The sequence below is a fragment of the Coffea arabica genome, chromosome 9e, assembly GCF_036785885.1.
Source record: "Coffea arabica cultivar ET-39 chromosome 9e, Coffea Arabica ET-39 HiFi, whole genome shotgun sequence".
Taxonomy (NCBI): Eukaryota; Viridiplantae; Streptophyta; class Magnoliopsida; order Gentianales; family Rubiaceae; genus Coffea; species Coffea arabica.
This window is the reverse complement of record NC_092327.1, coordinates 38,555,207-38,626,694: the sequence shown is the minus strand read 5'-3', so window position 1 is coordinate 38,626,694 and position 71,488 is coordinate 38,555,207. Positions and strand designations below refer to the sequence as shown.

The 71,488-nt window shown below is 34.6% G+C and overlaps 6 protein-coding genes across 8 annotated transcripts; 3 read left to right on the top strand and 3 right to left on the bottom strand.

The window, feature by feature from the left end:
- Window positions 1-3,455: 3,455 nt before the first annotated feature.
- LOC140014478 (cytochrome P450 77A1-like) lies at window positions 3,456-5,379 on the bottom strand. The gene has a single exon (XM_072065360.1). It carries the CDS (start codon window positions 5,269-5,271, stop codon window positions 3,733-3,735), a length of 1,539 nt encoding a protein of 512 aa, XP_071921461.1. The 5' UTR covers window positions 5,272-5,379; the 3' UTR covers window positions 3,456-3,732.
- A 7,513-nt stretch (window positions 5,380-12,892) lies between these two features.
- LOC140014766 (RNA pseudouridine synthase 6, chloroplastic) lies at window positions 12,893-18,155 on the top strand. The gene is made up of 9 exons (XM_072066129.1): window positions 12,893-13,403; window positions 14,685-14,813; window positions 14,924-15,178; window positions 15,260-15,341; window positions 15,898-16,013; window positions 16,090-16,144; window positions 16,331-16,442; window positions 16,733-16,902; window positions 17,508-18,155. Exons 1-9 carry the CDS (start codon window positions 13,135-13,137, stop codon window positions 17,778-17,780), a joined length of 1,461 nt encoding a protein of 486 aa, XP_071922230.1. The 5' UTR covers window positions 12,893-13,134; the 3' UTR covers window positions 17,781-18,155.
- A 2,766-nt stretch (window positions 18,156-20,921) lies between these two features.
- Window positions 20,922-28,858, top strand: LOC113709464 (protein PLASTID TRANSCRIPTIONALLY ACTIVE 14-like). Of its 3 annotated transcripts, none has more exons than XM_027232233.2 (13): window positions 20,974-21,361; window positions 21,683-21,919; window positions 22,788-22,925; window positions 23,080-23,205; window positions 23,447-23,575; window positions 24,268-24,357; window positions 24,468-24,618; window positions 25,309-25,418; window positions 26,131-26,202; window positions 27,374-27,479; window positions 27,560-27,760; window positions 28,067-28,109; window positions 28,197-28,858. In XM_027232233.2, the coding sequence occupies exons 1-13, from the start codon at window positions 21,341-21,343 to the stop codon at window positions 28,273-28,275; spliced, it is 1,503 nt and encodes a 500-aa protein (XP_027088034.2). In that variant the 5' UTR covers window positions 20,974-21,340; the 3' UTR covers window positions 28,276-28,858. The 3 variants fall into 3 exon arrangements, with proteins under 3 accessions (XP_071922516.1, XP_027088034.2, XP_027088035.2); XM_027232234.2 differs by having other exon boundaries at window positions 21,066-21,361; window positions 27,563-27,760; XM_072066415.1 differs by lacking the exon at window positions 22,788-22,925 and having other exon boundaries at window positions 20,922-21,361.
- A 920-nt stretch (window positions 28,859-29,778) lies between these two features.
- Window positions 29,779-33,587, bottom strand: LOC113710187 (rhomboid-like protein 19). Its single transcript, XM_027233047.2, has 8 exons — window positions 33,355-33,587; window positions 33,123-33,244; window positions 31,945-32,005; window positions 31,630-31,796; window positions 31,315-31,420; window positions 30,992-31,194; window positions 30,754-30,894; window positions 29,779-29,970 (listed from the first exon to the last, which is right to left on the bottom strand). Exons 1-8 carry the CDS (start codon window positions 33,379-33,381, stop codon window positions 29,868-29,870), a joined length of 930 nt encoding a protein of 309 aa, XP_027088848.1. The 5' UTR covers window positions 33,382-33,587; the 3' UTR covers window positions 29,779-29,867.
- Window positions 33,588-35,859: 2,272 nt separating this feature from the next.
- LOC113710250 (uncharacterized) lies at window positions 35,860-46,596 on the bottom strand. The gene is made up of 16 exons (XM_027233152.2): window positions 46,103-46,596; window positions 44,822-44,997; window positions 44,017-44,170; window positions 43,709-43,761; window positions 43,197-43,340; window positions 42,957-43,061; window positions 42,749-42,874; window positions 41,614-41,811; window positions 41,171-41,277; window positions 40,924-41,086; window positions 40,677-40,742; window positions 40,319-40,412; window positions 39,382-39,494; window positions 38,504-38,574; window positions 37,320-37,473; window positions 35,860-36,694 (listed from the first exon to the last, which is right to left on the bottom strand). Exons 1-16 carry the CDS (start codon window positions 46,410-46,412, stop codon window positions 36,257-36,259), a joined length of 2,472 nt encoding a protein of 823 aa, XP_027088953.1. The 5' UTR covers window positions 46,413-46,596; the 3' UTR covers window positions 35,860-36,256.
- Window positions 46,597-52,423: 5,827 nt separating this feature from the next.
- LOC113709718 (chlorophyll a-b binding protein 6A, chloroplastic-like) lies at window positions 52,424-54,021 on the top strand. Its single transcript, XM_027232564.2, has 4 exons — window positions 52,424-52,706; window positions 52,827-52,929; window positions 53,268-53,556; window positions 53,677-54,021. Exons 1-4 carry the CDS (start codon window positions 52,516-52,518, stop codon window positions 53,826-53,828), a joined length of 735 nt encoding a protein of 244 aa, XP_027088365.1. The 5' UTR covers window positions 52,424-52,515; the 3' UTR covers window positions 53,829-54,021.
- The last annotated feature ends 17,467 nt before the right edge of the window (window positions 54,022-71,488 follow it).

Below are 71,488 nucleotides of genomic sequence, written 5' to 3'. Positions count from 1 at the left end.
CACATAGCATCCCTTGCAAAAGCCAATATATGATTATGATATGTATGTATCTTAGACCAAGATTTCCGCAATACAAGTCAGCCAGAGCCAGAAAATTGCCCCATCATGTTCCGTTCAGAATTCTCATTCCACCAGAAAAGCATTGCGCAAAATAATATGCTGATAATGCCAAGTAATATATATACTGTGGCCATAACTCACTATCATACGGCCCATACCAGCTTGTAAGAGGTGATACCATTCGCATTAAATGTGTTTCAACTGCCTTGTATCCCACACTTTGCTGTCAATTGTCCGTTTGTAACAAATGCCAATACCTGCCGGAGGTGTGTGAAGTTATAGGTATTCATTTTACTGAGCCACCAGGTTCTTCAACCAAATGTATAGCAACTAAATGCGTTTGTTTCATTCGCGTATTAATTAGTGAAACAAGACAGATTTAGACGCTTTGATAATGTGATTCAGCACATAAGTTCGATGATTTAGATTTTAATATGTTCATACACGTTTAATAACAAAAATTTGAACATCTAAATTGACTAATAAGTCATTCTGAATTTTCTAAACAAAACTTTTTTCTAAAAACAAGTGATAAAACTATTCACTTATCACTTAATGTTATCACTTAATGTGATATATAGTCAAATATCAGATTTAGTACTTCACAATTCAATATTTAATGTATAGAGATTAATCGAGTCGAGTTTCAGTATCGCCATACTCGAGTTCGACTCGACATGTAAGAAGGATATTCGAACTCGAACTTGACCTTGAGCGAATAGTATTACTAGAGCTTGAGCTTGAACTCAATGCATTGCTCACAAAACTCGAACTCAAGTCGCATGGAGTTTGAGTCAATGCGAGCCTTATTGAGATCGAGTCAGTAAGATTTGGGAATTTTCATCTTTCTCAACAAATTTTTAGAGAAAACAACATTATTGCCCTTCAAAAAATTTCATATGACCTCAAACATTTTGTAAAGTTAACCATTCTTGTGGCCACAAAGGTAATTTCATAATAATAATAATATATTAAAGAATTAAAATGAAAAAACTTGTAAGACTCGTCGAACCTTCGATCCTTACTAATGGATACTCAAACTCAACTTGTTAGACCTATTGATTTACTCGAAATCAACTTGAACGCGACCAACTCGAGTCTGAGTCGAGTTTTTGACTGAATTACTCATGAGTAGCTCAGTTAGATTATAGTCCTATTAATGCATTTAAATTTCAAATTATTCGCGAGCAACTCGGTTCGATTATAACCTTATTAATGCATTTAAATTTCAAATTTTAGATTTCAATTTTATCAAATGCACTCTTATTAATTATTCTCATTTGTTTATCCATCTTCTGGACAATAGACAGCAAAATAAATAAATCAATAAATATCTTTAGTGTTCATTCCCGCGGTACAGCTGCATCCTTATTTTGTACCATGCTAACTAATCTCAACTTGAATAGGTCTTGTTCTTTGATTCTTGTCTTATTCTTTGATTCCTTCGAATCGACGTCTGCTCAGTAGATTTTAAAAACTTTTCAAGTATGAAAAGCACTCCTTTGATCACTTCATATGTGCAAAGTACCAAAAATTAGTACCATGAGTTTATTATCTCGATTTGTTTTGAATATAACTAAGCCCATAAAAGATCATAAAGGCAAAGTAATGAACGTGGGCTCAACATCTCAATCATTTTATTTGCAATCAAGGATGAGAAGGGAAACACAATTGGAGTTGCTATTAGTCCTAACTTAGATAAAAGAAACCTTTGATTATTGACATGTAAAAGCATTTACCCAAGCTAAGAATCCACGTATTATCCTTGAGCAGTTTTGCTACCAGCTCATTTTAGCCTTGCAATCCTACCAAAATTAAAAAAATATATGTATTGTAGCGCAACGGATCTTCTGTCTCATACTCTGTGTCACTCTCTGTCCCGTTTTATAGTCTCCTACACAAAATTAATAGTTATTGGATCTTAAGAAAATAAAAAAGAACTAAAACATGATATTTATGTAGGAGAAATAGTAACATAATAAAAAACGGGACAGAGAGTGGCACAGAATATGAGACAGAAGATCCGTTGCGTTATTGTAGTCTAGCATGACTCTCTAACTTTATTTCTCTTTCCTCTAAAGCTAGTTTGCAATGTACATAAGTCCAGATAAACCTTTCATAACTTCCTAATCATTTTTTTCCCAAAGCTAATATTGTACAAATTAACCATTAACGATCCAACAACCCCCCCCCCCCCCCCGGGCCAAAAAAAAAAAGAAAAAGAAAAAGCGCTTCAAAGTCCATTGATGAGAACTTCTGAGACTGGAATTTTTTTACGCCACATAAATTAACCCTGTTTAAATTACGAGTTTTTGCAGAATAATCCTCTCAGCACATTTCAACAAACTATAAGGCATTTGATCAACAATATAAATTATTTTGATCAACAATATAAATTTAGAATAGATTATTGAGGACTCCATCTGTGGGCTTAAAAAAAATATACACCACGAATTTTCAACCTTTTTTGTGGCCAATCTTGGCCATCAATCCTTGGGAACGTTTACTTCATCCATAATCTACGTGCATAGAATTAAATGTTTCACATTCAAGTTGCTAAGGACAATCCAAATGGTGGTGTTTGGCATCCATCCGTTTAGCCATAGAATTTATACTTTTAATTTGAAAAGGCTGGACTTGACGTTTGCAAGCTTTTTCTTTTTTAAATAGGAAGAAAAATCGTAAAGTCGTTTCCCTTTTTTTTTTTTTTTTTTTTGAGGAATAGTACTGTCGTTTTATTGCATCCATTTATTAGCACAGCCTCCGACTATGCATATATCAGTACTGTCGTTTTTTTCGAGATAGCTGTGCTAGATTTGGTTGGTTCCAATTTCCAAAGTAAAACAGAAAATGAAATATCTTAAATACTCTCTCCGTCCCACTTTATAGTCCTGATTCTTTTTTCACACAGTTTAAGAAAAAATAGTTAATTTTGTTGGAACAATCAATTTATGTAGTTATTTTCCTAAAATACCCTCACATTAATTAGAATACAACTTTATGGAAACTTGAATTAATGGTAAAAAAAGAATAAACTCTCATTAAATGAGATAGGTTTATAGTAACAACAACTTACATTGAATAAGGGTATTTTAGGAAAATTAAAATACAACTATATTCTTCAATTGGAAAGTGGACTATAATTTGAGACAGACGAAAAAGGAAAACAGGACTATAAAAGTGGGACGGAGGGAGTATATAAGCTTATTTAGGCATTATCCATCCTGGGAAACATATATCAAAGTGGGCTTTTTCTAATAGCTGTCCAATATCTAAATTATACTGCTACATAATTTGTCACTTGTATTTATTGGGATCTCGTCAAACCTTCCAGAATTGGGAGTGTGTTTTAATACTGATGACTGAATAAGAAACTTTAATCTCAGAGCACTAAATTAATTTTCCAACAACCAGCAAGAGGAAATTTATTTAATTACTACAATCTGCTGCCAACAAATTTATAGTACTACACTACTTCACAAGGACAGAAACATACTTGTACCGAGATTACTAAATCCATGACCGCACAAGCTTTAACATGCATCAAGAACCCCCCAAAAAAGTAATAAAACCGAACCAGACTTAATGCAAGGAGGTAACATTAATTTACTAAAATTTGAATGTTGCAGATGAAGCAAATTAAATGGTCCAAAGAAGATTCCACCAAAACCTTCAAACCTTGTTCCTAGGCAAAATAATTGCTTTCAAAGGATTCTTCATCACAACCGTGAAGGCATAAGTCTCTGCAGGGTCAGGAGGGTTATCCGGGATTGGAAGCCACTTGAATGCCTGAACCATTCTAGCCAGCAGCAAATGGATATGCAGCGTACCCAATGTCCAAGCAGGGCAGATCCGCCGGCCGGCCCCAAATGGCAGCATCTTCGCCCCCTTCACACCGGTAATATCCACGTCGACACCGTCTCCGGTCAGAAATCTCTCTGGCCTGAACTCATTAGGGTCCTCCCACAGGCTAGGGTCCTTGGTGATCCATTCAGTGTAAAATTCTACACTTGCATCAGCTGGAATAGTGTAGCCTCCTAGCTCGGTTTCCTTAGTGGAAGCATGTGACAAGACAAAATGACTTGGAGGATGCCTTCGAAATGTTTCCTTGACTATTGCCATAAGATATGGCATATTCTCCACATCTTTCTCAGTGATTTCCCCGTTTTTCCCTACCAAATCAACAATTTCTTTGTACAACTTCTCCTGAATCTCCTGATTTGTCACCAAGCGAAGCATAGCCCATTCTACAGTCGTTGCACTGGTATCCGTACCAGCACTTATGGTCTCAGAGCACAGGGTAACAATTTCCTCCTCACCAAGCTTTCCACGGCCTGGAGGCGCAAGCTGGAACAAAGAATCAACGTAGGCAGCTCCAATATCGCTGACCATTTCCGACCTCGTGGAGCTATTTTTGCTTCCACCGCTCTCCACAAATGCTCTTCTGTCCCTGATCAAAGGGACCAGGGAATCTAGTTGTCTCCTTCTCAACTCTTTTGCTGCCTGCACTTGGCCTCGAAATAGTGGTGTGAGAAGCGGCAAAAAGTCTGGCAGCTTTGGAGATGTTATCAGCATGACATCTTTGAGTATGCATTCGATTTCCTTGATCCATTCTTCCGAGATCTTTGCACCAAAACACAGACAAATGAGAATGCTGCAGATAGTCTGCCTACAGCTGCTCATCACCTCCACAAAACCCTCTTCAGAACTCCGTTGATGGAGCCTTTTCATGTGGTTTTCAATAGCCCAGCTCCTTATCCAGCTGCACTGTTTGATTCTCGTCGGATTTATCAGCTCGGTGACAAGGTTCCGGCGGAGCGAACGCCAAAGAGGACCGTATTCCGCTGAGTTTATGGCACATTTTCCGACGCTAAATAACAGCCGGATCGGAGAGTCGGCCGGCCGGCTGGCGAAGAGGGGGCCTTTCTGAACTAAGGCTTCATGAATGAGCTCAGGGCTTGTGACAACTATAAGGGTACGTTGGCCCATTTGCATGGTGAAAATAGGACCATATTTGGCACGTAAATCACGTACCACAAAAATGAAGTGCTTTCCTTGGAGGATAACTTGGAAAAGGTTGCCTACAAGTGGCCAACCTGGTGGCCCCGGTGGGAGGTTCTTGGCTCCGCCACCGGTGACCGACCAGTTTCGCCACCATAAACGAAAAAGAAGAGCCACTGCCAAGAGTATAACAAGATCCATCCACTCCATTTCTTTGGGTTTGCTATCTGTGAGGTGGTTGTTTGGAGAAAAGATAAGGGGGTTTATTCCTTGCAATGGAACTCTGCAGAGGGCATTATTTCCCTTATAAAGAAAATAAAAGAGTGGTGGCCTTGGGTGAATGAATTTTACTGGAGCACTACAATAATAGTCTATGATTCTCTTATTTCACCATCAACCACTAGTGTTAAATACTCCTGTATTTTATCAGCAGCTTTTACAGTTGAGTACAGATCGGAACAATTAAATCAAGAAAATGCACAGTTCAGTCTATTAAATGTATGCATTTATGTGAATGAATACTCAATACTAGACGAGTCAGGCTGTGCTCCACATATGACCTTAAAAAGAATCTCATTAACAAAAGATGGAACTTAATTTCCATGCTAAATTTCGACTACACATAGCCAGTGCCCACCTCTGATGACCCTAGCTACAAGAAATCTAAGTAACAAAAAGATTAGAAATTTCCATGCTAAATTTCAACCAGTTAGCTCCACCTGACTAAATGCATCCTATACTTCACTAACAAGAATGAAAGTTCCTCCACAGCTAACTAATTTTAGAGGTTCTTTGGACCGCAGCTAATTTTAAAATGTGATGTATGTAAGATAATAAGGTGATTGAAAAATGCGTAGAAGGAATATTTACGACAAATGTTAATTTTCTTTCCAAAAAAAAAAAAAAGCAATCCAAACACGGCCTTATGCGGAATGGGCCGCCTCTCTTGCTACTCTTTGGTGCAGTTTGTCAAGATATAAACTTACAATTATGACTTTTGTCACAAAAAAATATATCTTCTAGAATTAGACGTGCTTTATATGATGTGTAACAAAGTCAATTTGGATAATTTGGATAGTCGATTATTTAGAAATAATTTTTTGGCAAAAATACTATAACATCTTTTTTGTGTGATATATGTGTGATAAAAAATGTATTAATGATGTAAACAAATAAATTTTTGCAAATAAGTAACTATCCAAACAAACTAGCAAGGAACCAACCAAGAAATATCGAGCTGCCACTGCTAAATCGTGAGCCATAGCTACCTGGCTCCTATCTATATACTCCCTTCCCTTTTTTATAACTGGCGTTTAAGAAATTTGCTCTTAAGTACTTTTATCTGTCGTTTTACTATTCCCATGCAACATTAATTATTTTTTCACAATTTTACCCTTTTATCTCTCTTTTCCAATACAGGATTCTTAATTACTACTCCTAGTTAGTTTGCATTGCTTTTGGCCTAGTAAAACAGCACCATTTAATACTCTAGTGAGAGAAAATATGGGTGAATTGGACAATTAATGAGGGTACAAAAGGAAAGTAGTGTATAGATTTAAACAATGAAAAACTTTTCTTAATTGGTGTGCAAAACCTTAAACGTCAGTTATAAAAAAAGGGAGGGAGTATCTTACATAAGTCAACTGAAGAAAGAATAGAAAGAAGACAATATCCATTGTTACATTCCCAACAGCAAAAGGCGATTCTGAAGGATCAGAGAGCAATAGGCTGCTATCAGTTTTAATTAATATGTCCTTGCAACAATGCATTCGCACTCCAACAATCGACTCGAAGCAAGCTTGTGCTTCTGCCTGGATAGCTGATTCAACTAATTTTGGTTTAGTCACAATTTGGATTACCGTCCCGTGAGAATTCTGAACAAGATGTCCAACACCACCCTTCATTGATTTGACTATCAAACGAGCTATATATCTATGATAACACTGGTAGAATATCTAGCAAACATTGAAGGATCAGGTTGAAAATGAAGCTTCGTGTTCCCTTGTGTGATTGATTACTCGAGGTACTGCTGCAGAATTCAGGCGAGATGGACATTCCACCTTGTCAGATAGGATTGAGGTATTCCACATATGTGATAGGCAGACTTGCACTGGACTAATACTCACTTCTTCCCAAAGCAATCCAGATTTGCCAAATGATGCAAAACGATAGCAGGATAAGATCCTTAGACGGAACCAGCTCCACCCATTGGCCAAACCACTGCTTAAATATGTATTTTGTTTAAAGCGTGCGGGTACAATGTGCCAATATGAAAATTTGATATCAAACTCAGAGATTTTAGGTTAAGGATTAGTCTTCTCTTTCAATTTCTTGAATCTCACCATTTTCCTATTAAAACAAATCTACAAATTTTATTTATAACGTGGTTGTTTTGGGAGGGGGGGGGGGGAGATAATGTATGAATATGACCATGTGATATTAAGAAGACGAGAATTTTTCTTGTGAAAGACGAGTTTTTTTTAAGTCGACATTAGTTTAGGCAAGGATTTTAAGTGGCACAAATGGACTTTGTCGAGTCAACATTAGTCTTAATCAGTCACAACTCCACGCTTGGGCAAAATATACATTCATGGTTTGGGGTCGTATTCAAGATCAATTTTCATTATACGAGCTGCTACTGTTGGCAATTGCTTTTAGTTTTCAGCCAAATAATTTGATTATACTCTGATTCCTTAAACAAAGAACCCTCCAAGTTGTCTCCTCTAAGTCTAGATATGAAGAGACCTCTGCTGATGTTCTGGCCCCAAAATCTTTGACATGCAGTTGGAGAGGGAGGGAGAAGTTTGCAACATCTTTCACATCTCAAACAATGTTTTTCTACGGTTAGCTACTCACACAGTAGTGTAATAGGTATGCAATTAACCCAATAAAGAGATAAATTACACCTTGACGTCTCTTACTTCTTAACTCACACCGACTATTATTCAATGATTCAGCAACTTAGTGACTCTGCAATTAAAGTGCAAAGCGCATTTCTAGAGCAATTGCGCTTTACAAATTACAACCCCACAAATGGCATACAGGATCTCCTGTCCAAGATTTTCTGTCCACTTTCCCGTCAAATGTAAAACTACGTAGTTTCACTTATTATATCTGCTGATGTGACATATTAAAAAAAAAGATTGTTTGTTCTTCTTCTTTCTTAATAATAAGGTTCCCAAAATTGTCTGCTTTCACTTACACTAGAAAGAAAAGAAATTGTTTTGTTGAAGAACTTCCTTACTCTTCTAGGCAGAAAACGGTAGCAACAGGTTTTGGAAATTATAACAGTAGCAATCGGCTTTTGGGAATTGTAACAAAATTATGTTATCAAAGGAAATCCAAAAGAGAAAAAAAGAAGAAGAAGCATAAGACAGTCAAACAGCCTTTCTTTTTTATGTGTCACGTCAGTAAATATAATAAGTGGAACTCCGTAGTTTTGCATCTGACAGGAGAGTGGACATAAAATCTTGAACAAAGAATCCGTCTGCCCAAATGGGTGGCTAAAGAATGTAAGGGCTACACATGTCTAGATAGCCACTAATCGTAAAGGTTAACATGGCTAGAAAAACTTCAACATCAATCGGTCACTCACCCCTTCCCGGGATGAGGCCCCCATCCGCCCCGGTCAATGGGTTCTAATTCGTTGAAGGGGACGGCTCCCTGAACCAATGCAAAAACTTATGGGAAAAGTTCTTTCATTTCCTTATCCAGTACAGACGCCGCTCCAACATTTATCAGCCTTAAAAAATAGAAGGCTACAACTTTCACATGGGTTCCAATTGTAAATTAGAAGCGTTTGACAAAAACTAAACATCAGACGATCAAGTTTGGCAGGCTAAACATGTGACATATGCCCAAGAAATAAGGGCTAATACGATTCTAGTATCCTTCCTGGTATGTTTAGAATCAGGATTTGAAATGGAATGTACAACTGAGATGAAACATAGGTCCACGGCCACCCAATGCAATAAAGTAACAAGACCCTTTTGCTAGTGCTTACATTTAACTGCAATGAATTCTTTGACTACTGCACTATCCAAAGGTAGGTGCAAGCAACACATTCTTTAATTTCCTCCTCTGAGAGGAAAAGTCATAGACAACTCATTGACAGTGATTTCGAGTTTTCTTTCTTTGTTTTTTCCTCCCCCCACAGAGAGCATTAAGAATGAGCTGGAAGTTGGGATACGACCCTTTTCTGTTCACTCACAAAACACAGTTGCTTGATTACCTAAACAACGTTAATGTGGTCGTTCATACTTGTCTTCAGGTGTAATATCGTTGCAAATGATCTATCCTTGTGGGAGGGAACTGGGCTACGAACTTGGTTTTTGATGGGATTAACATTTTTTATTCTGATAATGTAAAGATCTTTGGCACAAGATATAGTTTGTATCAAAATACTGAGACGTTTTAAAAAGTCTTTACACAATCAATATACTAAAAAAAATTATGCACGAAACGACTGGAAAGAAACAAGTTGCCGCGGAGAACCAGGGCTGGCTATCCTTTACAATAGAGGTGGGTACCGTCTAATTGGTCCAATATGGGAGTATTCATTTCATATTTCTAGAAGTCTTCAAATCGAAATTGATGGCTTAAATCTGGGTCGCATCTGAGCCTAGCTATGTAGGTATGCTTTTCTGTAATTACACTAGCAATGACAGAGAAACCAAATCTGATTGGAATGGGAGCAGAGATAGGCCTGTCAATTGAACCATATGAGTCGGGTTTCATAAGGTCAGATTCAGTTTATTTAATTTGTAACACTTTCAGGTTTCAAATCATGAGTTTCGCGCTAATAAATATGATGATCATACTCAACTCACAAAATATTCGGATTTTGAATCTTATTCTGGTTTATCCTAAATTCACTTGTTGCTCCTCAATTTTCTTAATATAATTATTATAACTATTGAGTTGTAAAACTAATTTAACACTCACAGGGTTACAATATTAAAACTAAACATGAATAAGTAATAGTTCTTAAAAAGTATATAAATTAATAATTTTTCAACAATATTTGTATCTAATTCATTCAAAGTACATGAAAAATAGTAATAAAACATGCGGCCATAAATTCAATACACTTTCAAAGGTTGAAACTTCTTCATAACTTTGTGACTTGAATCCAAACATGCTTGATGATTTGTGTTTCTAGACAAAAAAAATTATACCAACACAAAAATTTACATAACCAATAGAAAAAGTTAGACTCTCAGTTATGTATTACTAATATTGGCTCTCAAAAAATCTAGTAGAGAAGTTTTCAAATGTATTTTTGTATTTATATTTAGTATTTAGTTATAATATATTTGGATATATAATTATATATAATGTCAAACTATAAATATTATATATATATAGGTAATTTAAGGGTCGAATCTATATCGGGTTTAAGCCTAATGAAGCTCGAGTTCGGTTCATATTTAATTCGAACCTAATTTTTAGACTCAAATTCAGACTGATTCACTAAAAGATCAAGCTCATCGGATTTTTTCTTGGAGCGAACGAGTCGAACTTGGGTTAACCTGGCCGTATTAACAGTCCTAGGTAGAGAGCAAATTAATGAGGCAACCATGTCCTCTTAACTTCAAAGGAGTAATTACTCTTGACTCTTGGGTAGATCTTGGTGTTGAAAATGCTTAAAATGCTGGCCTGAATTAATTTGTGTTAATCTATATTCCCATTCCACCTTTTCTCTTACAAGACATATTTTCCATCATCTTTCTTGTAATTAATTTTGGGTTTATCTTCCAATTTGTCGACATTTATCTTTCTATGATTTAATATTTATTCAATTTATCTGATCTCTTTTAGAGCAATCGTTTTTAGTGTTTAAGGACTTGTTTGATAGCTTTACTTAATGCTAAAAAAATATTTATTCAGAACTTTTTGAATTTATCATGTTTGATAATAGAAATATATTACCACTTAATGTATTAAACACTGCTTGCTTTGTGTACAAAATTTTAAGTGAAAAAATTTCACTGAATTTTTTGAATTGACGACATATACTAACACATATTATACCCCTGAGATTAGCGATGTAATCGAACCGAGTTACTCGCGAGTAGTTCGGTCGAAAACTTGACTCGCACTCAATTTTTAGGCTGTAAGATTCAAGTTAATAAATGTGATAATCATACTCAACTCATAAAATATTCAGGTTTTGAGCCTTATTCGAGTTTAGCCCAAACTTACTTATTGTTTCTCAATTTTCTTAACATAATTTCTATAACTATAGAGTTGAAAAACTAATTTAACTTTCACATGACTATAATATTAAAACTAAACATGAACAAATAATATGTCTTAAAAAGTACATAATCAAGAATTTTCAACAATATTTATATCTAATTCATTCAAAATACATGAAAAATAGTAATAAAACATGCGGTCATAAGCCAATACATTTTCAAATATTAGAATTTCTTCACAACTTTGTGACTTGAATCCAAACATGTTTGATGATTTGTGTTTCTAGATAAAAAAAAAAAGAAATCAACCAATATTATGCTAACACAAAAATTTACTCAACCAATAAGAAAAGTTAAAGTTTCAGTTATGCATTACTAATTGACTCTCAAGAAATATAGTAGAAGAGTCTTCAAATGTTTTTTTATGTTTTGTAATTTGTATATACTTAGTATTCGGTAATAATATATTTGGATATATAATATCAAAATATAAATATTATATATATCATTATATATATAGGTAATTTAAGGGTCGGACCTATATTGGATTTAAGCCTAACGAGATCCAAATTCGACTCATATTTAATTCGAGTCTAATTTTTAGATTCAAACTTAGACTAGCTCACTAAAAGGGCAAACTCATCGGGCTTTTTCTTGGACCGAACGAGTCGAGTTAGGGCTAATCCGACCCTATTGACAGTCCTAACCGAGTGCGAGTCGAGCACGAGTAGCTCGATAATTATTCAAGTCAAGTTCAAGTATTGATTTTTCAAACTCGATAGCTTGTCGAGCCTTATCGAACACAAAGTAATTAATTAAAAATTATATATTTTGTTATTACAATTTTACTCTTTTAGGTTTGAGAGTTGTATAAATTACCATAATTACTCTTTCAGTTGAGTCAAGTACTCGAACTCGATGATACTCGCAAGAAAATCGACCATAATCGAGTCGATCTCAATTTTCGAACCATTCTTCAAGTTCGAGTTCGACCTCTATTTCTGCTGCTCACTCGAACAGTACCTCTCTACTGTCGAGTCGATATTCGCGCTCGATTCAACTCAATTACATCCCTATCTGAGACACATAACAGACTCTCGTAATATTCTTGCATATGGTATATATTTGTTTTCTTTATGTTCAATACACATGCATACACACACTCTCACACACACACAAATACAAACATTTAAATATCACCTTTAAATTGTTTTATTATTTTCTCTCTCTCACACACACGTACACACATTTTTCTTTTTCTCCAAATAAACAAATAAGAAATCCAAGTAGTTATCAATATTTATGCGTGCACACATAAATATTTTCTTTTTCTCTCACACACACGTGCACACAATATTTATGCATTATTTTAATTTAGTATTATAATCCAAGTAGTTATCAAATAGATATAACTTAAATAATTTAGCAACTTAATAGTTTCAACACTTAATTTTTAAAATTTAAATTTCAGATTTCAATTTTATTAAATGTTCTAAGTTTATACGCATTTCATCTATTCTTTCAGGCGCGAGGAATTGGTCTCAACTGGCAAGCATATGATTCTGCTCCTCGCGTCTGATCTAATAAAAGAATGGGAAATGTCTACATGATGGAAGATGGTAGTATTCTTTTATCGTATTGGAGTTGCCTTTTTATCCCTTTTCTTTAGGCCTTAGGAATCAGTTTCCGAACCAAAAGCCCAAATCCAAGCCTCAACAAAAAACAACTGATTGTTAGTAGCCCATTAGACATCGCCTCTCCTTCTTACTCCTCCATCGCATCAGCATCCTTGTTTTTTTGCAGATAAAATGAGATGATAAACCCCAAAAAGGCACAAACTTTGAAGTAAAACCCCAAGGAAAGGAGAGGGGCCATGGCTGCCACAGCAACCTTAGCTTCAATCTTGACTAACACTTCACTTTCGTCGCTTGTATGGAGCTCAACTTACAGAAGAACTCTTCTAAGTCCTGTAAGACTGGTTTGCAGATTAGCCTCTAACCATTTTTGGACAGAAAATTACCAGAAAAACTCAAACTTTATCACCTGGGATTCACGAGCCAGAAGCCGATATAGAAGCTTTAGCTGTCAATCCACTGCTTCTTCGAATGTTGACTCAACTCCTGACTCTGTTTCCTCAAATGGGTACTTCTTATCTTTTCCCACATATTATAACCAGTATAGGTGTTAACCTTTTTTTGTTTGCTGTTATCAGTTTGTTAGACCCTTCTTTAAAAAAAAAAACTTATCTGGCTTTTTGAAATTTGGGTTTTCTGAGAATATATTAATAATCGCTTAAACGTTTGAAAATTGGTGGGTTCCTGATGATTGTGACTCATTTATCTTCTACATGGGGTCTGAAAGTTGCTGTTGCTTGACCACTGCCTTAAAGCTTACCAATGTCTATGCATCAAAGACCTAAAAAAGATTTCTTTAAAAAAAAAAATTACTATATGATTTGGTGGGCTGGAAACTGGAAATGAAGCAACATTGCAAAAGGGATATGGGGATAGTAAAGATTGATGTATTGGTATTGCTGTAGGTTAAGCAGCATTCCCATAGAATAGTAAAAATTGATGTAGGTTCCTATCTACTCTTCCTACGACATATTTGAGGTTATCCATTTCACAGCGTTGTTTGATTCCAAACATTTGATGTCTCGTCATAGTTGATTTTGAGCAATTCTGTGAGTCAAGAATAAAGCTTTTATTATCTATCTACTCTTCCTAGCAACATGTTTGAGTTTATCCATTTCATAGCATTGTTTGATTCCAGATTCCAGACATTGATGTCTCATCATAGTTGTTTTTGAGCAATTCTGTTGTATAGCTTGAACTGAAAATGGCCTATGATTGCTATATTAATGTAGTTATTTGGAGTGAATAACACATTGCATCTCATAGACATGATTAAAATATCTCTTGTACCTGAATATAGTCCAGTCGTGTCATGGCTGTGGATTTTGAAGATGAATACAAGCTATTGATGGTTTGACAGGGATCATGTTGTCCTTGGATAACTTTGGCTTCCATAGACATCAGGGCTGGTTATTTTTCTTTGAAAATTTTTTTTTTATAGGATTGATCTATATGTGCATGTAAAAGATATTCTGAATAACTACTCTGTCTGTTGTTGTGTACTTAATAAGCATGAAAATGTAATGAAAAGCAGGTAGGAAATAGATTCAGCAATGATGTTATCAAACTTACTTTATCTCTTAAATGAGAAACATCCTCTATTTAATCCATGAAGCACCATATTGGTGCTGACAAGGACGTGGACTTTTTAGCATATTTCAAGAATTTTAGCATCTTTTGTAGTTTCGATAATATGTTTGATAAAATTGGGAAAAGCCATTCCAGTTTCGGTGTATTTCTACTTTCATTTTAATCCACATAACTTGTTTTTCAACATAATTTGCCTCAGCTTCCGAAAATATGGCCGCTTGCTTCCATGTCCGTCAGAGAATGGCCCACCAAGAGTGGAACACTTAGTTGTTAAGGAAGGAGGGCCTGTGCTTGATTATATTAGTAACTCTTTAGATCTCCCTCCACTGTGAGTATCTCTTCTTTGTGCCATTGTCTTTAAGAGGCTGAATAGGATATTGAGGTGCTAGAACATGAATAACAAAGATGTGTTGAATTATGTATATTTCATCTTGAAAGGTTTGTTGCAGATCTTATTCATTTTGGAGCTGTGTATTATGCTCTGGTATGTCCAAAGCCTCCCCCTAGTGCCACTCCTGAGCAAATTAAAACATATAAAGAAGTTACAGCTCCATCAGTTCTCAAAAACCGAGCCTCCGTTAAAGGGAAAACTGTTCGTGAAGCACAGAAAACTTATCGGATAACTCGTGCTGATGAGTTTGTTGAAGCTGGAACCTATTTACGTGTGCATGTACACCCAAAACGTTTTCCGAGGTAATCATTTAAGTACCCACGACCAGTTTATTAGATCTATGATTACCCTTCCTATAATGTTGTTTTTTCAATCATTATCAGGTGCTATGAAATAGATTGGAGATCAAGAATTGTTGCCATAACGGAATCCTATGTTATTCTGGACAAACCAGCTGGTACATCAGTATGTATGATGTTGTTCAGCATTGGAATATTCTGCAACTTTTTATAACCTATGTGCTCCTTTTCTGCTTAAGTTATCACCACGTTCTCCTAGATAATTGATACAAGTCTGAATAAAAAATGTTGTAGTCAATTGAATTCTCTACTAATTCTTATTCTGGAAGCAAAATGTGATAAAACTTCTAGGATCCCCCTTCAACAACAAATCAGAGGAAGATAACCTTCTCCATGGTTTAGAAGTATTTCTCTTTGATTTCAAGTTAGAGGATTTTATAGCACTAGTTCATCAATTAGTTGACCACTGTATTTTTCTAAATGAACTAATTGGTAATATGGAGTGTTTAGGTAATATATAGACTTTTGTTGTAGAACATGAGCACAAACTAGTCAACAACAGGGGTCCTCTATTCTGTTGATATGGATTCTTGATGGTGTGGACACTTTATGCACTTTCATGACAAGATCGTATATTCTAGAATTAGTATTTTCATTTGACATTTTCTTGCCTCGTTTTATGAGGATTTCTAAGGGTTACTATGCATTTCTCTGTTGATTAGGTTGGAGGAACTACTGACAATATTGAAGAAAGCTGTGCAACATTTGCTACTCGTGCATTAGGATTAACAAGTCCATTGATGACTACCCATCAGATTGATAATTGCACTGAAGGCTGGTAAAATATCAATATGGGCTTCCATATCTATTACTCTTCTTTGGATGAAACCTGATTGTGTCATATTTATTTGCAGTGTTGTTTTAGCTAGAACCAAGGAGTATTGCTCAGTTTTTCATGGGAAAATCAGGGTGAGCAGTAACTCTAGAAAACTAAAGTGAATTTGCAGACAATTTAAAACCAAAAAGCTAGAAATTTTTGCTGAATGAAACACAATATGCTTTCTGCTGTCCTTGTTATGAATTTAGTATCAACTGGTCTTATTGTTTTGTTGGTTTGGTCTGCTCTCCTTCTGAAAGTGTATGTTATTTCATCAGGAGAAAAAAGTTAAAAAGCTTTACCTTGCACTTGCTGCTGCTCCTGTGCCGGTTGGAGTCATTACCCATTACATGCGACCAATTAATATTGCACCAAGACTTGTTTCTGAAGGTAGTCCCTTGAAGATAGTACTTGATCCTATTAGTTGGAATTCGTTTTTAGTTGCTTTTAAGCCATGCCACAACACTGCCTTTTTCTTGTGGCTGACATGACCCCTTGCTTCCTCTCTGTTTAAGGGAGAAGAATAATTGCACTTGAAGTTCTATCCTTACCCCTTATTTTAGAGAACCTTCTGAATATCTGAACACACCTTCAATTTTATGATTGCTGCCTATAAAAAGTATACATTTTGAGTGTTGATCTTGGACATGCTCTGAAGCCAGCCCTTCTTTTGCATGCAGAATCTGTTGATGGATGGCACTTGTGCCAGCTTGAGGTCCTAGAGTGTAAGAAGGTTGCCTGGCCCACAAGCATGACGGAAAGGAGATATAGCATTGAGGATTGTGGGTGGCCTCCTCAAGATTTCGCATATGAGTGTAAAGTCAACCTTCTGACTGGTCGAACTCATCAGGTACCTAAATGAATCTTCTCCTTTTCTATTTCTTTCTTTTTTCCTCTTCTTTTCTACATTAGAGGAGCGTGGAAGTTAAGTACCTTTTTATTCCCAAACTCTGTAATTCATGTGATTCTCTTGCTTTCGCTGTTGGCTTATTTTACTAGCTTCTGGATGGGACTTCCTTGTAATTCACATTGAAAAATATTTAAATGCAATTAGATTATGAAGTAGTAGGTGTGAATGTTGCATTGGGAAGTAAAACCAATTCCTTAAAAGTTGAGAAAGAGACATGAAATGGAGCCATTTAGTTTCATTAAAATTGTTTTGCTCATTTGAACCCTTAAGGAACTCACCTAAACCAGGCACATGCAAAAGAAGAAAGAGACTTTTACATTGAGTCAAAGTGTTACTGCATATAATAGTTGACTTTGTGATAGGCGTTTTGACCTTTGTACTATTAAATTCTCTATGGTCTTTATGAAAGTTGCCAGACAAAGGAGATGGGAAAGGTGAAAAAAAAACAGCAGAACAGTAATAAATAATTCACAATTAATTTTTCTTTCCATTTGATTAACCTGACCACTATTGTCTTACTGACAAGTTATACTCACTATATTCAGATTCGAGCACAGTTGGCTGCCTGTGGTGCTCCAATAGTTGGTGATTCAATGTATTTGCCAGCTGCTGTTGCTGAGATCGTCAATCCTAGGCTTAATCCATTTAGGAAGAATAGTAAAAAATATGCAAATGAGACTGATAAAGCACAGGCTATTGAAGAGTGGATAGCTCAGCATGGGAAAGAACCAGCCGTGGCTATTGGTCTTCAGGCATGTCAGATTTTGTGGGACAATGGAGAGCACTTTTATGAGGCTGGAACCCCTTGGTGGAGGTAGATGATGCTTGGCTATGCTTCTTAGAACCAGAATAACTGATGACTGAATTATGTTGTGAGGTGGGAGAATTTCCCTTGTCAATTTTGACGATATGCCAATTTCAGCAAATAGCACTCTTGCAGCTTCTCCACCTGTTTGCAAAATTTTCCACGTATTTAGAAATCTATGCTTTTGGGAAGCCATTGGTCAAAATCGAAATAGGAAAGGACATGATATCCTGATATCGTTGTATAGATTAGATTGATAATGGGGTAGGGTAGGAATAGAATACAAGACTTTGGAGGGCCATTGTGCTTATATTTGAGTTAAGGTTCCAGGTTGATTTCATGGTTTCCTTGCATCAAAAAATTCTTTCTAGTGTTCTTTTTAGTATTCTTTCTTGTGTGTTTATATTTGAGTTAAGGTTCCAGGTTGGTTTCTTGTTTGGTCAATTACTGCAATCTGTGCCTTGGAATCTATCGTTGTTTTGGTTGCATATTCAAGCTTCAGTGAGGTTTCACAGTCAGATTGTCGTCCTCATGAAATATGCTGGAACTTTCTGTGCTTGTCTTTCTGTAAATATACTCTAATTTGACTTATTGTGAGTGTAGCTGGCGACAGAAATCAGTCTTGGTCCGTGTGAAAATACAGGCTTACAAACAACAATAAGATGCCTATGTCTACTTGTCAAATTAACCACAGTTACATGATCCATGACAGATCAAAGTTTGCAGATAGAAGGTGAAATCTGAGTGAGGTGTTAGGTAAATAACAACCGACTCTGCTGCAATGTGTTCTTTTAACATATCTTATCCTGCTCAACAGCTATGAAACAAGAAAGAATGGCAGGTGATATCGTAGGTATTTCTTTAATATTGCGCAAGTTGAGGAGTTGTTTTGTGTTTTGCAATGAACTCCTTGTACCAAGTTGCTGGTGCTTTAGGAGTGTGTTTCAACTTTCAATGTGGTGTGGTCAACATAACGAGGTCCGAATCTTTTGGTGAATCCATGTAGCCACTCATTGGCATCGAGCAAGGTCCAAACAAAGTAACCCCTCACATCAGCTCCTTTCCTGATTATATCCATCAAAACTTGAGGATAAGATGAAGCTGTGGATTTCTAAACCATATAGTTCATTTTCGGAAGGAATCATCAGTATTAAATGGTAAGTTGAACATCTGGGATAGTCAACAGTCACATGCGTCTATTTACCTCAAGGCTCTTGACAGATAATCCAAATAGTCCCTCAAGTACTCGACTCTCTTGACATCATTTAAGGGATTCATCAAAAGTGGAGTTAGGGTTGGTAACCTCACGGTAACCTGGAACTCATCAAATCCAAGTCAGCAAATCGATATCTTCCACCTCCCTCCCCAACACAATAAGCTAAAAAAAGAAAGGGAAGAAATGGGGAAAGGAATGACAGGACAGATACTAAATGGAAAAGCAGAAAACCTCATCTCTAGATGATCACTCACCATTTTCTGTAATAATTATTGGGATATTATTGTATCTTTCCGACATATAGGTAACAGTTTTTCCATTCCTGGTGGGTGAGATTGTAATGGCTCATCACCTGTCTGTTAAACTTCAGCATTTATGGATGATTCACATATGGAAAATGTAAATTCAAAGCGGGTAAACTGTCTTGCAAGTTCTCCAATGGGGATGCCATCTTTAAAGTTGGTTTGTCTAATGAAACCTTCTGTCCTGGTACTTCCAGGTGAGGGTTCGCAGGAGGAATGCAGCAATCTCCAACATAAAAGCTTGTGTAGTGGTTGATGCCAATAAAATCCACCCCGAGTTTCAAATTGTCCGAGTCATTGCTGGAAAATTTTGGTAGAGTAGATCCCAGAAGATCATTCATCCCTTTAGGATATCTCCCAAATACAATTGGGTCCAAGAACCTGATCAAGTTGATTATCGAATCAAATATATAATTCCTGTACAGGTCACTAAGTTTGCGTACAAGTATGCTGTAGAAGATATATAGTTACCAGTTTGATAAGAAGGATTGAGCTCATTCTGCAGCCAACTTGTCTGCTGTAGAGTTGCTTAGGGCCTCAAACCAACCAGTCAGCACAATGATGCCTATGGTACCTCCTTGATTTTTCTGAACAGAGTTTCTGCTGAATTATACTTTGATGTGGTAAATGGTATCCTATTTATAGCTGGTACTTGGCTTTGTATATCTTAACAGGGGTTGCATGAGCAAGAATGATATTGTGCGCTGCAATGAAGGGCTCCTTTTCTGAATCTCCATTAGAGCAGTTTCCCAAAAGGTTTTGAACAACGACCTGGAGGAAAGATTCCAGAACGATATGCAGCAATGACAAATACATTTGTTTCACTGAATGTTACCCAGTACTTTACCCTGTCCCAAAGTTTTTGAAACAGATATCTGCTAAGTATTTGAAGTCTTCCCTGGGAGGAAAAAAAAAAAAAGCTTAATAAACGTTCAATGGCAAGCTGGGATTACAGACATAATGTACGAATGCTTGCACTAAATTGGGGCCTAGCCAAGCTCCATATCTTTCCTCTAGTTCACAAGGAATATCGAAGTGAATCAGAACGATAAACGGTTGTATCCCTGTAAATCAAGATGAGCAAAATTCTACAAGCATTCTAATGAATGGCCTCAGATGAGCATTGAAATTTCTTGTATTTTCATTTCGCAGCTCCTCAGGTTAGATGCTAGCTCTTTATTTACACTCGTGGAGGCAAACCTCTGAGGAGGAGAGCGCTGATGAGCAAAATTTACAAGTGGTCAATCCCTGCAAAATTTATGCTTCCATATCTCCCTTCTGCAGGCATACAAGTTTGAATCAGGGAAATGAGTTTAACTAAATACTAGTAACAGGTCATTGCCAAATCAGTTGGAGATGTGAATGCAAAATTACTTGGTAAAATTCGTGCCCAGGAAATTGAAAACAGGTCATTGCCAAAGGATTTTTTTTCTTTATTCTTTTTAATTAATGATAGTTAAATGGTATTAAACAATCAGCAACACACACTCCACTGAAGGAGTTCAAAAGGCAATTCAGCTGTATTTTGTCAAGGCAAACCGTGGGGTTCAGCAGAAATACCGGTGATATTCATCAACAACAACATCTCCATTGTCTCCATCAATTACTGATCTCGCAAAACTGTAATATATACGAGCTGTTCTCGAATTAATTTTCGAACCAATGAAAGAATTTCACGTGAATACTACAATTTTGATTTCCAAATTATTGGCCTTTAAACTCAGACTGAACCGATTCAATCCGTGATCCTCCTAACCTGAGTGTGTGTGTGTGTGTGTGTTTTTTTTTTTCAAATTCCCCACCTTTTCCCTCCAATCAGAACAATTCCTACGAAAATGCTTCGATGACTAAAATGCCCTTAACAATTATCAGTAACAGCTAAAGGATTTTGTTTGGCTTTCTGAACCTCTCTTCGACTCTTCTGCCACTCTATCCCCAAGGCCAAAGCTGAGGTTGAGGTCCATCACCACCGAACTCAGGCATCCCCATCTTCCAGGAGCCCTTAATCATTATCCTTACTGTCCTTTGGTCTTCCTCTTCCCAGAATTTTGCTTCATGTTGAAGAATAGTTTCCTGGTAACACTTACTTCTGCGTTCAATATTTGCACCATTTTCAGAATTTTGTTTTTCGATGATGAATAGGGCCAGGTGGCGTTTTCTTTTCTTTACCTATTTTTAGTATTGGAAAGAACAAGTAGATTGTAAAGTTGTAAACTTGATTTGGGATTTTGAAGTTGGACAAAATGGACAGGTTTTAAGCTCTCTAACTGAATAACTGGGTACCTTAGGGAATGAAATGAAATTTTTTCGCAGATATATTCAAGAGAAAAATTAAAGTTGTCTTCTTTCGTTTACAATCTTTTAATGGGCTTTTATTATTTTGTTTGTTTGTTGCAGTTGTGTACTGGTGAGTGTTATCTCCATGTTCCAGTACAACAACCCATTTTTATATGTAAGAAAAGAAACAGGTCCATCAAATCTGCTGCTGCTGCTGCAGCTGCAGTTGCTTACAATGCAACTAGTTCTAGTGCTGCTGCTGCTGCTTCAAACTTAGAGATATCATCTGCTTCATCTCCTTCATCGTTCCCACTCTTTCAAACCCCTTCATCACTCCAACCTACTCCTGCCTCTGAGGTAGGTTCAATTTGCACCCTTTTTTTTATTGAGTTTCATATTACTTCCTATTAATTGTATATTTTATTTTGTTGATTCACCCTTTGATAAGTCATTTGTGTCCTGTGATGAATACGATTTTCATTGGTTGCTCACCTTTTTATTCTCATCATGTATCTTGGGAGTAAGAAAAGCTAATCCTTAGTAGTAACATTATATTGGCAGAAGCTGTAATTCTATAACTACTGTCACCAAACGCTTGATTCTGCTGTTCCTTCTTTCTTGAAATCAATAAACATGAAGAATTTTCTATTCTACTGGGATTTCAAATTGATTATGACGTAGCCTTGGAAAAGGAAGTGACTTTTTTTTGTAAATTGAGAAGTGTAGAGAATGTCCTGCTTATATTGTGCTCTTGGTTGAACTTTGTCATATGGAAAGGGAAAGAGGATTGATGAATGAAAGAAATTATCTGTTTTTAATTTTTTTTAGTAGGGAAGGGGTAGGATTTAAGGAGCAGGGAGGGGGAAGGTGGGATTTGCACCCAGGACCTCTAATTCCTTGGACCACAACCTTAGTCTTTAGACCAAGGTCTCCTTGGCAATTTATTTGTTCATGCATGTATGATTACTTTTTAGTGTGGAATAAGGTCAAGAAAGACATGTCAGCAATTATTGGAACTAGGGTGGAGAAATTTTCTGCAATGTGGTTGTGCCATTTTCTGCCTTCTCCATTCTTCGATCTGTGAATCTTCATATTATTACCTTGCCATATACTTGTCTGGAAATTTTTGGTATAATTATTGTCTCTTCTATTTTTTAACTACATCCATTTGTTTGATTTTATTCTCTATTTTGACTTGAAAAGTTCATTAATTTTCCATTAACAGTTAGAACCAGCAGACCCAGATTTCTATAAGATAGGATATGTTAGGAGTGTTAGAGCATATGGCATTGAATTCAGGGAAGGCCCTGATGGGTTTGGAGTATATGCTTCCAAAGATGTTGAGCCTCTTCGTCGAGCTAGGGTTAGTTTTGCTTCTAGTAGTTGTTATACAATGTACTTAGCTATAACTTAAGTTGTCATTGACTATGACAAACTTCAATACCTTTTGATTTGTTGTTTGTGAATGCGAAACAAAATGATATTCTTTCCATCCAATTATTCATGTGATTCTGCAGGTCATCATGGAAATTCCCTTAGAATTGATGTTAACTATAAGCCAAAAGACACCCTGGATGTTCTTTCCGGATATCATACCTGTCGGCCATCCTATATTTGACATCATCAATTCAACCAATCCAGAGGTAAATTTTTAAGTATGTTGCTCATTCCATGTTTAATCTTTCTATTCACAGCTGACAGTTTCATCATTGCTCATTATATTTTCTTTTGTAGATTCAAGTATTTAGGTAATATTCAGTTACGTACTATTAAATTACTTAGCCATGCTCACTAGAATCATTTTCATCTGTAGGTTTTCTTTGTATTCTAGAATAGGTCATGTATTTTCTTAAAGTCCTAAATATAATATTGGTATTTTGACAGATAGACTGGGACCTGAGGTTGGCATGTCTTCTTTTATATGCATTTGATTGCAAAGACAACTTCTGGACACTGTATGGTGACTTCTTGCCAAGTGCTGATGAATGCACTAGCTTGCTTCTAGCGACTGAGGTTTGTGAATGAGGATCCTAGTAAAAAGTAAATGCCTTATTGCTAACTCAAACGCATTTGGCTTTCTAGAAGTACTATTTTGTCTCTTTATGTGGTCTTTGTCAAGGGCACATGCAAATAGTGGATATTAGATGTACAAGATAGTTTACAATTTGTTTACTGTGTGTGTTTTATAGGTGGACTCTGTAACCTAATTCAGAATTATTGTGATGTTTTCACTACAGACATAACTGTGTCTATATATATATATATATATATATATATATAATTTTTTTTTTGGCTTTCAAGTATCTCTTAACTTTTGCATCCTGTAGGTTGAAAGCATTGGTTTCATGTGAAAGCTATATTTTGTGGACTTAATATGTCAGATAATGGAGCAGAAAGTCATTTTGAATCCTTTATGCTACTGACATTTATGTCATGCTTTGGAGCTCATAATTCATCTTAACATATTGTTGTATGATTTTTCATTTATGGTTAGGAGCTGTATGTTTCTGCTGAGATTTACTCTCTACCTGTTCAATGCTAAATATTCCCTGACTTTTGAGTTCTGGAATTGTCTACTAGTATTATTTGCTTTATGTGGTTCTAATACTGCCTGTCACTCCCTCCCGTGAGTCCATAACTATTCTGTTGCTTCTCATTTTGCTGTCTGACATATAGTTCTCTTTTTGTTTTCTTTTTATTTTCAGGAGGACCTTTTGGAGTTGCAGGATCACAATCTTGCTTCCACTATGAGAGAGCATCGACAACGGGCATTAGAATTCTGGGAAAAGAATTGGGTATTCTGCAGTCTTATCTGCCCTGTTTATCATCAGATTTTTAGTATAGTTAGTTGTTATTTTAACTTTTATCTGTGTCTAATATGTTGACCTGTTCTTAATTCATTCAGCATTCTGCTGTTCCTCTTAAAATAAAGCGTCTTGCTCGTGACCCTGAGAGATTCATTTGGGCAGTGAGCATTGCACAGTCTCGATGCATTAATATGCAAACAAGAATAGGTGCTCTGGTTCAAGATTTAAACATGTTAGTTCCTTATGCTGGTGAGTTCTTCAGCTTATCTTTTTTTATTTTCTCATACCACAATGTGTCATTGGTTGATATGCTAGAATCATGTGGTCCTTCAGGTTTTTATTTAGATATGCAGCTCCAGTTCTGAAGCTTTGTATGACTTTTGGAAATTTATCTTGAATTGCTGGAGTAGAGCCAAAAAAAATGTGGAATAAGATAATTTTCTTAATCTCTTCCTACAAGAAAAATGAAAATCTGTGGGTACAGGGTGCTTCAACTGCAATTCTGTTGTAATCGAGTAGGAAAATGAACAGATTAGTAGGACAAACATCAAAAAATGAACATTCTTTATAGCCTAAAACTTAAAAAAATGTAAGGAGGTGATTGTTTGATTAATTTCCTCTAGCAGTTTTGAAGGACAAGGAGATGATTAAGGACCACTTCGTGACATGAAATTTTTCACTCGGTTAAGCAAGACTGCTAATATGTCTTTGTTAATTAGAGTCTCTTGAGCATTGTTATGCCACTAAATCTTGCACTTTTTCACTTGCATTATGTCATTTGTATGCCAGAGAAGATCAGAATTAGAGGCTAATGTTTAAAGAGTGGAAATGTTGAGAAATCATAAACTAATGGAATTGTTGTGAATATGTTGAGAAATTATAGATTAAAAAATCTTAATATATGAGTGTAGTGATTAATTACTGAGGGTTCTTATCCAGATATGCTAAACCATTCATTCCAGCCAAATTGCTTTTTCCACTGGCGTTTCAAAGATCGCATGCTTGAGGTGATGATTAATGCTGGACAAAGGATTAGAAGGGGAGATGAGGTAAATGCTTGCCAATTTCCGTGCTAAATGGTTGATCTGGATTGAGTGATATATGTTAGTAGAAGCAGCATGGTGATTGTAGTTCTTTGTCACATTGTAGAAGGCATGAATCTTTTTTATGATTTAAAATTTGTACTAGTTGTTGGCATCCTAATTGAATTCTGGTTCATGCATTATTAGGCAATTGATGTCCAAGTCACAGTTTACCTCTTAAGTTACTAAAAGATTGTTTAGGGATGGTAATAGATGTAAAATCTACTTGCAGCCTCCAAATCCTGGCATTTAAAACTTGGAAAACAAATTTTCTTTCTTGTGCTGGCTTCAATCTGTCTTTGGTGTTATTGGCTCAACTCACATCAGGATGAGAAAAGAAAATGTTCCTTGATTTTCATGCTTAAAATTTTCCAACATTTCCCAATAAAAAAGAAAGAAAAAAAATCGAAGACGACTGTCAAATTTCTCTAATTAATTATCAGAAACTATAATATGTGATATAGCAGACCGAATACCAATAAGCAAAAACTTAATCTCTCTTACATTGTGGTCTATTATACTAGCTGTTGCAGACTTGAAGTCTCTTTACTAATAATACTTGGTTGTTGTTTGCTCATACCAATTTCTCTACTTCTTTTGCCTCCATTAGAGTCTACGCCTATTTATAAAGTGCATACTGCAGATATGATAGGCTGTTACTTTCCTTAAACCTTTGCAGATGACTGTCAATTACATGAGTGGATGGAAGAATAACTTGTTTATGCAAAGATATGGCTTTTCATCGCCTGTGGTAATGGTTCTTTTCCTTGCTCTGCTTAAAAAATTGCAATAGCTGTTACACTATTGTAGATAATGTCATTGTACTTGCTTTCCAATAAAGCAGATCTTTTCCATTGCCATGGTTGAAAACTTTATCATGGGCAGAACCAAGAATATAGTAATCTCTGTATTGGTCCCACAGCGATAATTTTACTATTTGCCTCCATTTTGTTTTATTTTTTTTTTTAGAAAAAAGGGAGGTAATGGCTTGTAACATTCTTGTTTCCTGATTGTTTGCAATAGGCTTAGAATGTTTGAGAATATTATTTGATTTCAACTTATGAAGCAAAAGCGAAGTCATTAAATTTAACTTTTAACTTAAACATGTAGTACGCTAGTTGCCAAATTAGAAATTACAGTTGTGTGCTTGGGTAGGATAGAAAACTTTGGCATAAGAGTCAAATAGCTTTGTTCCAATAGACACTATAGATTTCAGAATATGACACAACCTTTAAGATGTCATGATCCGTGTGCCTGTAATGAAGTCTCAACACTTGCACAAGTGTAAACTCAAATTAAGAGGTTTAAAGATACAAAGAGGTAGTGACTAAATTTTCTTTGATCCACCAGTTCTGTAATCTGTCTTCTGTGAGGATAAAGAAGGACAAGAGGAAATAGAAACAAAAAATAAAAGAAAATTTTGAATAACTCAAGGATTGGGAGTTAGTACTAATTCTAATTCATGATCTTATCTAGTGACTTCATTCCTTAATTTCATCTTCTTTTCTAATGCTTTTATGTGTAGACAATGCTGCTTCTCTCTCTTTTTCCTTCTTTCTTTTGTCTTTTTTGTTTATTTTTATTTTTAAGCATTTTTTGTGAGAACATCATATATGATATATCCTAAGGGCATGGATAATGGGGTGTATAATGGTAGTGATGCGTGTCAAACCTTGGCATATTGCCTGAGGAAAGATGGCTTTAAGCAGTTGGGCTAAACTCTGAACTCAGGAAATGCAGATCTTGGTATCTTAAATCCTTATTAGCTCCGCAGTTCTTCGTAATAGCTTTCTGGTACAGCTAAATTGCCTATATTTCCACCGTGGATTTGATACCCTTCTTTTTGGCTTTGAGTTTTTACTTTTTCTATTTTTAAAATTTTTTTTGGTATTAATACCTTTCATATATTATTAAATATGCAGAATCCTTGGGATGTTATTCAATTCTCTGGTGGTGCTCGGATTCATTTGGATTCTTTCTTGTCAGTTTTTAACATATCTGGCCTTCCGGAGGAATATTACCACAACAGTATGGCTGATGGGATACTTTCATTTGAGCTTTTATCTTGAATTTTTAGGATTAATTTATCGAATCAACAAAATTGCTAGCAGGTCGGTTGTCAAATAATGGATACAATTTTGTTGATGGAGCTGTTTTAGCAGCAGCTAGGACATTGCCAACATGGTCAGATGGAGATGTCCCTCCAATACCAAGTATAGAGCGGAAGGCTGCAAAGGAGTTGCAAGAAGAATGTCAGCTAATGCTTGCCGAGTACCCCACAACTGCCAAGGAAGATCAGCAGATTCTAGGTATCATCAGTATGAAAGATCAAGTTCCAATAACAGAAATGCATATAACCAAAAAAAAATTCTGCTGCCTTTAAACACTGGGGTGATGAAATAATTGTTTTTCACCTGAGAACTAGATTTGCAGAAAAATTTGGTCTCTGTCTTGGAACTTTGAAGCTTCTAAGATCCAAGACAGAATCGTGCGAACGGAAAAAACTTGATCAAAATGTAGTATTTTTGTCACAAAGTGGCTGAAATTTGGCCTCAGATGTTTCACGTTAGAAGTCTAATGTCCTCGTTATTATTTTCTTGCATTGTCTTTGACAGATTCTATGCCTGAAGCTAGGAGGACGCTGGAAGCAGCAATAAAGTATGTAACCACCAGTATGCATACATTGCTTTCCTTACTGTTCATCAGAACTATGAGATTTACATGACATTATATTCGTGTTTGCAGGTATAGATTGCACAGAAAATTACTCATAGAGAAGGTCATCCAGGCATTAGATGTCTACCAAGAGCAAATATTGTTTTAACGCGGACAAATTTAGGAGGTTTAGCCACTTTTTCTAAGTTGGAAGGAGCCGAAACAGACAATATTCATCTGAGAATGAGTGGGGTGATCCCTTCCTCCCCTCCCTGGTCTCTGCATCTTTTCTTCCACGGATTGTTTCTTCAGGAGGATGGGGGAGTAAGGACTAAGGATTTGGATCCTGATACCAACAATGTGACTGCCACTGGGCTGTCACTTGCGGTGCCTCTGCCTCGACAGCTCTCACTCTTTTGAAGCTTGACTAATCCTGGGGATTCTTGGATCTCCTAAACTTCAACTAGAACATCCTAGCTGTTGACTTTGCAAAGAAGGAAAAGATCAGGTTGGAAAACAAAAATGAAGAGTCGAAGTTGTATATTTGGAACCTTTTTGCCACCACACTGGGGGACAAAACTAGATGATAATCTATGACATCCCAGAATTAAGGGCAAAACTGCAGTAGGCCATATCAGTAAAGAATCTGAATCTCAATATGAACCATACCCTAGAGCACTTGTCCCCCTCTGTGAATCGCAGAAAAGGATGACAAATTAAATAGAAAAACAATTCTTCTTCCTCGGGCATAATTACGGGAAATCTGTTTCAATTTTTTGACCTGGCAGGTAATCAAGTAGTGAACTGAAGGAAGAGTCATGTAATAACAAAGGTAAGATAATTCTTCTTTATTCAACAATGTATGAAAGAAAGATTAATCTACAATACACTGATATTGTATACATTTTCACTATTAGATGTACGACATATAATTTGAATTTGAATCTATAACTCAAATTTTGCACATGTATCGTATAACCAACCATAATAGTGTATACATCGTTAGTGTATATAATATTTATTCAAAAAAAAAATCAAATGAGCAAGATTTTATATATACGTCATATATTCAATCGTGGTAGTATATACACCTTTAGTGTATATAAAATTTACTCAAAAAAAAAATCTAACTGAGTAAACCCAAAAACAACTTGTTTGCGTGGTCATGTGAAGACCATGGCATGAGATTTAAAATGAGAGTAGCATGAGATTTTTTTTTTTTAAAAAAAAAAAGAAGTTTGATTTCTCGTGTAGATTACGATGGGAACATCGTACAGTCCCCATTTCCAAAGCCATCCAAAGTCCAGCCAGTTTTCTAGCTATAGAGAAGGAAATTTAACTGTACTCACTAGGAACACCATTCAATGTCCAGCTAAGAACAGACGAATTGCATTTTATTATGATGCACTTTCGCCGAACAGGATAAACAGGTCCATTCAAAGTTTTCCATGTACATCAATAGTAATGCATGTCGAGGTCCATATAGTATTTTAAATAAAATAAAATAAAAAAAACCTACCGTCTGTAATGTGCTAAAGTACAATTAAAGACTGCCTCCAAAAAACTAAATACTCATTTCTCTAAGCTGTGGTAAAGACAGTAGTGTGCAAAACAAAAAAATGGCGCTAGTTGATACGATGCAGATCAGAATAAAAACGAGGCAAAACTGGTATTCAGTATCCAACTGCTTTCACATAGCTTATAATGTGTCTAGAGATTTCGGTAAACTTGAATTTTTAATATTTGCATTATAAGACATTTTTAGACATTCTCAGCTGCATCTCTTTGTGACTCTTCTGACCTCCCTGCAGCGGCCAGCCTCTCTGCTGCTAATCTCTCTTCGAGTGCGCGAGCACCCCTTTCCCTGCAATTGAACATTTTTCATTCATCATCTTATTAAAGTGAGAGTTCAGATTCCACAACCAATTTTTACTTCGTACTTCCATCAGTTCTTTCTTTAATAAATTTCTTCAAGAAATGTATTCTCTGTTAAAAGGCTTCTATTAACTGATATAAAAGGAAAAATCATTCAATCAGCTTTTAATCTCAGGTTATACCGAGCTGAAGAGTTTTAATTCATGTCAAAATCTACCACGTGAGATAACCTAGACAACTTATCTGATTGATGAAATCCTCAACATATGAACAAGTTCTGAGAGAAAAGGAACTCCTCAAGGCATTATCCCTGTTACAAATGATTATATGAAGCACCAAGAAGAGTTAAGCATTCGTTATCAATTATCAGCTCTCCTTATTCAACTTGCAGAAACTCTCGAATGTTTCTCTTCCGAGTCATCTTTTTCTTCTACTAGTAGTCCATTACCTATCCCATTCATAACACCAAAATTGAACCGCTCCACCAAGTACCATCAAGCATGATGTTACTTCTGCTCTAATTACATCAGTCAGATAAGTGTTTCAAATCTACGTCCTCAAAAAGAACAAATTGCAGAAAAGATTGCCTTGTGGTAGTAGTACACCTTCAAAAAAAATGAATTACTATACCTGAAAAAACAAACCTATCCTTTGCACCCATTTTAAAAGTTCCATTCCAGATCAGAAGGCTATTGTTTGACTAAAGCTCATTTAATCTCATCCCTTTTGAGTTAATTATTGCTTCCACTAAATAAATAACGGCACAGGTTACCTCCTCCGAGATGCCTCGATAGGATCAGAACCAGGCAGTGGCTCACCCCCCAAGGTATGACCCCTGGCCTCATCAGAAGTTTCAGATCTTCTTCCACAACATAATCGCCCAAATATTGTAGCAATGGGATCAATTACAGGTCTGCAAGCCATTCATCAACGTATAGTATCAAGGAAAGTAAGGGAATGAAGTGCAAAAACTGAGCTGAATACGGAAAATTGCAACTCGCATTGCTTGCCTTAAAAATTCAGGGAAGAATGTAGAGAATGCAAACTCATCACTTGGATCACCCCTGAGTTTTGTTTCAGGTTTACTTTGCCAATATCTGAGGTAAATCCAACCTATATATGCACCAAATACTAAAGTTGGGAGGTATGATGCTGAATCTGGTGTAAAAAAGCTTGCAGCAATGGACACCAATAACATGAGAGAAGGCAACCACTGCAGATAACCATAACAGATATACAAGAGGATGTCATACAATATTCTGAACCTCTTCTTTGTATATGAATTTTCCAAACATGTTGAAAATTATCACTCAAGTACTCTCAAGTTACATACTTTTGCTTTTAATTTCAGCACAGGCAGCTCTTGGTCAGGTATAATTTGCTTAATGCCGACAAGAAATCCTGATAGAATCCCTTGAAAGCCAGAAATTGGCATATAACTACAAAAAAGGCAAATAAAAGAAATCAGATTGTTCCATGTTAACAGTCAACAAGATGGCATATGGAAATCAGAATAATTTTGCGAGGCATAATAAAATTAAAGTTTCATACTTATATTTGAAATTTTAGTATTATAAGATATATAGCATCTAACATATGTAAACTCCAACAATGTTTCTGCATAACAAGTAAATCTTGAAACGCTTACAGGTAATTTTCCTGCCTTGTTATGTAGTACAAGCAAATGGCCGTGATGAAAACACAGACAGAAGTTAAGAAATTAACCACAAAGATAAACTTTAAGAATTCTCGAGAACCCCATATTGGTTCAAGCAGTTTTCCAAGGAAAAGGAGACCAAGAGTGCTGATGACCACCTGAAAAATAATTATATCATTAACATAGATCTTTTACAAGGTAAAAGGAAACAAAGAAATGACTTCTCTAAAATATTAAAATATCTTTCTAAGGGGGGTGATGATGAAGATATGGAGCACAAGGCGACAGAAGGGACAAAATACGCACTCCATGCACAGATTGCTCAATGTAACCGGCAGTTATAAGATTCCAAGCAAAAGGAATTGTCCTGCAAGAATAGGAAACAATAAAGTTTCAGCAATGAAATACTACTTCCAGATCCAGATATGGCCGATACAAGATTTTTTCTGGACAAGACAGACTACTAGCTAGCAGACCATGGACATATGATATGGATCAGAAACGACCAAACATGACAGAAACTCTTATATGAAAATTAAAAAAAAAAAGCCTTAAAAACAAGGATTCAGAGTGTTTATCGGTGTCAGCGACTACTTTCTCCAAATTAAGCGTCTAATATATTGATAAAGCTGTGCAGTGGACGTGGAAAAGTAATTAATTTCCATAAGCTCCCATTGGCATAATACTAAAATCACAGACCAAAAATGTATGGTTGTTAAGGAAAACCAAACCCTTCCAAAACCTACAATGGCAGGTGCTTCCCTGGATAGGCTTGACCTTATTTCAAATACTACAACCATTTATTCAATTAACTCCAGTTGGAAATTCACTCCCTGACAGCCTTACTGATTAATTTTGCAGATCACATTCCATAATTCAACCAAATGCAGAAAAGAATAAACATATAAATGAAATTAGGCAAAGGCTAAGCAGTAATTATCCAATTACCGAGCTTAGTATTAACATATATTGTATCGCAACAAAGAGGAGGAGGAGGAGAAATATGAGTACTTGGCGGGGATAAGAGCAAGATATGAAGAAGCAGTAGGAATAATCTGCACAACAATGTGGCCGCCCACAAGCACCACGGCAAGCCCTTTACACAACTTAGTGAAGCCCCCTGTCAACACGCCCTAATTCCAAATACAACGCACCCAATTCTCAATCAATTTCACAGATCTAAGTTCAATAAGGAAAACCAAACCCTTCCAAAACCTACAATGGCAGGTGCTTCCCTGGATAGGCTTGACCTTATTTCAAATACTACAACCATTTATTCAATTAACTCCAGTTGGAAATTCACTCCCTGACAGCCTTACTGATTAATTTTGCAGATCACATTCCATAATTCAACCAAATGCAGAAAAGAATAAACATATAAATGAAATTAGGCAAAGGCTAAGCAGTAATTATCCAATTACCGAGCTTAGTATTAACATATATTGTATCGCAACAAAGAGGAGGAGGAGGAGAAATATGAGTACTTGGCGGGGATAAGAGCAAGATATGAAGAAGCAGTAGGAATAATCTGCACAACAATGTGGCCGCCCACAAGCACCACGGCAAGCCCTTTACACAACTTAGTGAAGCCCCCTGTCAACACGCCCTAATTCCAAATACAACGCACCCAATTCTCAATCAATTTCACAGATCTAAGTTCAATATGTCAGTAGAGCCTAAAAAATAAACATAAACTTGCGATATATGTACACTTACGCCGCCGGATAGTGGTGGAGTGCTCATTGCTCAGAGGCTTTTTGGCTTCCACCGGCGGTCTTTTCAGTTTTTAACTCCGATTAGATCGAGCTATAACGCTGCAAATTTATGCTAGGGTTTCTTTCTCTACTCTTTTCTAATTTTGCAGATTTTTATGTATTCTCTGAGTAATGATTCTACCAATAAATTTCTACTCCGATTTTGATTGATAATTCAGCTCCTCCGGCTTTCTTAGCTCTCAAGGTTTAATAATGATCGTCTTTTGCCTTTGAAATAGATGGATCACGCAAAATTGCCTGGTCAGTCCCTCAAGTATTTATAAAATCTAATTTGTTTACCCATAGTTCTTTATTTTTTTAGGACAAAATTTAAAATGTTATCTACTATTGTCAATTTGTTATTGATGAAAATAATTTTTTTTTTAATGACAAATACTTTGAATTATATCCAACGAGTTCTACTCTGCACACCGTTATAAAATCTTTTTTTTTCTTGAGAAAAGCACGGAACATATTGTTTCTATTCAAAGAAATGATTAAAAAAAAATGAGATAGTGTATCGTAGGACGAGCGATTTTCTTGTTTCGACTCAGAGAGAAGCTCACTCTCGAGTAGTAGTACTGTGTTTTAGCCATGAAAAGGGCAGTGCCATATGCTTTTCACAGGTTTCTATCGTTCATTAATTGTCATTTTTAGCTTATTATTGTTTGACATGGAGAAGTTAACAACTAAGGATCTTTTTAGGGAAAATCGTTCAAAACGTCCCCCACATTTTGAAAAATAACTTTTTTCATCCTTCACTTTTAAAAATGTAATTTTACGTCCCTTACAAATTCACATTGATCAAATTTGGTCCCTACTTAGGTTTTCGACTAGTTTTTTGTCGGAATTCACTACGTGCCTTCCACGTGATTATATTTTAAGGGCAAAATTATCAAATCAAATTTTAGATAATTCGATTCATAATCTCTCACATTTCATAAAATAAATTTTTTTGTCCCTTTCATTTCACAAAATGAATTTTTTCATTCTTCACATTTTTCAAAATGAATTTTTTCATCTTTTATTTTAACATGTGTGTGAATAATTTTTTTTTAAATCCATGTATATATCTATTTGATTTCACCTGAACAGCACGAATAGCATGTGAAATCAAATAGAGATATATTACATATTATTCGTACTGCTCAAGTAAAATCAAATAGATATATACATCGGTTTAAAAAAATTGTTAGTTTTTCACTTATATTCATTTTCTTTTACTTGAAATTTGAAAATAAAGAAGAAATTTAATCCTAAATATTATCGAGTGTTTATATCGAATTAAATTTGGACAGAAAAAGTAAACAAAAGAAAAGTATGACAAAAAGAAATTAGTGATTGGTATTTTCAAATTTTAAGACAATCACAAGGCAAGTAATTCAACAATTGGTCTTAAAAGTGTCGAATAGAAATTTCAGATTTAAACTGAAATTTGTTAATTTGTTAGCACAATTATAGAATTCGAGTTAGGACCCATTAATTAGATGACCTTATTATACAAATCAATAAATAAATTATTACCAAAAGAGAAATGTCACAAATATTGAATATGTTCAAATGGTGAAATCATATAAATATATACACCGGTTTCAAACAAAATTATTAGTTTTAAACCCCTATAAATATATATTGAATAGCATATGTATAACTACGATTAGTATTTTTAGATGAAATCCAATAAAGATAAATTACATGTTATTCGTACTGTTCAGGTAAAATCAAATAGACATATACGTGGGTTTATAGAAAAAAAGTTATTCATACACATGATCAATGAGGGATGAAAAAATTCATTTTGAAAAATGTGAGGGATGGAAAAATTCATTTTTTGAAATGTGAGGAACGAAACAATTCATTTTGTAAAATGTTAGAGACAAAAAAATTTATTTTGTGAAATGTGAGGGACTATGAATCAGATTATATAAAAATTCGATTTGACAATTTTGCCCTTAAAAAATGATCACATGCAAGTCACGTGGTAAATTCCGACCAAAAACTAGTCAGAAACCTAGGTGGAGACCAAATTTGATCAATGTGAATTGTAAGGGACGTAAACTTACACTTTTAAAAGTGAGAGACGAAAAAAGTCATCTTATAAAATATTAGAGACGTTTTGAACGATTTTCCCATCTTTTTAACCATTGCAGGTTGGGCCACCCCATAGAGTAGGTTTCCCCTCCCCTTAGGAGTAGGAGTAGGATAGGCTAGGCTAGATGTGCCGTTAAGCTAAAAAAAAAAAAAAAAAAACCATTGCAGGTAACTAGAAATGTTTTTTCACATCGTTAAAGAATGCTTATGCTCAAGTGATAGTGTGATCAATTCGGCCTAAAGAAGCAAGTTAAGATCCAAGTTCAGACTGGATAACAAAGGCACTAAAATTAGCTGGCTGTCTTGTCTCAATTCTCAATGGACCAAAAGATCCATGCTCAAACTGGAAAGAGGTCAATCACGGAGGAAATAGAAATTGGTAAATGCAAGAACAATTAAGCACTCTAAACCAATATGGTGATTTCTCACTCTTTTACACTGTTAAATCTCCTGAAACTATACAGAATATACAACGTCTGCTATGTTACAACTAAACAGCATGAACAGTCGGCCTCTGTTGCCTGACAAATTGCAGACACCCATACAAACACGTCATATAACTCTCAAATACAACTGAAGAGTAAGCAGCTCGATCGCCTCCATTCATAGGTTATGCAGGTGCCCAGGTGTAATAACAAGTATACAGTACCACTTTAACTCGTGTTAGCTCCTCAAAGATGAACCATTTCCAACAGAACTGCTTCTATCCACCTCAACCCTCGTCTGAAAAATTACCTCGATCGATGTCAGGACCCCTTGAGGCCATTGGAAAATCATACGCCGACAGCAATTCTCTTAGGGGCAAGAGATATATGAGCCAAACTGGCTTCAAAGAGGGTAACCAACACCCGATGACATGCCATTGCAGATGCTGTGACCAACATAATAAATGAAGTCCAGTAGAACCTAAGCATCAATATTGGATCCTTCCTTGCAGAATCTAGTATCTTGAACAAAATAATTTTTATCCGTCGATCTCTTAAAAGGGACTCATAATCAATCATTGGTGTTATTCTAGAAGATGAATCTATCTCAATGTTGCTAGCGCCTCTACCCAACTGCACTTGGGGACTAAATTGTACAACCTGAACACCATTCCCTAAAACCCTGCTTATCCACTGATAAAGTATATCTGCGATGACTCTACAAAATTGCTGACGCATGGAATTTGCCTCCTTTGACACCATAGCTCTGACTAATGAAGTTCCATTCTGTGTGTTGAAATGCAGAATCAAGCTCAAGTTAAAGGTTAGATGGCATAAACGACAAGGTCACACAAAAGGGAAGGCTAGCTCAGAATATGACAACTATTATTCCCCAGTAACAAACCCAAGTTAAAACTTCATACTTGCATCTGCCATCAAATTGTTCGACAGTCAACAATGTTGTTCAAGAGAGTTTCGTGCGTTTATTTTTATTACAGCAAACACCTTTTGATTCAACAATTACAGTTGGTTGACCAAAGAAAACCAACAAGTCAGAATCTTCTACCTCAAACAAGTTACTGCACTCCTTTCACTCTATCCCAAGTAACAAATATGTTTCAAATTAACAAACTTGAACTTAGCTGGAAAAATAGCTGATTTTCATATCATTTGATTAGTTCAAGAATTATAGAAGTTTGAACAGAATAAATTGGTGTAAACCAAAATGAGATAAAAAATCAAGAACTACAATGCAAATGGATTATGCTCATCCTTCTACCCTACTTAACGCATCTTTAATTGCCTTCACAAGATTACCATGAAGATAAGAGTGATATTTAACCAGCCAATGACAATGCAAACATTGAGGAGATATTTGTGAAGAAGAAGCTTGAAGCTGAACGATACTTACTGCAGTCATTAGGAGTCTTCTAAGCACATAGCCATCCTTTGAAGGTAAGAGTCTCAAAATCAGGTTTGCTACATCATGTTCACCAGAGACTCCAATTGAAGAAGGGTCACGAGATGTTTCAGACTTTGATGCCGCCACCAGGTGCAATCCTTTTCTGGACAGAGGCAAGAAACTTGATTTCAAATCCACCAAAAAAGTGATGAAAAGAAGGCAATAACATATAGATAAGACATCCTCATAAATATCAAAGAAGGCAAAGACCTAAAAGTCAATTATCAGACCGCCAATTTTGGAACCGTGTCCTTTTCAATCTCAGGACTTGGAGGCAGAAAAGGACTGCTGTAGAGTGGTTCTTCAGGAATCAAAATCTCTCTGCTAGATGACTAATTAATTTTGGGTTGATGGGTACTTCAAACCCAATGCGTTGCACCAGAATGACAGATGAGAATGGAAACAGATGTCATAATCAGAAAGGACTGGGCTAATGCTTACCATCTGTCAATTGGAAGTTTCCTGAGTTGGGTAATATAAGTTGTTTGGACAACTGACAGCTACCTTCCTTAAGGTTCACCATAATTATAAAAACATGACCATTTGTTAATAAAATATGGTGTCCTCGTTCAAACTTATCAGATTTCATATATTCTGACATAAACACTCCAATGCAAATTCAGCACAAAAGACTAATTGTAGTTCCAGATGAACCTTCTAAACACTTTAGAGAGGATAGGAGTTGTAATATTAAAGAGAACTTTACAAAATTGACTAGTGAATCAATAAAATTTCATAAACAAGATGGGTCTCTTGTGTATCATAGTAAGCAAAAGCAATTACTGCAATGTCTTCTATCTATACTAATAGCCAATAAGAGAGAGATATTTTTGTTGAATCTTTGAAAACATGACAGAGAAGCACATTTAAAAAAAAAAATTTTGAATTGAAATATTACATTTGATAAGAATGGCTTATGAATCAGCAATCCTTCAAAAGCACCCTCCACAATAATGTTTTCATGTTTACTTTGGAATATGTAAGAAGAAAAACTGGAGAGACCAAGAGGCCAAAAAGCAAAGTCAGAGAATGTATCATGCAAAATGTGCAGATTTAAGTAATAGAAGCTTGAACCATATAGAGAAAGTTTGCTCCACTGTTAATGAATCAAAGAAAGACACTAGTCAGTATACCTTGCAGCTCCAACTCTTAAGAAAAGAGCAAGCTTTTTCCATTGAAATTCCTTTTTCCTGTTGAACACAACCTATCAAGGGACACAAAAAATTTAAAAAAAATCAAGACAGATCTACCAAAATTAGTAGTAGTATCTTGATGTCCAGCTAGTAGTTCACATAAAATCCGAGAAGGAGGGAGGGTGGAAGATTACTACCTAACATACACAATGAAACAATTGAATGGATATAGCTTTTAGATTTACAAAAACACACACACAATCACTTCAGCTGATTTTAATGAAACAAGTATAGGCCCAAAATTAGAGTAAACTGAGTAATATGACTTGTGAAGTTCAACTGCAGAAATTAACTTTATATCTTGATCTAGGTTAGTCCTAAATGCAGACAAGGGAATATTTGACCGAATAGGTATATCATGGGCTACGAAAGAGCTGAAAGTTCGAGGGTCAAGGATGTAGCAAACCAGGTTTTCAGGGATCTCTGTGCGTTTTTCAGGCTGTTCATCAGATAAAGTTACAGTCACATATCACTAATTTCTAGTGGTTCCAGAGGATGATTGTGCATCGATAAGTGAAGTTTCCAACTCTAAGATATAAAGCAGGATAGAATGGAAGTTTTATTTAAAGGAAACTTTCTGCAGTTCAAATTAACTAGAAGATCTATATGACAAAAGAAGTGCAGGTAGCAAGTACATTTAGCCCCCACTCTGAATTCACAAGTAGCAAAGACATCCCCTTAATTCACTTTCCACGACAACTAACTCTCAGATAATGGGCTTAAACATGATAAATATAAGCTGCAGATATTTGAAAGACAATTTTGTGCAACCAGAAAACCCAGTACAATGATGGCAGTGTTATAATTTATATATGTACCGAGTGCAGAATTCTCCCCGAGGAAGCTGAATTATCAGTGAGAAGTTTACGGACAACATAGGGATATGCAGCCTCAAATGTCTTAAAATTTGGATCTGCAGCAACTGCCAATCCTGCAATATATGACCAAAAGGAAGGTAAATACATGTTTCAAAAAGAGGCAATTTTCATAATATAGTATTCGCAGCTTGTAGAAAGCTGTCAAATGCAGTTCCAGTTTATGGATGACAAACATGAGAATTGAAATCACAACCATAACAGGTATATATGCAAAGAAAGATAGAAAAACAATCCTATCGAAATACTTCTTTGCACTTAAGAATCTAAAATCCAGCAAAAAAAAAGAAGGATGTGTTCATTTGAGGCCAAATATGCTTTATCGACAATTCTACCACTAGCAGTCATTTCATTTACTAGCAAATCAAACCAGGTCATGTGTGCCTAGACAGAGACTTCCTGACACTTATCTAGTATCCATTTTTGGAATACACTCCACAACCCCAGAAAATGAAGGCCATAAGGAAAAGAACCAACCACTTGATACATAACTCTGGTTCTGTGTTACAATACCATGGGCAATCTACCAGAAAATATAGTACCAACCTTTTCGACATTTTGGCCAACAAAAATTTTATACCAGGTATTTCCAGATAGAATTTGTCTGATGAGTAACCTTGTGGCACTGGTTAAGCAAGGCCCTTAGTCCTAGTTTTTTGAAAAGTGATGCTGTATTGAGAATGTGCGAAAGGGGCAATAATAAAAAACAGATAAAGAGACAGATGGATAATAAAACACCATGCACATTACTCTACATAATAGCCTCAGATTAAGCTTTCCAACAGGTCATTGTTTTTAAAGGAAAAGTTAGCAGAATTCCGTAAAGTTGACACTGCTAAAGTCAAAGGGTTGACAAAAGAAACATGACATGGTAGTCTACCTTCTAGTGAAGCCAAAGACCGCAGAAGCAGAGTGTAGTATGGTGGCATGCGAAAATGATACTTCAGTGCCACAGACCATATTTTACCAAGAACCTAGATCACAAATGTCAATGTCAGCAACCAGTTATGGAAGAAATGGAAGAGAACAACCAAGATTTAGATTCCATTTTTCAAATGTCTATTATATTCTAAAAATAAAGTTTCAATGGGGTAAGAGAGAGTGATAGAGCTTCATCCTTCCTAAGGATATGTTTGCAAAAGAAACTGAGAGTGTACTGTTACAAACTCAACATGTTCAGAAATCTTTTGTCAAATTTTGGTCACCCCAAGAATAAGTCACCATATTACAGTTCTCACCCGACTAAACTTGACGTTGGGGATTCCCCGGTTAAGTTCCACCTCTCCCAAGGCATCTTCCAAGTCCTGAATCATTTTTCCACCAAAAAAGTAGATCCACAGACGAAAATTACTTGAGCAATAAGCAGAAAAAGACAAGATGAAAATAAAGCCAATTCATTGGAAAATGATTTAAAGGATTTCATGTAAAGCATGAATAAGAGAAAATAAATGGATCAGCTATTGCTTATTGTACACCATATATTACCATGGTAACACGCAGAACATTAGTTCCTGGCCGTACAACATCCATTTGAATTAGTGCCTGCACAAGAGATGCCCAATCTCCATAAACTATATGCACTATGGATGCAAGCATGGCAAATTGATGTTTCTTTTCCATCTGGCAAAGCAACCCAAAATCAAGAAACCTAACATAAAACAGAAGCAAAGAAGAACCATATGTAAATCAGACCTTCCTTCAATTAAGTAACAAGATAGCCAATTAATCATACCCAATTTGCCCAGATGATGTGTAGCGCAAGTTGCCCGGGTGGGGGTCAGCATGCAATAACCCAGTCTCAAGGAGTTGAATTAGTGATGCTTCCACTCCTTTATTAACCTAAAATAGGTAAAGCACAAAAATCTATGATAAACACAGTATTAAGAACAAGATATTTCATTAACAATAGTGCATATGGCCAACACAAGAAAGCGACAGTGTTTGCGCCTTTCTCCCATTACAGGTCATCACAAGCTCAACAGCAAAAGGTTGGATTACCTCTACAATACCTAATTCTCTAGCAGATATATAAATTCTAGTATACACACGTAAGTTTTATTCTTGCTATGTTGTGTAAGATCAAGCAGCTTTGAGAATGAATGATTAATTTGTGGACTGCCAAATACATAACTCATAATCCATTGATGCATACAAGCCAGAATGCAGATTGCATACCAAGTCAAGAAGACGTCTTTTTGCTTCATTTTGCCGCCTCTCTGTTAATCCAGGGTGCTGGTCAAGTGATTCAGTAGAGAGGAAAAGTAAATCGCGTGGATTATCACCAACCATCCATTCCAAGGTCAGAATCTTTTTCCGGCTAAGATGTCGGAAAATTTTTGGAACACATATAAAAGGATACCGAGAATGTGCTTCCTGCAGTAACCAAGAAGGAATTAGATTGTAAGATTTTGAACCTTTGGTAGGTAAAAAGCAGATTCTTCAAATGACTCATCACACAAAGAAACAATAAAAACACATGATTTTTCTTTCTTCAAGTATGTCAATTTGTTTCATACAACACTATTTTGCCAGCATGAGGCAGATATTATCTCTTTTTACTTTCTTTTGACAAGATTTAGATGTCAGGCTAAGTTCGAACTGTAAAGAAGCACAGAAGAAACAACGAGAGCAATGGCCACTCTATTCGACAAATTTTGCATAATTCCACAACCCATCATGATATTTAAAGGAGTATCCAAAAGAAGTGATAAAATATGAAGACTGATTCACAGAAGTTTACTTGGTTCCAAACAACTATATAGAGATGAAGGAAGGGATAGTTGTGCCACAGCACAAAAGAGGAAGTGACGTCTGGCAGCAGCAGTATACTACCTGCCAACTTCCAGGCTAATCTCATCATGATCCCTGCACCGTCAGTTTGACATTCACAAGTAAAAAGGGACTGTCAGCCACAAGTCTGTTTCTGGAACAATATGGTGGCAGCAAATTTGGAGATTTTCAAATTTCAATATGTTGATAAAAGGTCATAAAATGATTTAAGCGATAATCATTTGTTAGCCAATTACAGTAATTAAAGCCTAATGTGCAGAGAAAATTCCAAACACTTCAGCTGACTAAAATAGCCATCAACTAAGTCTAAGCTTCCTTGTTCTTTTTTCTTTGAATTAATCTTCTATACACTAACAGTGTATACACTTTCACCATCGAATGCATAACACATAATCTAAATTTAAATTTGAAACCCAAATTTTGCAAATGTGTCATGCATCCAACTGGGACAGTGTATACAGTCATTGTAAAAGAATCCTGTAAGGAGAAAATACTTATAAGCATAGAAGAAAATTTGTACCATAAATTTCTCTGCATTGGCAGCCTCCAAGGTGTAATCTAACTCCCCAACTAAGCCTTTTCCCAGTTCATCAGCATAAAGCCTGGGGTCACTCTTCCTTTTTGCTATTTCTTTCAATAGCCCCAGCTGAGATAATTGTCTAAAAAATTATTTAGGCAAAACTGCTTGAGTTCATAAAGTATTTTCCACAAACAGAATTTAAACTAACCCCGAGCCGAAGAATGTAAATATCTCGAACAACCACATGATGTAGGTTAGGGCGCTGGACTTTCACAGCAACATCAAAACCATCAACAGTCCTAGCTCTATAGACCTAAAATGGAAGTCAAACCCAATACATGAGAAAAACACACAAAATGACAAAATATAAGAACAGGGGAAAGCCTATGTCCAATTACTATTTCCAGATAGTACTAAAAACAATCACTTTCATAAGTAAATGAACTACCTGACCAAATGAAGCTGCAGCAACTGGTTCCTCTGAAATATAGCTAAAGAATTTTCCCACAGGAGAACCCAGTTCTTCTTCAATGATCTTGAAAGCAACAACCTTGGGAAAAGAGGGGATATTCTCGTGCAGCTCAGACAAAGCCTGCAATCATGATTTCGACCCTAAAGTCAAACATGAAACAGACGCTCATAAAATCTTCAAAACATTGACATTTTTCAATTATGTTTTTACTTTTCCAACTGTCTTTTTATCTCACATACATCACATCACAATAAGTGCTAGTGTTATTCCAAAGAATTTTTCCAGATAATCTTCTATCCAAACACACTCAATGAATGACAGCCTTCCACCATGGAGGCTATGCATCCTGTTTTATATGAGTGCTTCATATAAATATCATTCAAACTTCTGCTCTCAGAACAAATCATACACGAAGATACAAATCAAATATGAGAATTTCAAATAGGTTCTAACAAATGGATTCTATAATTTAAAGAATAACATGAAACCTTGGAGATCTCAGTCCCAATGATATCCGGTCTTGTGGACAGGGACTGACCAACTGCACAACAAGCAAATGAATAAAGTAAAGAGCTCTGCATCTCTCAACTAAATTATTTACACAAATTTACAAAACTTACAATTCTGCAGAAGAATGCTAGTAAACAAAAGAAAGCAGTTATACACATAAACTTGTGATTATGTTGCCCTTTGACCTTTGCTTATGTTTTAGTTATGTTGTCAACACATAAATCAAAAAGAAAAAACAAAGCGTATATTAACAAATTTGTGGGCTCAGAGTAAATGGTATGCTTACTTTTTATAAATGTAGGGCCCAAATTTAGCATTGTTTCCTTTAACAATATTCCAAAACTGTACTGGGATATATCCTTATCAGCAACATTGCGTTTGGAAGAACCGATCCCTGAGATTCGCATTCTTATTGCAGCAGAAGAAAAGGCAGCAAACACCTTAAATAAGATATCAGCGCAATGAGGAAGAAGTTCAACAAAATAGCTTGTAGTACAATTATAATGAAACCCGTAGTGGTCAGCTGGAAAATCTTTCAACAGGGATTCTCATGCTGAAAGATAAACCATTCAACATCCATCACGAAACTAAAAATGCTAGCAGATTGCAAGGAAACATTCACAAAGTTGAAGAATTCAAGGTCCTTAAGTGACTGTTGTCAAAATATTTGCATTTCATTGATTTCCAGCATTTAGACAGCTTCAACTATGAAAGTGATAGAGCACCCATATATTTGTCTTCTCCCTTCAAAAGGTTGTATAATATTAGATACACACCATTTTAAACGTGGGAAAGTGCAATAAGAGATCATGCATTCTTATTTCAGGGTAATCTCAAAGTTAAGGTCAAGAGTCCTCCAACTGGAGAAAATAAGACAATTCAAGTGTTCAAGAAATGAATTATTTTAAGCTCCAATGCAAGATTTTTCAAGATTATTATGGCAACTACATATGGTTGTCAGAAGCAACCAATACAAAATCTGAGACACATCAGGCATCCTCAACAAAACAATTAGGTTGAAATCAGAATACTTGCAACTGTGAAAGAACAAAAAATCAAAACTAAACAATTCAATAGGACATGCAAAGTACCTCCAGAAGACGGAGGGCAACTACATGAGGCCTCAACATAAAATAGTCAGCTACTTCTTGAGGATCATATGACTCGGGCAATGGCTTCGTCCATAACTTGGATAGATAGTAGAAATAGCTAATATATGCCTCCAGTGCTTGAAGATCAGCAACAAGTAAATCAATTCCAGAAAGCTCTGTTGGAATATATCAAATGCCCAAAGTCAATTAACTAAGAAACAAGTTCAGCAATATTAACTTTCACATGCATATCAACCACACGATCCTTTCAATGTTATCATGAAAGGGCAGGTTAACATTAGCTAAAGTCAGTCAGCCAAAGGTCTTAACACACGTCAACAATTGCTAGTCGTAACATTGAGCATTAGCCATCTTCTAGCTGATTAAAGTTTTACAAAGTGTTGCTCCATCATTTGGATGCCTTGTTGCAAGGTTACAAGCAACAGCCACAACGTAGTGCACCTTAAACAGGATTGGACACAAGCGCCATCTTAGTACTCCCACTGCTTCAAATTAGATATCCCACTTGTTCACTGTCCATTCCATTCCCATATGATGTCCGCTGACCTAAACTGGGAAGTGCTATTTGTCAAAAACTTCAGGTAAAAGTGAGTCGTGGGACTCTTAATTTCTTCAAATGCTCCCCGTCGAATGAAAAATTCATTCAATCGTTGACAATTTTCCCCCATCAAGAATCAAGTTTATCCTGAAACATGGCCTATGTACAACTCTCACCTAAATAGAAATAAAAAATATGTAGAGTTTCTCAACAAGCCCAAGCACACAGGTGGCATTTGATTCTAGGGCAAAACCCATACCTTAGAAAGAAATGTTTGACGACTAAACTGATTCTCATCCTTTAGTAATGCTTCTAATGGATAAATCTTGATTGAAAACCCAGTTGCTAGAATATAAAATTCGACAAACTGAACATTCTTCAAAACCATAATGCTGCTAATTGTTAGTTTTAACACCATAAGGTTCAGTGTCAATTTTAACATTTCTTATGCTTTTCAATACTTCACTGAGCGAACTGTGATAAGTTACAACTTAAAACTTGAACCTGCTTATGTAGATTAAAAGCTCTCATAAATTACCTAGCCAATCTCATTATCATCAATTTAAACCATAAAAAAAGAGTTTGCTAATGATGATCATTGGTAAAAGATAAAAAGTTTAATAACTAAAATTCAACTTGACAAAAGTAACAAAATTGCTAAACCAAAAAACACAGAATTAATCAATTACCACTTTATCAGTATGGAATTAAGAAAACTAGACCTGGATAATAAGGCTGAGGCCAAGAAGGAGTCCTGAGTGGAGAAACAACACGTGGGTCTTCAACATGACGGAGCCAGATGAAGTCATCAATTGATTTTGCAATCTTGGGAAGGTGAAGAGTAGTATTAGCCCATTCCACACCTTTACTAAATCCCTTCCTCAGAAACTCAAAATCCTTTTTCACCACCTCCACAACGTTTCCAACAGCACCTCCTCCACCAGAACCACCAGCTTTTAGCTTGTCCTTGATGGGTTTTGCGGCATAATTACCAGAGCAAAATATGGGCTGGAGTGCAGAAGCGAAGGCCATTTCAGTGCCTCGCAATTCACAGCGAAAGAAAAGGGGATTGAATCACCCAGATTTGCAGTAACAAGACAGGAGATGACAGTAGAAATGAGAAGGCAATGAATGAATGGCGAGCAGGCATTCGCTGGAGAGTAAAAGAGTAGTTAGCTGTATGTATCGGGAGCTAGAGCTACCTGTGATGACTGTCGCTATCCCATGTATTTGTCTTTTTAGTCCAGTCATCTTTACGTATTTCTCTTTTCTACATTACCTTTTATGGCTTTACCCGGATTTGGATTGAGGGATCCGCAATGGGTTAATTTTTAAATTTCAATACGGTCCTCTAGAGTGCAATATCTTTTGGTCCGTTTGGATTCCTTGTTTTTGCCTCTGTTTTTTAAAAATTATTTTTCACATTTCAAATGTTATAGCAAATGTGTATTTCAAAAACACCCATATCCAAACATTATATCAAAAACAACTCCAAATATACATAATATGTATATTTTAATTTGTATATTTCAATTATGTATATTATATATATATATTATATTAATATAAATTGAAATATACAAATTAAAAATTATATATTATATATTACTCCCTTCGTCCCAAAAACTTTGTCGTGCTTTGGGAGTTGAATTTTTTATGTACAGTACCAAGTTTCAGCTTTGTTTTCCGATTTTGCCACTTCAAAATCACGGTTTGAAACAAGAATGTATGGTTATTAGTGGTTAAGGAGACATGAATGACGTGTGAGCCCAAAGTTACCTACAAGAAGTCCAATCTGCCAACGAGAGTGATATTCACGCATCACTTCAAGCCTTGTGTGTATCTCACGAATGTCTTGCAACTTTTGTTAACAGCAAATGAAAATCAAGGGACCCACTAATAAAAGTAAAGAACGAGGAAATCTTGAAGGGTAAAAATTGAAACAAGAGAAATTTTGTTTTCCATTTTGGGTATATGACATATATTTTGGGACAAACAAAAAAGGAAAGTATGACACTTTCAATGGGACGGAGGGAGTATATATTTATATATTATATATTATATAAATATTTATATATATTAATATTATACATAATATTGTATATTATACATAATATAATATAATATACATAATATGTAATATTGTATACATAAATGTATAAATATTTATACATAATATATTATGTACATTACATTATAATATATACATTATTAATGTACTTTCATTATTATGTACATTATTGTGTATAATAATGTATAATAATGTTATGTATAATATATAATATACGTAATATGTAATAAGGTATAAATGTATATTATGTATAATATATTATATTGTATATATACAATATTATGTATATTATACAAATTGAAAATTTTATATTATATATTATATAAATAATTATATAATGAAATATACAATAAATATTACAAATTGAAATATTATATAAACACCATATTTATAATATTATAATATTTATAATTAATGTTAATGTATATTATTTATATTAAATATTTATACATTTTTTTATTCATATTAGAAATATTTTATTTTATTTAAAATATATTTTTATATATTTATAATATATTTATATTTTTTTTTTAAAAAAAAACTTTTTTATTTCAATTGATGAAAATAAGACAGTACATAATGTTGATCAGACTCCCTTTCCGTGTCACAGGTAACACGAAGCATATGACCATCATGCAGGCATCCTTTTAATTAGCCGGAAAGACGGGAAACCTGATCTATCCAACCTAAGTGCCCCTCTCGCAAGCTGAGGGAGCATACATGGTTGGTTATAAATCTTCATCTGGACAAGAGGGTGCAAGAGGCCTTCATTGGCGAGGATGTCTGCCACCGTATTTGTCTCGCGAAAGCAATAAGAGAAATGCCCTGAATCCTCCTCTAGCTGCCATATATGGAATACCTCTCTTCGAATCTGCCACGGACACTGTAACCGGCGTTGCAATATACCAACCAATACCAACGAATCGAATTGTACTCGAACCTGTGTGAATCCTCTCTAATGACAAAGACGAAGACCCGCTAACAAGGCCAATACCTCCGCACGTAAACTCGTACTAACCCCCAGGCAAACTGAATAGCCAATCAAAAAGCGACCCTCTGAATCCCGGAGATCACCACCCCCGCCACTTACTCCCGGGTTACCCTTAGAGCATCCGTCTGTATTAAGTGTCGCTATCCCCGTGCCTACTGCCTGCCACCGAACAATTCTGCACTGAAGCGGCACTGGGGGTGTGGATAGCCTATCAAAAAATTGGTCAAAAGGCAGGCGGAGATTCCACCTGTTTACCTCGCTGGAGACTGCCAACACAACATCCTGGATATTTATATAAATATTATATATTATATAAATTATATATTATAAATTATATATATTATACATTTATACATAATATATATATTTATGTATATTTATAATATACATTTATATTATGTATTATATATAATATAATACATTTATACATTTAATTTAATATACATAATATTAATTTTACATTTATACATAATATTAATATATATTTATAATATATTAATTTATACATTTATATAATATTCATTTATAATTTATACATTTATAATAATATAAACTTATACATTTCTAAATATATTTATATTATGTATTATATATAATATAATACATTTATATATTTTTATATAAATATATAAATATATTTATTTATAAATATTTATAAATGTATTATAAATGCATAAATATATATTTATATAAAAATATAAAAATCATTTATTATAATTTATAATTTATACATTTATATAATATTCATTTATAATTTATACATTTATAATAATATATATTTATACATTTATAAATATATTTATATTATGTATTATATATAATATAATACATTTATAATATATTTTTATATTTTTACATAACTATATAAATATATTTATTTATAAATATTTATAAATGTATTATAAATGCATAAATGTATATAAATATAAAATTATAAAAATTATAAACTAAAAAATACTCAAAAATATGTTTTAAAAATACCTCTAAAAATAATCCAAAAAACATTTACAGTAAAAATTTTTCATATAGTTTTTGAAAAACAACCCGAAAAACAACTAATCCATTTATTGTGTCGCCAACTAAAACGTCTCTGTTTGGCATTCACATTGAAAAGTCTCATTTCATAATTTTCATTCCTCGAAAATTTAGTCCCTCAAACTAAAAACATCTCAAATTGGTTCTCCAAATTGAGAAAAAAAATGTTCCAACTTGATCTTTTAAACCTAATAGATTGAATTATACTAAGGATTTACTTTGTATACACTGAGTTTTGGATATATGTCACATATACATGATTTGGAATTTAAATTTTGAATTCATGTTGTGTGATGTGATTTAGACCTACAAGTGTAAAAAACAAAAATATACGCTAACAATGTATAAAAAGATTATCCTCATATTAATGGTTCAATAACTATGAAAGAATTAAACGGTAAAGAAACAAAACTAATAAGATTTATTGTCATTCTATTTTAAGTTTTTTCCAACTTTAGTGATTTAAATGACATGTAACTTTTTTCACCAAATTAGCACGCTCCTTTTATGTCCGGATGAAAGTAGGGTGGGTAAAATTATCCGCTAACCCGAAAATCCGTTATATCCGATCCGATCCGATCCGAAAAATTAGGATATCCAATTTTTATTATTTAATCAGGTCAAAAGAGGGTCGGGCACCCGCTAAGATGTTGGGCAGGTTAGGGTCACATAATTAAAAACCTGCGGGTACCCGATCCGCCACGCATATATATACATTTTTTTATTATTTTTTTATTATTTTTATTTTTATACACACACTATAAAATAATAAGTTAGAACTAAATAAGTAATTTTATTGAACAAATTGCATTACAAATGTGAGAGACAATAGTTTATTTACAATATTCATTTGTAGAGGCCATGATCTTATATTTTATAGAAAAAAATTTAATTAATGTGGAACATATATATTAAAAATTGTGCTACTTATTTCAAATTTTTATTGATTTTGAATTCTTTTAATTTTTTTCCTTTATCTTATAGTCTCTTCACATGCTTGTTTTTTGGTGGGAAACCTTTTTTTAGAAAAAAAAAATTTATTAAATCTTAGATGAATGTGTAAAATATAAAATTAAATTGGTATAAATCATTTTTAAAAAAAAAATAAATGATAAATGGGGCGGGGCGGGTACCCGCTGACCCGACCCTATCTCAGCGGATACCCTATAATCGGGTACTCGCTGATATGCGGGGCGGGTAAGGGTCAGAAAATAGCTGACCCGCAAGATGCGGGTCGGATCAGCCAAATGGTGAATGGGGCGGGTACCCGACCCGCGCCCACCCCTAGATGAAACTACTACATTGCTGCATACTGAAATAAAAATAAGTAGCTAAAGACCACCCATTTATCGTGAAAAAAAAAGATTAATGAGTGAATGTTTCTTGGAGAACAACTAAACTTTGCTTATTTTTCTCTTTTTGAAGTTAAATCTTTTATAATAAGCAAAATATTAATGTATTTAACAAAGAGTAAATTTTATATACACTGACAATGCATACACTATTACAATTGGATGCATGACACATGAGCAAAATTTCAATTTTAATTTTAAATTCAGATGAGTTGTCATGTATCTAATGGTGATTGTATATACAATGTCAGTATATAAAAGGTTAATCCTTTAACAAAACATGATAAATGATCAAAATTAGAACAACTTTCTTGTTTAAAGTACCAAATTGAGATTTTTTTTTTTAATTTGATGGACCAAATTGATAGTTCTTGCTACTTTGGAGGATCAAAATGAGACTTCTCAATTGAAGGGGATTAAATGGAGTCATTTTAAAACTTTAAATAACCAAATTAAAATTTTAAACCACTATACAGGACTAATGTGAAATTAACCCTTTTAAATACACCTAAAACATAAATAGTGACAAATTGTAGATGGTAGGAAATACATCTTTATTCCTTTTTTTTATTTTTTTAAGAGAATCAATAGTGGTTTTCCATTTTATCACTTTGATAACTTGACTTATCGATTATAAGTAAAGCGTCTTACTACCGAAGTTATGGCATCTTACTGACTAAATTATGCTTGGTTGTCAATCTCTCTCAATACTAACTCCAAAAAAATTTTACGTTTTTTGAAATCCCTAACGTTTTTCTAAAGGATGAATGGCACTTTGCTACTTGAATTATGGGATTAATCCCACTTTACCTCTTCAAACTAAAATAATATATAGTTTATCCCCTCGGGACTAATCATACCTAAATCTTGTGAATTGGCTTTAAAAAAGAAAGTAATAAAATGACTAAATTGCCCACTTTGTATGGGTTAAGTGGTCAAAAATACCCTAGAATTATTGTTGAAAGCCACAAAATATGTTAGCTCATCCTCACTGTATCATCTATAATTTATTTTTTTTCATTCGCAAAATAGAGCCTAATATAGTCAAATTAAGGGTTGAAATCATAGAGAATTAGGGAATAATTGGAATTGAAGAATGATTTAAAAATACCTTTTTTTGCAATTGTATGTTGCGTTAAATCTACATGTTGATGAGTTGCTTGAGCTGTATATGCTGCGAGACATTTTGCCATAAGTTTATAATGTGAAAATGGCTGTGATCACTACTGAAAACACTGATTACATAGCCATGGTTATTTTGATTGTGATGATAGTGTTTGAGTTTTGATGGTTTTTATATACTTCTAGTCTTCTACTGAAAAAACTGATTACATTAACCACTTGGAAGTTTCATTTGGTGACATTTACAGCCACCTCGATCTTTCTAGGCTGGAAAGAGCTCCCACCACAGAAAACTCCATAAGATCTCTACCTTTAAGATCTATCCACTTGATATTCCACATAAGATATCCCCATGGATTAACAACTTGTACGTGGCCCAATAACACAGCATAATCTAGTATCCTTAGCCAATAACGATCAACATTTGGATTCGCTCTATATCCTTCTTTCTCCCATATACCAAGTCCTGCTACCCTGTTGTCACACCTTCTCCTTGTCAAACCATCTTTTTGTCTTCTGCCATTTTTTCTTTGCTTTCCAGAATTCTCTCCAGTTCTGAAGAAGATGGCAGCAAATACATTGATGAGCTGCGGCATCGCCGCCGTTAGCCCTTCAGTCCTCTCATCATCCAAGTCAAAGTTCGCCACCTCCCTGGCACTGCCCACCAGTGCTTCCTCCAGCAGCAGGTTCACCATGTCAGCTGAATGGATGCCCGGCGAGCCACGGCCACCGTACCTTGATGGCTCAGCTCCAGGGTAATGAATTATACTACAAGTGAAAGATGACTGCTTGGACATTTTTTTTGTTTTTTGGCTTCTTAAGCAGCTTTCATACTGATTAATGACGTACCATTACGATCTTGTTGTGTTGTTCAGAGACTTCGGCTTCGACCCACTTCGTTTTGGTGAAGTTCCAGAAAACTTGGAAAGATACAAGGAATCTGAACTCATCCATTGCCGATGGGCCATGCTTGCTGTGGTATGTATCATGAGTCATGATTCTCTTATTTCTGGGATTCAAACTTCTAACCAACTCATCCCCGTCATACATTCATGGAAAATGATTATCAGGCAGGAACTCCCGAATTAAACTTCACTCGCGATATACCATGTATCTAACACTGACATATTTAAGTGTATTCCATCCCTCAAATTCTAGCATCGGCAACATTTACATATAAGTGATCAATTTCCTGCTTTTTATTGGTTTTCCGCGAGGCAAAGTTGTCCCATTTAGTCTCTTTGTACGGTACGGGGTGTCCAGTTCTTGATTAATTAGAAAAGTAAAATTACTGTCAATCACTTAATGAATTGCAGCCAGGGGTCCTAGTACCAGAGGCATTGGGTCTGGGAAACTGGGTTCAGGCTCAAGAGTGGGCAGCCATTCCAGGAGGACAAGCAACCTACTTGGGGCAACCAGTTCCATGGGGCAACCTCCCTACCATCCTGGCCATTGAGTTCCTTGCCATTGCTTTTGTAGAGCACCAGAGAAGCATTGAGAAAGACACAGAAAAGAAGAAGTACCCTGGTGGAGCCTTTGACCCGTTGGGCTTCTCCAAGGACCCTGCAAAATTCGCAGAGTACAAAGTCAAGGAAGTCAAGAATGGTAACAACAACACACCTTCATGCTTGCTCATCAATTTCTTCTTTTCTGTTTTTTTTTCCCTTTCTCCCAATCCCAATCGCATATATTCTGATGATACACATTTTGTTTTTGGATCTTTAGGCCGCCTTGCCTTGTTGGCTGTCGTGGGATTCGCGGTTCAACAGTCGGCATACCCTGGAACTGGACCGCTGGAGAACTTGGCTAGTCACTTGGCAGATCCATGGCACAACAACATTGGAAACGTCATCATCCCCAGATCTATTTATCCTTGAATCACATGATGATCGATGCAGTATTTAGATCACACACATTGTAAAAACTTTCCTGTGTAACATTAATCGACATTCATGGAGTCCCAGCTGCCTGTTATGGAATGTAATGTACTAGTTCCTTCCAACACCTTTCTGCTGCACTCAGTTTCTCAGAGCAAACATGAATACATCCAATTTCCCTGTGTTGAGAATACTCATCCAAAAGGAATTCCTTCTGTAAATTTACTCCAATCGTTGAACAGAAAGAGTAATAAGAGAAATATGGGCATATACTAAAGGCTAAATGGCAAATTGCTCCATTGTAATGTTAGATGAGTGGCAAATAGCCCATGTAGTAAGAAAACATTACTAATTTCTCCTGCACACAAAAATTTGACTGTAAAAATTTGAGGACATATTTGCCCTCGTAAATTTCATGTAGCCAACTAATTATTTTTTTTTCCCCAAGGAGACAACCTACTCAAAACATAATTAGATTAGGTAAGAGGTATCCAATTTTTTTTTTTCTCAGATAAACAACCTACTCAAATAAGGCACATGCTCCACAACTTCATGTGGTATAGCATTTCAACATGTAACTCCAGCTCTTGAAGATGTTGTTTCTCGTAAATATATACTGTTATTTTTTTTAAAAATAAAGTATTCTATTTTTAGTAATACTTCCTTATCAAAAAAATATAAGACTTAAAGCTTTTCACTTTGATTTTCTTTCTTTGTCCTCATTAATAATTGCTTTTGATGCTTAAATATATATTGGTGTTTTCTAATGAAATTTATTTAAATATCATAAATTATCAAAAAAATCTAAAGATTTCATTCATTAGAGATTTTTTTATGTATTTTTTACAATTATTTACAGCTACAGTATGTACCACCATTTCTTCGATACTGCATTGTTTTCGTAATAGAAAAAAAATATATAATAACCTCAATTTCTAAGGATAATATGTCATGGCATTAAGTATATCTAATGGCGTGACTGTCTTTTCACACATCTTACGTACATATGAACTATGCCGCCTATTTGATGGTTTGTTTGATCAAAGGGGGCAATATGCTACTTGTCAAACATTACGAGGGGTATTTGTGACTAAACCTAACCTACACTAAATTACAAGTATGGCTAGGAAAATGCATTTAGTAGTGTATCGCATTATCCACGTAAGTGAGAAATTTTATCTCAATTAGGACCAACAACAAGATAAAATTGTGAAGCCCATCTCACGTTTGTCAAGTGAGTTTTTTGGGTGTTTATCTAAAACTTTACCGTAATTTACTGTAGAAATTTTTAAACAAATTTTTGAAATGTATAAATTTTTGAATATTTTGAAATGTATAGTTTAAAAACTTTAACAAGTTTTTTGAGATTACTGTAGTTAAAGTTTTTAAAAAACTTATAGCAAGTAAACTTGATAAAAAAACTCAAGTGACAAACAAGGCTACAGTTAAAATAAGATTGCGAGATCCTCATTTGTTGACCACACACACACAGCATCAGATTGGTTAAAGGCTAACACAATTAAAATAAGATTGTGAAATCCTTATTTGTCGACCACACAATATCAGATTGGTTAAAAACTAACTATTGGATTTGCCGTATAGTTTATCCAAACTAAGATTAAATTTAAAATTTCTCTGTTTATGTCAACAGAAGTTTGATATTCAAATGAAGTGTTTTTTTTTTTTCATTTTTTGGAACGCTACCACCTCTCACCACGCTCTTCTCATCTCAATTATCAAGATTTAAACTCTGAATTTGACAGTGAAGAAAATCCTAATAGTCCTCCTCTAGCCACTGGATTAACCCTAGTGGTTATTCAAATAGAGTTTGATGATACATCAGTTGCAAAAATTGTGAACATCTTGTTTCAATTATTCCCTTCGAGAATGCTTTTGGAATGTTGAAAAAATGAAAGGGTTGAAAATATCAAAAGGCTAATAGAGATTAGAGGCCCTTATGCCTAGTCTGGGAAGCAAGAAATGATCAAAAAAAGAAAGGATTGGACGGGAAATTGCATCCTTTTACAGTTTGGGAGCTGTCAGACGGAAGGAAAGTAAAGGAATTGGCGGGATCAGACTCTCCTTCTGCTAGTAACAAGTTTTCGGGTAGATTCGGAAGGCAAGAAGGTGACTTAAGTTGACTTACCAAGACGACATTTTTCACTCTTAATAATTGCTACATATTACCCTTCTAGCTTGTAACATCATGATTTAATTAAAGGGACACACTTGCAAACTAAGTATCAGAAAATCATTTCTTTCCCTTCCTCTTCAACTCACAAACAAAAAGAAATCAATTCTTTTCTTTTCTTTCCTGAACTCTTAAACAACCTTGAAAGAAACTTGTTTCTTTTCTCTTCCTCTCTCTTCTCTCTAAACCAATCCTTTCTTTTCTTTTCTTTTCTATCTTAACTCCCAAACTAGCCATAAATGTAGTGCTGGTTAATGTCAAGGTAATGACGAAAAGTTCACCAAATATTGCTTTTATTTGCGTCTGCTTTCACCACTTCTGCACGGAAATAAAATTTCATTTTTTGCAAGTTGTGATAGCTGGATCGGCTACAAAAATGAAGCAGTCTGGGCTTAAAGCGTGCAAGTTGGGCCTCTGTAATTTCCCAATGAGATGGTCCACCATTTAAGACAACATGCATAAGGGTCAAAGCTAAAGATCGAATTTTTGCTTTTCTGGCCCATTAGTCATTGTACAATTTCTTGTCCTCTAACCTTTGCTCTTTTTTTTTGGAAGGAAAAAATTTGGACGCGTTTGACTCCGGTCACCACCATAGGTCAAAGCATGTCTTTGAAAAGGTTCTTATAAATTGCCCGTCAATACAGATTTTATATGGCCAGTCAAATTCGAAAACACAATTTTTTATGAGAAAGTGATCCATTCTTACCAACATATTCAAATTGTGCTGGCACCTATGACTTTTGCTAGTGGCCATCATATTGGATATATGTGATTAGATGAAATTTACACTAGCTTCCTTTGATCCTTTCGCATCCAGTTCTAAAATTTGGAGGAATTTGCTACGTTTAAAAAAAAAAATCTGTCCATTATCCAAAGGTGTTAAATCCAATTTTGTTCCATGAGTAGATATTTAGCTTTTGACTAAACTTGCCAGATTGCATCTTGAAGAATTCACGTTAATTTTAATACAGTTTAGAGCTCCAAAAATTTAATTTGAATAACACTTAATGAAACTAATTGGTTTGGTTGCTGACCAACACATATCTAGAACAGAGGCGAAGTATATTCGATGACAATAATGGAGAAATGTTAAATGAGATGAACAGAATGTCCTTGTTAACTAAGACATCAGGCACAAGTAGATGATTACCATTTTTGTCTTTTATTTTTGTTTTTTTTTGCGTTTTCAACTTGTGGTTAGCCTAGAAATGTATAATTACAACCCTAATAAAAGGTCCATAATACACATTTATCTTAATTATGATTCGAAAGTTAAGGAATGCTTAAATTCGAGTCATCCTCCGAGCCTCCTAAGTCTTAATGTATAAAAAATAGTTAATCATGTATCTGAAAGTTAGATAAGTCAATGACATAAATTAGTTAGATAAAAAAGTTAGACTATCACATGACGTTTTTGTCGGGCTCCGAAAAAATTGGCACCGTGTCCATATTCTGGAAAAATGGATGCTTCATGCCTGCTGCAGAAATACATACAAAACCGTCCCAGCGTTGGTTGATGGGAAGAAAATTTTGCTGGTTGATGGGAGCATTTTCTGACTCTTTGTACAAGTGACAACTGGCTGCCTAATGCCAAGCAAAGTCCTGCACTGAGAGATTGGGATGCAATCAAGCCAAGCCACTCGCGAGTAACTTGCGTGCGACTTGATCAAAAGTTTGGTTCAAACTCGGTTTGATCGAATTCGAACTCGAATTCGAGCTACTCATTACGCATAATGAGTTGAACTCGAGTATCAGAATTAAATACTCGAGTACTCGATAAGTTCAATCGAGTATTTATATTATTTATATATTATATATATTTAATTATGGAATGACTATTATGGGTTCGTAAATTAATAAATTTACATGAAGTAATGTTCAGTAAAAAAAGTGATAGATGGCGAAATGGTAATCTGATAAATCTAAAATGTAAAAAATTAAAAACAAGAAAAGAAAAACTCGAGCTCAACCTTGATAAGGTTTGCAATTTATTTGAGTTCAAACGAGTCGAATTCGAGCTTGATTTCTATTATGTCAAGTTGAGTTCAAGCTCAAATTTATATACTCGTTCAAGCTCAAGCTCGAGTAGCACTGATAGTGATGGATTTCGAGTTTGAGTAATGTGCTACTCAAGTTCGACTTGACTCGATACCACTCCTATTGAGAGAACAACATTCTTCTTCTTCTTTGTTGAAAAATACAATAAAATGGTCCCTCATACTCAAGATCTACACATTTTTTTCTTTGCTACATAATACTTTTTTACATAATGTAAAGAAGTAATACTTAGGTGGCGTTTGGTAAGAGAGTTTCGGAATAGAGAATTGGAATAAATCTCATAATTGTTGTTTTGATTACTATTATCGGAATTGGGATTGTGAAATCATATCTAAAAATTTGGAGTTCCCTAATTCCCTTATAACCTGAAGCTTTTGGACAAAACCCAAGTTTGATTCCCATTTAAAAAGGGGCCGTCCCGCTACCCGTTAAAAAAATTAATATATAATTATATACATATATAATTATAAATATTATATATTATAATTATAATATTTTATTATAATTATATATTTTATTATAATTATATATTTTATTATAATAATAGTATAATTATATAATATATTTATAATAATAAATATAATTTTATTTATATAAAATATTATAATTTTATTAATATTATATAATAATATATTTATAAGTACATATTATATGTGCATATAATTATAATACATATGTGTATATAATAATAATATAAATTTATTAATATGACATAATAATATATTTATATTATTTATAAATATATTTATAAATGTATATTACATGTGAATATAATTATAATATATGTGTGTATATAATAATAATATATTATATATTTATATTTATATTTATTATTATAAATATAATAATTATTATATTTAATATATAATATACATTATAATTATATAATATATTAGTATAATTATTATATATGTTGACTAAATAAAAATAATTAAAAACCTTAATTATATAATTAAAATAATTATATATTTATAATTATATATTTATATTATAATATTTGTATAGTTATATTTAATTATATAATATTTAATTTAATTAGTTACAAACTTATAATAATGATATTATTAGTTATATGTATTATAAAATATATATTAGTATATGCAATATAATTGATATTATCAATTATACTAATAATTATACATGTTTACTAATAGAAATTATTAATTAGTTATACTAAATTTACTAATACATTTATATTAATACATTTAATTAGTGAAAATTTCTTATATCCTATTTCGAAAGAGTCAACGAACCAAATATCAACTATAGTAATGATATACATTCATGGTACTGAACAAAACAGATGTGTTGAAATGATTGAATTCATTCCAAACCTAAGATGAATGATTTCAAATCCAAATCCGATTGCAAGTTGCGAACGAAACGTCACCTTAGCTATTATAACTTACTTTTGAGAAGAACCCAACTCCGTTTTCTAACATGGCAAATTCTTCGGTGTTGATGAGGATATCTTTTGGCACATGCCGACTAGTACCAGAAGTTAACAAATAAGTGAGGGCGGAGCTAAAAAAAAAAATTCAGTAGAGACAAACTTAAAGTGTTGAATTATACTCCTTTTAAATCTTAAATCCTTAATGAATGATTTTGCCACTTTATCTATCAAATTCATAATATATATTTCCTATTTGTAAAAGTGAAATAATGACGGAACTTGCAACTTTTATGAATCTCAATATGTAAAGAAATAAAAATTATGGCAACTTTTCAAATGGATTTGTGTGTAGAGAGCAAATTAAAAAAGAAGGAAAAGAAGAATAAAGGTAAAGTTGAATCTTTGTTGGTTGATTTTTATTTAACTATGAGAAGTGAAATAGGTTATCTATTATTTTTAATCAATCTCCTTGTGTGGACAAAGTGATAAACGAAAAATAATATCAACTAAATACCTTTTAAGGCATTGTTTGGATTGAGGGAATGGGAGGAAAAGGAAAGGAGAGGAATTGGAGGGATTCAATTTTTATTGTTTGGAATGATTTTTGAGCAGGGAAAGAAAATGATAGAGAGGGAAAGGATCTAGTTGTTTTGTTGAACTATAGTTTTCGTCCAAGAATGGGTGGAAATAGAGGGAAATAAAACTAAATTGATTGAAATAATTTAAAATCTTTAAAAGATTAATTTTTGTTTGTTTTTTCCCAGTAAATTAGCACACGATTTTCTCCTTTCCTTTCTTTTCCTTCTTCAATTCATACAAATTAAATATTTCCTTTTTATTTCCTTTCGTACTTAATCCAAACAAGATGGATGATGCTCTCCTTTCCTTTCTTTTTCATCGATATTTTTTCCTTTCCTTTTCTTTCCCTTCATTTTCTTCAATCCAAACGGTGTCTAAATATCTTATTGAAGGGTAATGATGGTAATATTATGTAGTTATGAAGGCAAGGATATGAATTTATATGCGTAAATCATATATTTTGATTGGATCAGTGGGGACAATTGCCCCCCATTGTATCTCCAATTCTCCATCAATTTGTACCCCTCTCTTTGGGACACAATTTGTTTAATTCTTCTTTGGTTTTAGTCTGATTTGGAGACAAGTAAATATTTTTCTAAATTGGTAAATAAGGAACATAATTGTTGTTTTACCCCTCTCTCTCTCTCTCTCTCTTTTTTAATGGTGTTGTATGTGGGGATAGTGAGAAAAATGATTGTAGATCCCAAGTGTTAGCTACAGTTGTTTGAATCACTGGAAAGTAAAAAGGGAAAAGACAGAGTAGCTTACAAGATTATGAAAAGGTGTAGTGTATAGGGTTTACTGAGGTACGACCTATATTGTACTTTAACTAAGCTGAAGCCTGAATGTTCTGGTTCAAGCTCGTCATGGTTCCCTGAGCCAGAGAATTGAAGGCTACTACTGTTTCTGTTTTCCTCTATGTATGTATAGTAGCATGGTACTATTAATTAGGGTTTGCACCTGGGAACAGAAAGGGAGCTGAATAAGAGAAGCGGCGGAATTCCAAAACCATATATTTCTTTCTCAAAAGTAGAGCAGCGTTGCTACGCATGTTGTGGGGAGCTTCAGTTCAATCTCATGCGTGATGGACTTCGAGGGACTAAAAAGAATATATTGTACCACTAGTAAATTTTTTTTTTTACACTAAAAACAAAAACAATTAGAGTAATATTAGAAAGAACAAACACAAAATCATGTCAGCAGAGGCAGTATATAAATTGGGATTCTTATAGGTGGATGATAGTAGTAGACAAATAGGGAGAGAGAGAGAGAAAAAGAAAGCACAGAACTAACTGCAGAGAGACGCAGCAGCAGCACATGACATTCCTGCAGGAGGAGATCAAGTGCATTTTCTCATCGTCACCAGCATCAGCATCATTTTCATGGAAAAGAAAAAAAAATTACTACTAAGTTTTCATGTTGTTTGTGGTCTACCGTGCGTGAATGCTTGTCTGTGCATTTCGAGGCGTATAGAAGCAAAGAAAGAAAGACAAGAAACCAGGCAACTGACTGACTTGGGATTTGCTGATCTCCAGCAAAAAATAATACTACATATTACAGACACTAAGTAGTTTTTAATGGTGAATGCTTTGTTTGGTGAAGAGTATTCTAATAGAAATGATAAATGTTTCATTTGGCGAGTTCTATTCGCTTTCCCGATGCCAAATTCGGCACCATGGTTGGATTCGAATACATACTGTAACATTAATAAGTACTAGTAAACTTATCTACTCGTATATAGTTTGTGGTGTTTTCAACTGTACTTGCTGCGTGTACTGTGTGTAGTGATAAAGAGAGAGAGAGAGAGAGAGAGAGAGAGAGAGAGAGAGAGAGAGGTAGCTCAGTAGAACCTAGCCGTGAGGCAAAAGAGTACAGTCTCTACAGGCAGTCAGGCATTTTGTTAGCAACAAAGCCCTTCAGTTTTACCCAAGAAACAAAGAAAGAAAGCTAAAAATTTAAGAAACCCTTTGTTTAATAGTAGTAAAACCTATCTGACAACTGGATTCCCACACTTGTTCCTTCCAACACCCTAGACGATAAAAATTTTGCCAATTTTAATCAGGTTTCGCCTTTTCTTTCTTTCTCTTCGCTTACCATTTTCCACTTCTATGGAAAAAGAATTCTAATTTTCTTTTTTTTTTCTTTGCAGCCTTTCCAAGACTCGTTGGACTTGAAGAAGGTTCAGCTCCTGTCTACCCCACCCCCACTACACCACCCACCAGGCCACCCCACCCCACACTTTGCTCATCAGTACCAATCAGTCCCTTTTGTTTTTTTGACTTATAGCCCTTATTTCTTTCCTCCTCTATCTGTCTAAAAAAACTCGTACGAACATATGTTTGTCTCAATATTCTAATCTCTGTAGGCAGATTTTGTTCCTTGTCATGTGAGCAAATAGTTCCCCCTTCGCTCCAATCAGTATATTGTATGGATCATAGATGATGTCTTGCTCTAGAAATGGACAGATACAAATGTGCTTCCTAACTTTAGCAACTAGTATTTTGTAGTAGAGTTCTCAGTAATATCCCCAGTTTCCCTAGTTGCATGCTTTTTTGATCAAGAATGTCTTTTCTTGGTTATCACTTTTCCCTATGTCATGTACTACTCACTAATATATGTCTGGAGAATTTTAACTTTTGTGTTGGTCTTCTATGCAAAAAAATATGCATTGACAAATAGACTACTGTTTCTTATTCCATTATATATCTGAAAATTCTGAATACCTAGTAGACCCATTTCAATCAGAATTGTGATGATTTCGGAAACAGTGACATTGAGCAGCAAGTTGGTTATGTTATTTCTGCAAGACACTGCTTTGGACTGGCACAGCTGCATGGTTGGTGAGTGATTTGAATGATTTGAAGCTTCGGTTTCTTGGTAGTTTGGTAGTTTGATACAATTTTGCATAAATTTTGTTTCACATATATCGGGTGGTGAATTTAGTTCTCGCGATTTCAAAGTTTAGAAATGCAGGCTCTGAAATTCACCAACTTTCTTGATCACCAGTCCAGGAAAGAAAAGGAAAAATCGACCCAGAGAAAATAGATGAATTTGTCATATAATTGTAGATAGGGGTGATGTTAAACCAAATAACTGAACTTAAACTCGCGAGCTATTCGATCAACAAAGTTCATTTTGATCTATCTTAAGCTCAAGTTCGAGCTACCCGTTTGAGTTCATGAGTCGAGTTCGAGTTCTAATATTTTATACTCGAATGTTCGATGAATCTAATCGATTTTTTTATAATATATATATATATATATATATTAATTTTTATATATTTATTATTATGAAATGTCAATAATATTTTTGATTTAAAATTATATGTAAAATATTAATTTTTATTACGTGAGTTTGATTAGATTCGAATATACTCAATTAAACTCGATTATTTTACTTCGGACAATGCACTGCTCGAGCTTTGACTCGATTCAAATGCACTCCTAATTATGGATTGTGTTGAATCATGTGATTATGCCACCTTTTAATTGCTATAGTTCGCAAAGAATGGAATCTCAATGTATACTGTATACATCAAGTCGCAAAGAATGGAATCTCAATGTATACTGTGGTCATCAAGTACTCTCTCTCACGCTAGACGTACATCAGACTGAAAACATTATATTCTGCTAGCACTTGAAAATGTAATGCCTCGTTGGATTGTAACTTTAGGGGAAAGAGTTTTTGGAGCTTTCGAGAAACGTTTGTTCAATAGATATTTCAATTATCATTTTACCTGACATACATCACACATAAAAAAAAAGTGTTACACTGTTATTTTTATACTAAAATTTCCATAAAAAAATCTCAAAAAATGCAGTCTAAATGAACCACTATTACTTTGACACTATTATCCCATGAATTGAATTAATTTTAGCTTTTCTTGAATGTGGTTCCTATAGCCACCCTATATGATTGATCTAGTGGAAGTATAGATTTTTTTTTTTTTAATTTGTTGATTGCGGTCGTTCTGCTATTTTAGTCAGTTCTCCACATCGTTCACAAACGAAGGGTGGATTTGGATAGGAGATTATTTGAACAAATTATTTTAAATAATATTATAATATTTTTGGGACGTGATGTAAATGAAATAAAAAAATAATTAAATATTGTATTTATACTGCAAATTAAATGATATATGAAAATCTTTTTTTAACAAATCATACTAACTAACCGGACCCTAAATTTCAAAGTCATTATTGTTCTTCAAGACTTGGCTAAATTAGTAGAAATTTGACTGTGGAGAAGTTTTAAAATATATGTTCCAAACATCATATTAATTCTTGCAAATTGCAAAGTGAGGTTTCATTAAATTTCTGTTGTGTCAAATCCAAGCAACAAACAACAACTTTAATTTACATTCCAGGTGACATGTATGATGAGCTTTGAAGGGAAAAAATTTCTTTTATATTTTCAAAAAGATTGATGCTTGTGATTGTATCTGTATTAACAAACAAAAAACTCCTAATTTCTTTCGACCATATTAGACTTATTAAAGAAGAATTGGGAGCTGTGAAACAGCTATCCCTGGAGAATGGGGAAAATTTCACCAATTCATAGTTTTCCAAAGTCCAGTGAAATGAGTGATTCTTGAATAATAATAATAATAAGTGTTTAGAATATGAAAATTGTGCCTTTTGTCTTAAAAAAGTGTTAGTAGTCAAGTAAAAATATTTCAGAAGTATTTTCAGGACTTTTTAGTTTTCCAGAATGAGTTTATCTTTTTTGGTTCAAATGAACTGAAAACAGAAGTCAAAACGAACAGGATACACAGAATCCTTTTAACTTTAAACAAATGCAATGAACCATAAGCAACTGAGAACTTGGACTAAATTTGACCATCACAGCTGCGATGGAAGCTAGCTCCCGCTAGTCAATTCAAAGGAGACAAATTATGGAAGGTTGGCCTATTTTGTCCATCTTGCCAAATTATTTACTATTGCTGATGTATGTGGGATTCTGGCCATTTACAATTATTAGTTACAATTGCACATAACAATAATGTATGCATTAACATTGTAGGTGTAAATACTAAAACAATAATATATATATGTATATATATATATAATAAATTTTGATATTAATTAAAATTAAGTTGTGTACCACAATCAATTCTATTTGTCCATTTTCAAGTTAAACTAATTCACAACATTTATCAGAGCGTGGGCAATTGCACCCCGTCAAATTTGATAAAATTATACGATGGTCTTGTGAATTTTCAAGATTTTTAAGTTTGTATCATATTTGCACAATCTCATAAAATTCTCTCTTTTAGTTAGATTGCACCCTCTTAAATTTAAGAAAACTCCTTTCTCTATACAGATTATCTTTTAAAGTTTTAGATTTTCTCTCCTTATTCTACATTTACCTACTAAAAACAAGATTTTTTACTGATTACATCTAACAAAAATTTTGGACCTATTCCAAATTAAACATTGGCCACACTTTAATGGATTAAATGGATTTGACTTTTTAAATCAAAACACTAGTGAGTGTGTTTGGATAGAGATACTTTCAAAATTTGGATAGAGATAATTTGAAAAAATAATAATTTATCTCACAAATCTCAATCACCTTTTTATCTCACATACATCACATCATAAAAAAGTGCTACAGTAATTATCTCAAATAAATCATCCGAATAAACTCTTATCCAAACAAACTGCGTATTTCAAAATATAAATCTAAGAGTATGATATACATTGAAATTGACTGTTGCAGGCCCATGACACGATTCTAACTCCATCACTTGCATTAGTTGCACTTTAAAATGATAGAGAGTGCCCAAATCCATGTTTGTGGCATGGAAAATTGCAATGCAAAATGTTGTCGCGTTCAAGATGTTCGAATCACCTGTGGATGGCTTGAAGAGAATTATCTTTGACAACGAACGTTAATTATCCTCCACAAAATTATTATTGTCGGAACTCTAGCCGAACAAAATACAAAAGGAGAAAGAGCACGACATCTGACATGGATGAGGTTGCTTTTCATGGATCAATAGAAATCACAAACGAAGAAACTTTTTCCGTTTTGAAGCTGTCGTTGATTAGTCGACTTTGTTATCGTGGACAACCACGAAAGTTTGAGATGACATTAACTAAGTTAAAGAAAAGCTCCCTGGTGAAAATTCCTTGCTTCCTTCCCCGTTTCTTAGATATATACCACTCTTTCCTACTAGAATTTTTTTTTTTTAAAAAAAAAGGTTAAAGAAAAATCATTAATAATCAGTACAATTATAATTTATTCAAATATTTTAGTACCCACTAGAATACCATTTCTATGTATTTTAATCATTTTACCATCCAAATCAAACATAAAATGGGAAAGCTATTAATTAAGCCAACTACGATAGTGCACGTAATCATGTGAAAAGTTACAACTTGTCCGGATCTAACAGTTCAAAACGAGTCATCTACAATTCCGATCCAATTGCTAAATCAGCTCGATTCCATGATCGGTCTACCGATTTGATCGGTTCAATCACTGGACTGGACCGGATTTAATAACGGGATAACAAAAAGTTGATGGGCTTTTTATGCGTGTTTACCCGTACATTTTTTTTTTTTGGTGGGGAAAAGTTCAAGCATTTTCTCTTGGTAGATAAGAATCAATTGAAGGATTAGTACATATTATATAACGGTTCTTTGTCTGCCACTCTACAATTAAGTTTTCTCCTATAAAGAAATCGATTGAAGGTTTTCATCATATATCTAACAGATAATTGGTTCCTGGACATTTTATCAGGTATCTAACCGATGCTAGTAAATAGTTTTTGGACCAATAGTGTTGCGTTTTCCCTTATGTAAGTGTCATTTATCTTATCTAATATATTTCATATGATTATCACAGGTGGTGAGAAAATTGATTATTTTGTAAACATTGAGAAGGTTGAGAAACTTGCTTTTTATTACGACTTGTTCAACAATTTTCACGAAGATCTCTTTTACAAATTTGTCTATTAACTCTTGTTTTATTATGTTTACTATAATTAGGGATTATTTAGCAAGTGGGTATAGGAATATGAATGCGCATCAAAGATAATGATACCTATATGTGTTGCTCGTTAGACTACTATTTATGAAAATAATTTGATAGGCATGGCAGCTGTTAGATTTTACCCCTAATCATTTCCCACTTGGTGCTTGAATTTCAAATTGATTAGATCTTTAACAGAATAAAAATCATTCCACTTACAAATGAACTAGACAGACATTGAATGAGAAATGACCAAAATCCATATTTAATAGAAAAGTTTATGGTTTAGATTCTGGAATACGACCACCCAAACACAACCAGATCTAATACTGCTAGTTTGGTAAGGAAAAAAAAGGGTCTTAGCTAGGTAATTAATTACACCATAATGTTAACAGCATCATCACACACACTGTCTAGTACTACTAGACGACATTCAACATGTAATAATGAATTGATGTAGCTAGACACCTTAATTTCACTTTGGTAGGAGTACTAGTTCTTGACGGTGGTATCAAATCATCATAAGATACAAGTGTCTGACCATGCATTCTATTCTTGGTCCGAGCTTTTTCACGTTGAAATAATGTCTTTTAAAGTTGAAACCTCATCATTAGCTTAATGTCCGAGTTTGATTGATGTTATTGTGTGCTAGTGGTTAAATTCAATGTGGTTGAGATCGTGGCTTGTTTGCATAGCTACTAATACTATAGCCTTTTTTGTTTTATATCAGAACTACTTCTTTGACTTGCCTAGAATGTGTCATTGCCCTAAAAAAAGAAAAAAAAAAAGTTAGTCCCACTTTCGAATCATTTTGACTTTTGAACAAAAAGTAGTTTTGGCTAATCTAAGGGGTGCATCCTTTAGCTACAACTTCTTTGTACAGATATAGCAAGCATTTGGACTTGCATCACCATATTTCCTTGTTCTCAATAAGTAAAATATGTTGTGAAGATACATGTGCTAGTAAATAAGGACATGTTTGGAACCTGAGTTTTTTGGGAGTTTGTCTAAAACTTTACTGTAGTGCACTGTAGAAGTTTTTGTAAGGTGAAAAACTTTGTAGAAATTTTTGTAGGGCGAAAAACTTTTTTTTCCTTTTCTTTTTTTTCTTTTTCTTTTTCTCTCTTTCCTTTTTCTTTTCTTTCCTTTCTTCTTCTTCTTCTTCTTCCTTCCCCCTCCCCCTTCCCCGTTACCTCCGCCACCCCCAGCAGCAACTCCACCAATGCCACCTCCCGCCACCCCTCTGCCCCTTCCTCCTCTGCCCCGTCTTCCCCCTCTGCCCCGTCACCCCCTCCCCACCCCTGCAAAAGCTCCCCCTCCCTCTCCCTCTGCCCGCAACCCCCTTCCCCCACCCCTGCAAAAGCTCCCCCGCCACCCCTCTACCCGCAACCCCCTCCCCCACCCCTGCAAAAGCTTCCCCGCCACCCCTCCCTCTCCCTCACCCTCTGCTGCCACCTGAGTTTTGCACATGAGTTTTGCAGCAACAGAAATGATTTTTTTTTTCAATGTTTCATCTCCCTCTCCTCTCCTTATCTTGCCGGCAGAATAAGCAGCAACAGCCGAGTGTAATTTTTTTTTTTTTTTTGCAATTTTCCTTCTCCCCAAGCTGCGGGAGGGGGAAGGTGGTGGGGAAAGGCAGAGAGAAAGAGGGGAGGGGGAGAGAGAAAGAAAAAAAAAAGAAAAAAGAGATTTTGGAAACCAACATATCGGTCAAAGGGGGAGGGGAGGGAGAGAAAAAAAAAAAAAAAGAGGAAGGCCGGCAAAAGTTGGCCGGAATAGTTACCCGCGCCGGAAGCGGTGGTGGAGGTGGTGGTCGGTTGGGTGGGAGAGGAAAAAGAAAAAAAGTTGAAGGGAAAGTTTTTTGTGTATTATGTTGAAGTGTGTAAGTAAAAAACTTTGATAAGTTTTTTGAGGTTCCTGTAGCAAAAGTTGTTAAAAAACTAGTAGCTAAAAAACTTAGCCAAAAACTTCACTTCCAACCAAGCCCTAAGTTTCGATTAAGATTTCAAGACGCAGAGGTTTTGGGTTCAAAATCTTTTTCTCCTTCCTCACTTCTTAAATCCCACTCTTCCCTTCTCCGCCGAAGAAAAAAGAAAAGTTTTGATATTTCAAGTTGCTCTCTGTTTCCCACTCATTAGACTGTTTGTGTCCAATTTCGCCAGGTGTTAATGCGCTAATAAAAGTACTTTTGTGATTTGTCTATGGCCTTGTTTGGCAAGCAAGTTTTTTTTTATCAAGTTTGTCTGTTACAAGTTTTTTAACAATTTTAATTACAATAATCTCAAAAAACTTCTCAAAAATTTTAAACTATACACTTCAAAATATTCATAAATTTACACACTTCAAACATTTTTTCTATAACTTCTACAGTAAGTTACAATAAAATTTTAAACAAACACTCAAAAAACTCACTTACCAAACAGGGCCGTACATTATGTTTCAATCTAGTTTGCTTTAATTCTGTTTTTCCGTCCTCAATCCTGCAAGCTTCTTATACCCTATACATAAAGAAACTAATTTTCCTAATCTCCAGTTCTTTCCTTCTGCTGATGATTCCTGGAGTATGTATTAATCGTGACTTAACGTACATAAGTTTATTGCTATGTTTGAATCCCTGTCATTGTATCTATGGTAGAGTGTTAGTGCTGGCCGCATTTCCAAATTAAACGCAGAATATCTGCATATGTTCTTGTTTAGCGGTTTATAATCAGCTAATGCTATGGTGCCTTAATTGCACTGTTGGATCCCTCGGCTTTAAGAGCAATTCACATTTATTTGGGATTGAGGACCATTTCCTTTACTTGTCTAAGTTTTTTTTTTTGGTGTGTTTTAAAGCATTGTGAAAAAGTTCATTTTCTGATTCCTTCATACTTTTTTTTTCTTTTTACATTATCATTCTGAAAATTTAAAAGTCATATACTCGTCAATTCAATCTTCAAAATCGGTATTCGTTTATGAATAAATCATAGTAATTCCTCTCATAATAACTCCAATTGTCAAGAGGAGGAGGTTCTTACTTTAAATTTTAAAATTTGTTACAATTTAGGGGTCAAAAACACTTATTATTTACTATCTAACTGTGAATTTCACTTGAGATCGAGCATGATATTCAAAAAGGGCGATAGAATCTCCCGAAACTAGTACCATAATTGTTGCCACTACAATGGAGAGAAGTTATGGATGGGATACTTTCATACACTTTTTTGAAAGTCAATTTTGCCAACTACTTTGGAAAGATTGAAAAGTTGAAGTTACGTAACAAATTTGAAAATTCTTTTGGAATTGGAACTTTTCGAAAACGTGATGCTTAACTACCAAGCTTTCACTTTCATCAATACATCCTTAAAAAATAATAAGTTTTACCCACCTATATATATAGAAAAGCTTGCCCAAAATCTAACAATTCATTACTTGAGCTTTATGTTATAAACTTTTTCTTTATTTTCCTTCGAGTATTATGACAAAGAAGAAATGTCGAATATATACTAGTTCCAGGAGCATTTAAGCAAAACAAATATCTCTCAGGAATGTGGATTTACTATTTGCATAATATTCTATTTATGCAAATAGGGATACACACTCCCTCGCTTAATTAAAAAAAATAAAGAAATGAAAAGGAACCATGAAAGTAATCTAATTTTTTATTTCAATATAAGTGAAAGAACTCAATCTGAAACGTCTCACTTACATTTCCTAATTTGAAAGTATATCGTCAATTCATTTCTTCTTGGTTTCTTGTACATTGAATAGGTGATTAATAGAGTCGGGCATAATGACAATTTAAGTTTCTATATATAGTGGAGCTTATACTTTGACGAGAAAAGACAATCCCTATGAATCATCATGTTTGGACATTGCAACCCTGTTTTGTAGTTGGAAAGCTTTGCTTTACATTTAGTTAGAGAGACTTTAATTTTCTATAAATCATTGAAGGGGTCCTCCACTTTGTTTTTACTTTAATTACTTAATTCTGGTGCTTTCTGTACATCTATATTCATATTATAATATCCTTAAAAAGTGAAATCAACTCGTCTTTTCAAAAAAAATTAGTTAACTTGAAGTTCAATATTTAAATCATACCTTTTCTTCTTCTTCTTCTTCTTCTTTTTTCAATGCTAATCAAACTTAGACAGTGCGGAGAAATCTGTAATTGAGTGGGGGCAGTTGCTTCCACTCAACTTTGAGAAAATTAGTCCTTAATAGGATAAAATTTAGAATTTGTTTAGTTGCGTCTTATTTGTCCACCAAAATTTATCAAATTCTCTTTTCATTATACATTGATCCCAGGCAATTAAACGTTCATAATTGTTAGCATTCACAAAAATTTTGCACCTACTTAAAGTTAATTATGAGGTTATTTTATGAATATATTCTTTCAAGTTTTGAAAAATTCATATAAAAAGAATGATTTTCGCTTCTAAATTTAAGCACTATCTTAATATCAAAACATGTTAAATTCAG

Excerpts from the sequence above, each read along its gene's own strand:
- LOC140014478 (XM_072065360.1), bottom strand. The coding sequence starts at position 5,271 with ATGGAGTGGATGGATCTTGTTATACTCTTGGCAGTGGCTCTTCTTTTT.
- LOC113709464 (XM_027232233.2), top strand. The coding sequence starts at position 21,341 with ATGTTGAAGAATAGTTTCCTG. Across the intron at positions 22,926-23,079 it reads AGCCTCTTCGTCGAGCTAGG|GTCATCATGGAAATTCCCTT; the intron begins GTTAGTTTTGCT and ends GTGATTCTGCAG. Across the intron at positions 24,358-24,467 it reads AATTCTGGGAAAAGAATTGG|CATTCTGCTGTTCCTCTTAA; the intron begins GTATTCTGCAGT and ends TAATTCATTCAG.
- LOC113710250 (XM_027233152.2), bottom strand. The coding sequence starts at position 46,412 with ATGGCCTTCGCTTCTGCACTCCAGCCCATATTTTGCTCTGGTAATTAT. Across the intron at positions 43,341-43,708 it reads TTGGGACTGAGATCTCCAAG|GCTTTGTCTGAGCTGCACGA; the intron begins GTTTCATGTTAT and ends TCATGATTGCAG. Across the intron at positions 41,087-41,170 it reads ACATCATCTGGGCAAATTGG|GTTTCTTGATTTTGGGTTGC; the intron begins GTATGATTAATT and ends GTTTTATGTTAG.
- LOC140014766 (XM_072066129.1), top strand. The coding sequence starts at position 13,135 with ATGGCTGCCACAGCAACCTTAGCTTCAATCTTGACTAACACTTCACTT. Across the intron at positions 15,179-15,259 it reads CACCCAAAACGTTTTCCGAG|GTGCTATGAAATAGATTGGA; the intron begins GTAATCATTTAA and ends AATCATTATCAG. Across the intron at positions 16,443-16,732 it reads ACCAAGACTTGTTTCTGAAG|AATCTGTTGATGGATGGCAC; the intron begins GTAGTCCCTTGA and ends TTTTGCATGCAG.
- LOC113709718 (XM_027232564.2), top strand. The coding sequence starts at position 52,516 with ATGGCAGCAAATACATTGATGAGCTGCGGCATCGCCGCCGTTAGCCCT. Across the intron at positions 52,707-52,826 it reads CTTGATGGCTCAGCTCCAGG|AGACTTCGGCTTCGACCCAC; the intron begins GTAATGAATTAT and ends TGTGTTGTTCAG. Across the intron at positions 52,930-53,267 it reads GATGGGCCATGCTTGCTGTG|CCAGGGGTCCTAGTACCAGA; the intron begins GTATGTATCATG and ends AATGAATTGCAG.
- LOC113710187 (XM_027233047.2), bottom strand. The coding sequence starts at position 33,381 with ATGAGCACTCCACCACTATCCGGCGGC. Across the intron at positions 33,245-33,354 it reads CTCCACCACTATCCGGCGGC|GGCGTGTTGACAGGGGGCTT; the intron begins GTAAGTGTACAT and ends ATTTGGAATTAG. Across the intron at positions 31,421-31,629 it reads ACAAGGCAGGAAAATTACCT|TTATATGCCAATTTCTGGCT; the intron begins GTAAGCGTTTCA and ends CCTTTTTTGTAG.